A 72,089-nucleotide genomic window follows, 5' to 3' on the forward strand; every position below is an offset into this window, starting at 1 on the left:
ATGGACAGACTCTTTAAAAAAGAATATGATTTTAAACGGAATGAGAAATTTTAAAAGATATATAATTCTGACTATGCAAGTGAGACTAATTTAAGTGAGAAGGAAATGAGACTGAAGGTCAGGATACCCAGAATAGCTACAATAACTCACTCATGAGCTCAGATTTTTAAATATACCAAATAAGCCAGAAAGAGCTCATGACCGAGAAAAAGTACAAAAAATAGGCACAAACCTGTAAGATTTGAGTCAGAATGGTTGTGGATCAATACAAGATAAAGTTTTACACATGCTCAATATCATCATAAATAACTAGAAAAGTTGCGGAGAGAGAAGGTATATGTCTGCTGTTAAACGACATTATGATGTTAATAGATATTAAAGAAAGAGCCAAACTTTACTTAAATTCAATTTGTTTCTATTTTCTTCATCAAGGAAAATGGTTTCTAAATGAAAGGAATAAAATATACTACTGAGAGGTATTTGAAAACTGAAACATGAGAAAATATAGTAAGTTAATGCTTGGAGGATTTATAAGAATTTAAATAGGTTTAATTCTCTAATCCCAATAGAATTGCATATAAGGGTGTTGAAGGTTTTTGGACTTTTGACTATGGAGTCGTCTATGAAAATCAAATGATTCAATCCAGAGTCCTTAGAGACAGGAATGGTAATAAAATAGTAAACAAAATTATAAAATACTGATACATTAAGGCTACATCAAGACATAATGCCAGCATAAGTTATGAAGTAATGCTGTTACATCAAGACATAAAAAGCATTCATTGGCCAGACCTTTGGCAGAGAGGAAAGATGGCCTTCTAGGAAAGATGTGACTTCTTTAAGCAACCACAGAATGGACAGCATTGCAGCAGAGCTGGACCATTTGGATGGCAGAGTTCTCCATCATAGCGCCCTTGGTGGTCTCACAGCATTGTGGGCCCTTCAGTTATCTGCAGCTGCAATACTAAATGACCAAAATGCTGGGAGCATCTTGCTAACCTGGAGGAGAAAGAGCTCCTAGAAGACAGACAGATGCTCCTTTGGAAATTCCCAAAGGAATTTGAAGAGAGTTGGGGTTTTTAAGAAATTGGTAGGTGCAGAGCCAAGAATATTCTATTTTGTCATTATCGTTACAGGTCTTCAGTCGAATCTTGCTTTTTCAGGAAAATTGTTGACTCTTTTGTGGGCGTGTGTTACTGGTAGCTGATCTGTATTAGCAGTCAAGGTAATTTTCACATTTTAACAGAGCATCCCTATGGGATGTTTTGATCCAAAGGGATGAGCTGAATGGTAGACATTTAGACCCTGCAAGAACGTGACTTGGCAGAGGACCATCTCCTTGTGCCTCTCAAGTCTCATAACTGGTGTTCCATCTTTGCTTGCCATATATTTTCATAATGTCTATATGGATCTTCCATTGATTCCTCTTTATCAGAGTCTCTGAATTATTTTCTGTCTTCCACAGTGATACATGCCAATTGAAGTAGGTGTGTGTAGATGCACTTATAAGATCTGGAGACTCATTCCCTTCACCCTATTTAAGGAGACACAAAGAACACACTAACTGGATTGACTTCACATTTCAGATGTTTAACAAATGTTATGAGCCAGAGTTGTGTATCTCAAATGTATATTTATACAGTTGAGCGCCATAGAATGTGTCTTCAGGGTGCTATTGTAAACAAGCTGTCAAGCCTAACTGGTTTATCTTGGGGGAGAAAAACAACCCTTGTTGCAAATGCCGTTTACAAACCTTGTGAGAAACATTCACTAATCGAATCAATTGAGCAGTTTTAAAACATGGAGTATGGTGCTATCTGTTTAGAAGTACAAAGCTTAGGTTTTTTTTTTTTCTATCTAGCATTTGGGAAAGCTATTTTTAAAGTTAAAAATCAATCAAGTAACAAATTGCCTCAAAATGTTTACAATTGTTACTGTGTTTTCCTACTTTTTAAAAACCTACTTAGTGCATATATGATATTGAGAGTAAATATCAGACCTTGGATAAAGTTAATATATTCAATTTCTGATTGTTTTGCTTTTTATTAGAGGATGTATGTGTGTGTGCTAAGTTGCTCAGTCACGTCCAGCTCTTTGTGACCCCATGGACTGTAGCCCACCAGGTTCCTCTGTCCATGGGATTCTCCAGGCAAGAGTACTGGTGTGGGTTGTGATTTTCTTCTCCAGGGATCTTCCCAGCCCAGGGATTGAACCCACACCTTCTGGACTCCCACATTGCAGGTGGATTCTTTACCACTGGGCCACCAGGGAAGCTCTTATTAGAGGATAAGAAGACTTAAACAAATATCCCAAATTTCTGTGATTAAATCTAAAGTACTTTTCTTCTTAAACATAAAGCACTAGAATTCCTAAAGTAAAATTTTGCTTATTACATTAAATGTTAAGCTTCTTTGTAAGAATTAATGGAGTTGAGGATTAACTTTGGAGCAGGGAAGACAAAGCCAAGGATAACAGGGAAAGCCTTCCTGGAGGAAGAGGCTTTGAACTAAGCCTTGGAAAATAAAAAGAATGACCACAGACAGACTCAAACATGATGAAGAAATTCAGGAAGGAGGGCAAAGTAGGGAAAAATCTAGGCATATCAATAAAATAATGGCTAGTGTGATGTAGAATAACGTATATGTATGTAAGCTGTAGATCTCATGAAGGAAGTCATTGGCTTTCCCTCTCACAGCAATTCAGGGAAGAAAATGTGGCGGAGGCTCCTGCGGCGCTCAGGTCATCTTTATGGACGTCGGCTGTCTTTGAACTACAGATTTGCAGAAGGGCCAACTATTAATAGATAGGAGAAAGCAGAGTTTACTGTAAGAGGCTGACAAATATAGATCTCAAATATCATTATCCTGCTAATTTCTCCTCTGGCCGCAAAAGCTTTGTTGGCCTTTGGGCTTCTTTGCTCTTGTTCTTTCCACTAGGGCACTGAGCAAAAATGGCTGGCACAGAGCATACTGTGGGTCTGTCTGCAAACAAAGATGGCACAAAATAAAAACAGGTTCTGTTATTTTAGACCAAGTTTCTTCTTTTCATTTACTTATTGTCTGACTTTTAAAGGACCAACTATTTCTTCTCCATCCTTTCTTCCTCTCTCCCCTCCAAGCAGCCTAGAGCACATGAACTTATATTTACTTTCATGCATGATTTACAAGCTTTCTCTTTGGGAATTTTGAAGCTAAGTCCTTCACTAATAGAGGATCCTGAAGTCATGTCAGGGAAAGATCTACTTATGTTTAATGGAGCAATAAACTGGTTATAAAGTCTTAGAACTTTTTTAAAAGACTGCTGTAGGCACTAGTTTGAATGGCTTCCAAATTCTGAGCAAGTCTTTTTCAGTCTTACATATTAATAATTAGAGAGCTGACACATATTTGTGATTATCCCAGTGATAGACCCCCTCTAGAAACAGGGCAAAAGACTCTTAAAATATGGTCCACATTGTAGTTCTTTACATGGGTAAAGGCTAAAATAAAACAAATAGTTCAAACTTCATGGAGTTTCAACTACAACTTGAAAAAAATACTTGTGTAATTCTTTGCCTCCACTCATGATAAAGTTTAGATGTATTTCAGATATGTTATTCAAGGGAAATATGGAATTTATTACCTATGAATGCAGAAACACAGCATTGTGGATTTTTAAGTAAATGATAAATATAAGTTTATTGTTTCCAATGTAGTGTTGAACAGCTGATCTAGAGTAAGGCATGGTGGAATTATGGCTTGGGGCTTTAAAATATTTCTTGCCTGTGGAACTATTTTCTATTGCCTTATCTTTGCCCTCTACTTTGTTACAAAATATCCTATTTTGCTTTCCTCACAGACTTCCTTGCCTGTAGGTATCTTAAAACATCATGGTAGGAGAAGGAAACAGCAGCCCACTCCAGTGTTCTATTTTTGCTTGGGAAATCCCATGGATATAGGAACCGGGTGGGCTATAGTTCATGGGGTCAAAAAGAGCAGCTGAGTAGCTTTCACTTCACCTCCATATATACATAACTTTAATATCATACCCCTTGAGCAAAATAAGTTTCATAAAGGTGTTTCAGATCTTACTTAAACTAAATTAGACCTTTTGTATCCAGAACAACAACAATGTTCAAAATTTCACAGGTGTTTTATTATTGTATTAGTCCAATATTAAACATTTAAAATGCCTGTTCATAAGACTTGTTTTTGATAAGTTTATCTTTAGTGTATTATTTTCCAAATAAATAATAAATAAACATCTTGTTTTCTTAACACACACACACACAAAAAAAACCATCATGGTAGTACAATATTTCCATGGTTTGTCCTTTTTTCATTTAACTCTGAATTTTATGACTATTTTTTGTCTTTAATTAGGTAAATCTTTTGTCTTTACCCATTTGTATAATATTGAAGGACTTAACTTGAAGTTTTGTTTTCTTAATAATACATTGTTAAGCTATAAGTTGTAATTCACGTTTGAAGGATGAGAATAGCTCTAGCAGAAACCAATGAGAAATTAAATAAATCCATGATCTGCTGTTGGTGATGATTTGAAGACTATTACACATTTGTTATTTGTTAGTGTAATGTAGACTTTTGAGTTATTAAATATGTCTGTGAAAATATTGGCTGAATGTGAAAACTGTGTAAAAACCCAAGAAGATAATATGACATACAAGCCTTATTTATTGGCAGGCACTAAATATTTCTGAAGAAGTGCTGTTTGAATAATAATCTATCCTGTTCATCACATGCCAATAAGATGCCAGGAATTGAGAGGAATGCTGGGTATACCATGATGAACAAGATAAAATCTCTGGACTAAGGGCTTGACATCCAGTGGGGAATAAGTCATTGTGATAGTGTGGCATACATTTATGATGGAAAACTACAGGGAGACACATGTGAGTTGGAGAGTAATTCAGTTGTAGGGAACAGCAACAAACTCCTAAATGAAGAAATGTTAAATCTGACATAGTAGGAATAATTCTAAGATGACCTCCAGGGAATCATGGCTTTTTATAATCCCTTCCCCTTGAGTGAGATCAAGACCTGTAACTTACTTCTATCCATAGAATATGGCAAAGGTGATAGGCTATTACTCCTGTGGTTATATTACTTATATGGCAAAGGTGGAAGGATTTTAGATGTGTGATTAAGGCTCCTAATCTGTTAATTTTCAGTTAAACTAAAGGGGAGATTCTCTTGGGTGCACTGACCTGATAAGGCAAGCTCTTTAGAGGAGACTAGAAGTCAGAGAGATTTGTTGCCTGGCTTTGAGAAAATAGGCTGCCATGGTGAGAGGGTCTGTGAATGGGCCATGTGGCAAAGAATCCTGGGGACCTCTGGAGGCTGAGAGAGGCTCCTGGCTGACAGTTAACAGGAGAGCAGGAACCTCAGTCCTCTAACCATAAGGAACTGAATTCTTCCAACTACCAAGTGAGCTTTGAAGAAGACTTGGAGTTCTAGAAAAGAACGGAGATTGTAGGCTGGTGAAACCCTGAGCAGAGGACCAACTGGACTGAACTCAGGCTCCTGATCCATAGGAACTGTGAGAATGGTAAATGTATTCTTTAGACTAGGGGTCCCCAGTCTCTGCAATCTAATGCCTGATGATCTGAAATGCAGCTGATGTAGTAATAGTGGAAATAAAGTGCACAATAAACGTAATGAGTTTGAATCATTCACACAAACCATTCTCCCCTCTCCCATTTCCATTGAACAGTTTTCTTCCACGAAACCTGTCCTTTATGCCCAAAAGGTTGGGAACTGTTATTTTAGACTGCTAAACTTGTGATAATTTGTTAAGCAACAAGAGAAAGTTAATACCACTGAAATGTGAAGAGTGGTACTTAGATGGGGAAAGAATGTTCTGAGATTTTAGTAGAGTGGCTAAAATCACAGACTCTGTAGTCAAGATTAACGTGACTTCTCCTTTAGTCAGCTGCCTCTGAGCAGGTTACATAACCTCTCATTTTCCCTAATCTGTATATGGACACTATCATTATCATAGCCATCACCATCCTCTTTATCATTATCATTATTATATCACCACTATCATCATCATCACTACCTATCACCTTTGTTTTCTTCATTTGCATCACCCTCAGCATACTTCATTCATAGTGCTATTGGGAGGATTAAATGAACTGAGCTGTCTGATGATTTTAAATAGGAAAGTAGCATGAACAGTGCCAGGATTCTAACTTAATCTCTCTAACCCTGATTCCTGGTATTTTCTAGAATGCTCATCTCAACTGTAATTTATTTTTCATTGTTTATTGTTATGAGCTCAGGCTTAGCAATATGACAGAGCTGAGTTGAAAATCCAGCTTCACTCTGAGCAAGAAATGAAAGTTTTCAGGCTCAGAGTCTTCACATATGAAAATGAGATAATAGTACTAACCTTATAAAGGACTGTAAAGATTAAATGAGATAATGTATATAAAATGTGTAGCAAAATACACATTTAAAAATGTCTTCAATTATTTAAGAAATGTTTATATATATTATTATTTGTGACTTCATCATTGTATATTTGACACACAAATAGTTATATCTACACATGAAAGCTTCTCTGCATAATAAATAGATTAGAGAATAAAATTATAATCTCTCTAAAGATCACTGAAACTAAGATATATTGTACTCGGCCTAGAATGCTTTAGGTCTCCAATCATTGTTTCTTATTTTTAAAAATTCTTCACCATAATTATTTCCTATGTGTCTGAATATAGCTGAGCAGACTGATCTATATCCCTCAGGTCCTTCTTCTCTGATTGTATAATTATTTGTTCTTTGATTTTCCAGGGCTGAATCATTGCTTTCTATTTTTATAGCTCACTATTTTTTTTTTTTTTTTCCAGAAGAGCTTGCCTTGCTCTGTGAACAGGTCCTGGTGAAGTTTGGTTAGCTGAAAGCAAGCTTTTTTCACCTAATATGGCTTATTATTACCATATTTTTCTATACTTAGCTATTGCCACTGATAGTCCAGAACAAACCGAAAACTGAAAATGCTAGAAGTCATGATGAGGAATAGGGAAGATTCACTTTATTTTCTCATTTTGCTGTCATAATCCTCCCCGTGCTGCTCTGTTTGTTTTATTGGTACTTCTGTTTCCTCTTTCTTCCTGTCTCATTGGTACAGACTGTGCTTATTGTTGTCTTACAAATTATCCTTCCATTTGGCATTTGCTGTTGCTAATTGCCTACTAACTTTCTCCCCATTCGAGTGATGAGTGGCAATTTTGCATCCACCTCCATGCGGATATTATGGCTTCTTACCATTATTACACTGTATCTATTTCTCTCTTGTACTCTATGTGACTTTTATGTATATAAAGCCTTTTTTACATGAAGGAAACAGAAGCCATTGATATTCATAATTATTCCATCTTTTCAAGAGCAAGGCAAAAAAAATATATTCAGTGTATTCCATACAGCAATTTAGGGAACTGAATTACAGTTACTAACATTTTCAATAAAGTTTGAAAATTGTGCAATTGTACAAACATATCACAGCTTCTTTATCACTTGTGTCAGGGCAGGGAACTGAAGTCTGTTTGCTTTAGAAGAAACATTGAGATTCCTGAGTTCCTGCAGTGGGCTGGCAATTGAGTTGAGACCCCTTTATTGGTCATCCAATGGCATATTTTAAACTCTCCACAGCTGTGCCCACTGAAAAGTGGATAGTGCCTCCTTGACTGCATAGTTTGGACCACTGAGAACCACAAGACAGAAAGCAATAGAGGGCAGTGTTCTGCTATAGGAAGATTACAGAAACCATGATAAAGTTATCAGAGTATGGCTTATTTCAAGAGGCATTTCCACCCACATCCACCAGATTTTGGAGAGGAGATTCCTTAGGCATCCTCCAAAGGCTAGCTGATCATTCCTGTCAACACCACGGACAATGCTGCTAGTTTAAGGTCTCTCTCCTGAACTGATATGATCTCCTTCTTCTCTTAGCTCCGGGCTCATCCCTTTCTGATCCACCCTTCATACTGCTACCAGAAGTTTCTAATTTAAACAGAAATCTTTGTCACTCTACCCATGGGTGACAAAATCCTTGCTATCTCCCAACTCTAAATAGGAGATGATGGTGAAGACCAAAGGCTATGGAGCTGGGAAATCACTGTGTGGGAAACTCAGAATATTCTATTTGAGCCTCAGTTTCCTTCCCTAAAATGGTTACTGCATAAGGTTTCTGTAAAGATTAGAAATAACATGAGTGCACAGTGGAACTCCCTGCACAATGTGGGCATTCAAGAAATTCTAGCTCTTAGCTATTCTTTTCTCTTAGGTATGATTGATTTCAAGTCAGTATTCCTTTCAGAAAAAGGGAAAGCATCTAGAGAGACATGTAATTTGGTCTCTTCCTCCAATCCATCAAAACTTATTGTAATTCAATTGTAAAGCAACTGTAATTCAGTGCTCTGTATTTTCATGTGCCAGGTTATTTTATATTCAAGTGATCATGACTATTAGAAGAATATTCCATTTTTAGAATCTGATTTCTGGGGGTTGACAGAAATGTCAACATAACATGGCCAGAAAGAAATACATAAACAATCAGATCAAAGAGACTCAGCCAGAAGAGAATCACATTCAGAGCAAGAGAGAAAAAAAAATGTTCAGAGGAAAATTAAAGAAGCTGACAACAAATTAAATATCAGTGAGAACATTTTTATCTGGTGCAAGATGCTTTGTGAGTTCTGATTCTTCTTTTGAAAATTCTCTCTCATATTAGTCTCTTTGTGTTTGCTGCCCTTATGCCTGGGGTGCACCCAGAGTCTAGTCATAATAGACTTTTGGGTCTATTCGCTCATTTCACTTTTCACACCCCCTTGCTGGACTGTCTCTCATGGCCCCATCTTAAGGAGCTTCACTCTATGACACCTGTCTTTCTTGCCTTACTTTACATTATTTTCTGCACTTTTCACTACTGTGAAATATTCATGTTCTCTCTGCCTCCCTGCCTAAAATGTACACTGCCCACTGGCAGGGTGCTATAGGCTGACTGCTTGTGTCATCTCAAAATTTGTGCACTGAAACCTAAACCCAAATGTGATGGTGTTTGGAGATGGGACTGTGGGAGGCTATTAGGTCATAAGGATGGAACCCTCATGAATGGGATTAGTGCCCTTATAAAGGAGACTCCTAGAGAGTTCTTTCCTTCTGCTGCCATGTGAGGACACAAATAGAAGACAGCTGCCTATGAAACAGGAAGTGGACCCTCACAGACACCAAATCTGCTGGTACCCTGATCTTAGACTTCCCAGTCTCCAGAATTGTTAGAAATTAATATCCCTTGTTTATAAGCCACCAGCCTATGGTATTCTGTTACAGCAGCTTGAATGGACTGAGACACAGAAGCTGTGTTATTCAGAGTTGTACCCCTGGTACCTGGACTAGGGGGCTTTCCTGGTGGCTCAGATGGTAAAAAATCTGCCTGCAATGCAGGAGACCCCGGTTCCATACTTGTGGTGGGGAAGACTCTTGAGAGTTGCTTGGACAATGAGGAGATCCAATCAGTCAATCCTAGAGAAAATCAACCCTTACAATATTCATTGGAAGGATTGATGCTGAAGCTGAAGTTCCAATACCATGGCCACATAATGTGAAGGGCCAACTTAATTGGAAAAGACCCTGATGCTGGGAAAGATTGAGGGCAGGAGGAGAAGGGGGCCACAGAGGATGAGATGGTGGGATGGCATCACTGACTCAATGAATATGAGTTTGAGCAAACTCTGGGAGACAGTGAAGGACAGAGAAGCCTGGTAGTCCATGGGGTTACAGAGAGTCAGACACGACTGAGCGACTAAACAACAACTGGAATAGAGCTGGATACCATCGTGGGTATTCAGATATTTGTAGGATGAGTAGATGGATAGTAGGTTTAATGTTCAAATTCCCAAGAAGTGTTAAAGTATTAAAGGTCGTCTCCTGCTTTATTAATTGTCAAACCAATTCCTCATAGACTGAGACTTCTTCCTAAATAACTCTTACATAAGGAAAAACTGCTCGGGTGTCTATTTTCTCTGCAGGTAGTGTATGAAATTTGTTTAATGCAATTATTGGCATGTAATGTTCGCTTGTTGTTTAGTTGCTAAGCTGTATCCGACTCTTTGTGACCCCATGACACAAAGGAGCCAGCCAGGCTCCACTGGCATGTGTTTATCCTGGCAAGAATACTAAAGTGGGTTGCCATTTCACCCTCCAGGGGATCTTCCTGACCCAGGGATTGAACCCAGATCTCTTGCATCTCCTACATTGCAGGCAGATTCTTTACTTCTGAGCCACTGAGAAGCCTGTGATGTTTATTAAGTTCTACTAATAATTAGTGTAAGTATGATAGATTAAAAATGAAATTTCTACTCAAGAATACAAGCCTGTATACAACATTGTGAGTGTACTGCTCACAAAGGAGTGTCCAAGCATTACCTTTCTGTCACACTTGGAAGCCCACACTGGAATTTATCAGTGTGAACCACAGGAGGAGGTGAATAGTGAGGATGCTGTTGTCAGCTCTGATAGGAGCTGCATTGAGTAACACCACCAGCAGAGCCTCACAGCCACCATGCCCAAGGTCTTTTCATGCTCTGAAATGTGGACCAGTTCATACCTGTTTCTCCCTCACCCACATCAGATGCACCAGCAGTGCACTGAAAGAGGCATGAAGAGGCAGGAGACACGGAGTTCCTGACCTAGTCCTGCCACTATGGGCTCTTAATTAAACACCACTCAATCTTCTGGCACCTCAATTTCCTCATCTATAAATGGGGATAATGCTAGCTGTCCTACAGAAGCTCAGACAAGCATAATGAAAAGGGAAACAAATGGTGACATAAACGTCTATTGACACATGTAAGCACAAGACTTTTTAAAAAGCAACATTTAGCAGCGTAAAGCCCCTCTCTTGCATCACTAATGGAGACGAAGAATGGAAAAAAAAAGCAAAACACCTCCATCGTTATTTCAAAAGGCCGTCCTAACTACGTCAAGGACATTCAAGAACCGTACCCTGTGTTACATATTAGCCCTGCTGGCAGAGTCTTAAAACTGTCATTTGATACCTACTTTGAAAGTATAAATATGAATGACAGATTGGAAAAACAGAGGAAGAGAACCAAGAAAAGTAACAAAAGCAAAGAGACTCTCTGAATACATACATGTCTCAATTTGGGGCTACATTAGCTAAAAAATCACCCAAAAGCATTTCTGTTTGTGAAATATATTATCCTTTTTTCTTTTTCTATCTCCCCTCTCTTCTTGATTTCTCTACAGATTTTCTAAACTTTGCAGGGGCTCTTTTTGCATATCAAACTTAAGTCAACTGCAAACACGAGCACAAAAACCCTAAAATGCTAAAACATTTTGTTCAGTGAAGGATAAAGTATATGACTTACCACATTGTTATTATTAGTTCTTGCAAAAAGCTCTCATGTAAATATATAGGTTTATATGAGCTTAAATAGTCTGACGCCAGGATGCAAAGAAAGGAAATACATACACATCTACGAAAGCAATGCTCATGACTGTCTGGTTTTAGCAGAAAATTGCACACCCTCGCTTAAAGGGCAAAGAAGAAACCATAAGTCTATTTTAGTGACTCCGTTTGGAAATGGTGCACTTATTCTTTTTATTATATTTTCAAATAAATACATATGGGACCTGTCACATGTCAACAGTGGCTCAGAAAAGAGTCCGAATTAGTCACACAGGCACACAGGGCTTGGAAACAATGAGCGGTGCTCTGGAAGACCCTTGAATACAAGCCTATTTGCCTCTTAATCCAAATGAATAATTAATGATAATTATCATGCTGCAGTTATTATCTGTGATAATAATATATCCGTAAGGTGAATAAATTCAATCTGCTACTATGCAGAAATGGCAACTCATAATATTCTTAAGAAATACAGATATAATTATCAGTATTAATGGTCAAGGAAAAAAAAGATTTTTATATAAGGAACTACAGCAAAAGGTCTAAAGGAAGATGGAAATGAATCCTTCTGATAATATTTCTTCTACCGCCATCATCACTCTGGGCCTGCTGTGGTGATGTTGGGGTTCCTACTTTTGTGGGTAGGTTCCATTTAAGTAAAAGCTTTCCTATGCACTTGTGCGCTGCAATCTGCCCATAACATTTCCATTATCGCCTTTTAGAAAATGACTCCAGTTAAGTTTAAGATCCTGTAAAAGAGCATGTGAAGCCTGTTAGGACAGGTGGGGGTGGTTGGGGCACCAACTTGACAGTTAAACACTTAAAGGGAAAGAAAGCGAAAAGCCAAATCAGACAAAATGTGAAATGTTGGTTATTTGACTAGGGGTAGAGATGGGATACTGCTGATTAATGGCAGCTGTAGGTAGTGGTTGTTCTTTTTGAAACACTCTAATGGGCTTCCCTGATAGCTCAATTGGTAAAGAATCCGCCTGCAATGCAGGCAGACCCTGGTTCATATACCTGGGAGTGGAAGATCCCCTGGAGAAGGGATAGGCTATGCACTCCAGTATTCTTTGCTGCCTTTGTGGCTCAGCTAGTAAAGAATCCTCCTGCAATGTGGGACGCCTGGGTTGGGAAGATCCCCTGGAGAAGGGAAAAGCTACCCACTCCAGTATTCTGGCCTGGAGGATTTCATGGACTGTATATTCCATGGGGTCACAAATAGTCGGACACAACTGAGTGACTTTCACTTTTAATGGCTGAGAGTCAACCAGTGAAATAGACCTGCTCCTTTCTTTCATTGTGGCACATGACCTATGCCTTCCTTCCACTTATCTTCATCGTGGGAAGGCAAACTGCTTGATTGGCATTCTGTGCTTGTCTGTGTGTATGTGTGCATGCCCATGGATATACACATACTCACACATGCATCCTTTTTGCAAAAGTCAGGACTATTGAGGTACAATTTACATAAAGTAAAAATTACATTTTAAATTTTAGAATTTCTTAAGTTTTAGGAAAAGCATGTCAGTCATGCAACTTCTGTCACAATTTAGATCCAGAATCTTTTTGTCACCCCCAAAGCCTCTTTCAAGAGGCTATATAATCAGTTCTCTTCCTCACTCTCAGTTTCTAGGAACCACCAGATCTGTTTTCTCGCCCTTTTTCAGAATGTCATATAAATTAAATCATATATAGATTTTTTTGTATCTGACTTTTGTCACTTAGCATATTACTTCTAAAATTCATCCAAGTCAATATGCATGTATTAATAGTTTTCTCCTTCATTTTCTGAGTAAAATTCCATTGTATGGTTGTATCATGATTTGTGTATCCATTTACCAGTCCATGGATGTTTGCATTTTATCTAGTTTGGAACAATTATGAATAAGGCCTCTATAGAAAGTAGCCTAAGGTTTTCATATGCAGGTATTTTTTCATTTCTCTTGGGCAAATACCTAGAAATGGGACTGATAGCTCATAGCAAATGTGTGTTTAACTTTATGACTGCCAAATTATTTTCCAAAGTGGTTGAAGCATTTTAAATTCCAGTAACAGAAAATGAGTGTTCCAGTTACTCTGCATCCTCACCAGCACTTAGTATTGTCAGTTCAAAAACTGTTGCCATTCTGGTTAATTTGTAGCAATATCTCATTATAGTTTTAATTTGTATTTCTCTAATGACTCGTGATGTTGAGGGTTTTCCCTGTGTGTATTTACCACTGACAAATCTTCTTAGGTAAATTGTTTGTTTAAGTATTTTCTCCATGAAGAAATGAGCTGTAGGTCTTCTAATTGAGTTGTGAATGTTTTTTCATTTGTTTTGGGTCAAGTCTTTTATCAGATATAGGTTTTGCAAATACTGTTCCCCAGTTTGGGGCTATGTTATCATTTTGTAAACGATGTCTTTCAAAGAGCAAAAGTTCTTAATTTATTGAGCCTGTCTGGATTTAGTAAGCAAAATGAAACAGTGATTGTGCATATTTAGATACCTCTTTCTTCCCAAATGAATCACTGATATTTACTGAGCACTAACTACATATAAGGCTCTAGGTTAAACCTATCAAAGGTAAACATAGAACAGACCCCTTAGGAGGTAAGGAAACTTAAGATCCATTATCAAAGGCAGTTTAACATTTTAAGAAAACTTATATTATGTACTCTACTTTTTTAAGCAAACATGCTTTCATGTTTTTCATGCCATTCATACCCACTTAAGAAAACAACATTAGCAAAAGTAATTCAGGGACTTGTATAATTTAGTTAAATGCCATACCACACTATGTTATTTTTTATTTATATACACAGCTATAGATAAATATTTTTACCTATGAAATATATCTAAAGGCATAGACTTCCCTTGATAGCTCAGATGGTAAAGAATCTGTCTGTAATGCAGGAGACTGAGGTTCAACCCCTGGGTTGGGAAGATCCCCTGGAGAAGGGACTGGCAATGCACTTCATTATTCTTGCGTGGAGAATCCCATGGACAGACCGTGGGGTTGCAAAGAGTCAGATATGACTGAGCAACTAAAACTTTCACTTTTTCTTTTCATGTATAATTAAGAAAGTGGGGTTTTCCTTTGATAAAATATTAATATAAATTTATCTAACTTCTGTCACTTTTAACCTTTATACCCTTAAGGTTTATAAGCATAAAATGTTAACACTACCAGTTGTGTGTGTGTGTTTAGTCGCTCAGTCGTGTCTGACTCTCTGTGACCTCATGGGCTGTAGCCCACCAGGCTACTCTGTCCATAAGACTTTGTAGGCAAGAATACTGGAGTGCGTCACTGTTTCCTTCTCCAGGGGATCTTCCCAACCCAGGGATCAAACTTGCATCTCCTGTTTCTCCTACATTGCAGGCAGATTCTTTACCTGCTGGGCCATCAGGGAAGCCAGTTACTTAGCATATTTAATATGCTGGCATTGGGAGAAGTAAACTTTTGTTTGACATTGGTGAAAGAAGTCCAAAGTATCAGAAGAATATGAAACAGTTATTTCTAAAGAGTGCTTAACAGCCAAAAAAAAAAAAAACAAAAAAAAAAAAACATTTTTCAAGAGTAACATTCACAAGGAATTACTACAAAACTTTCAAAGTTTATACTCCAAGGCTTCAGATTTTCATGTAAAATATTCCCTGTACTTCCTCAATACTGATTAGTTAAGCATATGGGAAAATTATTGGCCACTATTTGCAACAATGTTGAAAAATCTCTCTTTTTCTCTTTTGTACTATTTCTAAAGTTCTCCTGTATTCATTCGGTCTTTCTTGGAGTAGTTTTCTCAGGGGTTCTAAGGTTATCTGGTTTCTACCTTCTAAGAATGAAAGTTTATCTTTGTAAAATCAGATTTTTTAAATCAGATAAAGGAGATTTTTCTCTTTTTTTAAAAGACTTTTCACATGATAATTTTGTGTAAAAGTATAAGTATTAAGAAATTTAGGAACATCAAATATTAATTTGTTGTCACATTGAAAAGAAAAAGTACACAGCATCTTTTAGAGATATCCTGGTCAACTACCTATGTTCTGTTTTCACTTATTGAGGAAAAAAAAAATCCCACAGTAGGAATGCTTGTTAGATGTTGAAGAGGGAATAGCAAGGTTACAGGAGTTCATTTTCTTGAGACCTTTGCCCTTAACAATGAAAAAAAAAAAAAGATTCAAAAATGTCTACAGGAAAGACTCCAGGTGACATAAAGTTATATTACATTTTTTTTTCCAGCACTGCCTTGTTTGTGCCGTTATGAAATTATTTCACTAAAGTGACTCAGCAGGGTTGAAAGAGAGAGAGAAACATGGAATTAGAACACTGAAAATCTGACTGATTTTCTTTAAATTAACTGTACATATGTTTTATAGTTCAGGACAAACTTTAAGCTCATACCAAGCCTAACAAAATTAAAAATTCATTTTAGAATTATTGATAAAATTTCAATATTGTGGTGGGTTTAAATTGAAGAACCCCCAAAGCTAAGATAAGGTATTGGGTAGCTGATATTTAAATATCAGCTGGACAGGAGAAAAGTTGCTTTTCTCTAAATTGATTGAATAATTGATAAATCAGTATAGAATCACAGATAATCAAGAACTGACTGAACTAGACAACTTAAATATATTACCTATTCAGTTCTTATGTACAGAGAAATGAAAAATTATCTTATTTTGAAAGATCTTTGAAATTGAGTCCTTAATCCAGTTCATTGTTTGAATCAATTATTCAATAACACAGACAACCAGAAAATGTGTGAGTCCAATGCCTTATAGATGGCTTCAGTGCCATTCTTCCATGGCCACTGTACTCTTTGTGAGAGCCCTTTACGTACTGAAGACAATAATTAAACCTCCCTGCGCGCTTTAATAATCTTGGTGCCAGCGTTTTGAATCTGCCCTTAATTCTCCATTTCTGACACTTATATTAGAGTCTGTGTATGTTGAAGAAAATTTGACAAGAACTGATTAATATGGAGAAAGTGATGCTTTTGTGCATTCACATATTCAAACTGTTTTGTAAACACTGCAGCGTCACATTATTAACTTGCTCCTAGATTATTATTTACTGTGAGCTTCTGATCATTTCTTTCCTGCTATCACTTGGTAATTCTTTTCCAGCTTGTATTTTTGCAGTTTGAAATTCCTTATTAGTTTCTCTCCCCTTCTTGACTCAGAGGTGGGATCCTATCTTTCAGTGTGATGGAAGATGCTATCATCTGAATGTTTTCACGTTTCCCCCAAAGTCCCATGTTGGGATCCTAACACCCAATGTGATGGTGTTAGGAGGTGGAAACTTCGGGGGCTAAGTAGCTCATGAGGAGGAGGGAGCCTCCTAAACAGACTAGTGAGCATTCCTATAGGAGAGACCTCTAAGCGTGCTCCTTAGACCCTTCCATCACGTGACGATAAGACAGTAAGTCTGCAGCTCAGAAGACCCCACTCTACTTGACTGTACTGATACCCTGATCTTGGACTTTCAGCCTCCAGAATCATGAAAAATTCTTTATTGTAGTTTCCAAATCACCTAATCTGGGGTACTTGTTGGCAGTCCAAAGGGACTAAGGCAGAAGGACTTGGTGGGTTGGCAGAATTTGTTATTCTGTGTAATCTTTCTGTTATTAAAAAACACAGCATGGGAATGAAACAACTAAAAAGACTTGAAGCATTCTAAAAACCACTGAGAGGCACTGAGAATGGTGAGAAGGACCAGTGCCACAGATAGCAGTCCAGACTGTCCAGAGACAGTCTGCAAACACAGGTAGAAGGGGGAGGGTTCCATGTGTGATAGAGGAATCTGAGGTTCTGGATGCATATATCAGAGAGATTTAAGGCAGATAAACTATGTGGTTCACTAGTTCGATTGCTTCTTTATACTCTTGGATACCTTCTAAATTATAATTTCTATGATTATAAAGTATTATAACTTAAGGTCCAGACATTGATATGCAATGAATACATACACTAAGTAAATATTGAGAATAAATGACAATAATGATATTTTAAAAAATTATCAGGGAAAATATATGTTATCCCCTAAGTATAAATGATCTGTTGGTCTGAGAAATGGAGTCTTTTGAAAATTTGCAACAATATTTTCTGTGAGGTTAAAGCAATAATTATGTCATAACCCAGGAGTTTTCATAAACTGTCTCTTCATAACCAGATCCTAAGGGTGCTGCCTGACCTATGTGGAGGTGGAACTGTGTTGATAACTGTGATGACAGCCTAGGGTTTTATGCTTTGAGGTGATGGATTTACCCTGATCTGTGTGTGTGCTAAGTTGCTCCAGCCATGTCCGACTCTCTGCAAACCCATGGACTGTAGACTGCCAGACTCCTCTGTCCATGAGATTCTCCAGGCCAGAGTACTGAAGTGGGTTGCCATTTCCTTCTCCATACCCTGGTCTACTTTTGTCCTAATAAGTGGAGCAATTGTAGATGTGAAACAAGTTAAATGCATGGGAATGAAATTTAGAATTTTAGGAAATCTTTTTCATTTCAAATTCTACGAAATTGTTTCCCATTTGCAACTCCTCTCTGAAGACCTCTGGGTTTATCACCTAATAGAGCACATTAAAAATAGACAAATATACCCCATGAAAAGCAAATAATTGCCATATGTTTTGATAAAAGGAGATGGTCTGGTGTATGGCACTGTAGCACATGTTCTAAGGGCCATGCCATATTTTTATGTGTAGTGGTCTAGAGCAAGATGACCTAGTTTTGATTTTCACCACGGTTGTCCTGAATCAAAACTGTGTGATAACTGAATTTGCATTTAGTTCTTTCCATCCTCCTTTCCTGACTCCCTTCCTTTCATCAGCTCACACTTGTGTCCTCAGTTACTTAGTATTCTTAGCCTATCTTCTGACAAAGCATCACCACCCAGTCTGCCCTCCTTCCCAGGGCCCTATAGGCCGCCTTTTTTCCCCTCTGTGCCATCTGAAAGATCTTCCTTGTGTCCCATTCTCAGTATTCGTAGATGGTGAGTCCTAACATGATTTTGTAAAAATGTGAACTGTCAAATTCTTCACCTGCAGTGCTTCGTATTGTGGGAGTCTGGGTAATCTTGCATGATGGATGGAGGAGATCTCTTGGGATTAGAGAATGATCTGGCTTTTTATGTCTGTTATGCCTGTGAATCCAAGTACTTTCTTAACACATCTGGTGTAACTCAGAAGTATGACTGAGAGGAAAGCAGGAACGGCAGTTCAGACCATGATGCTCCTTCCCTCAAATGGTGCTTTTCAAAAACATGGGCAGTGTAATAGTCATTGATATGGGCTTCCCAGGTGGCCCAGCGGGTTAAGACTCTGCCTGCAATGCAGGAGACACAGGAGATGCAGGTTTGTTCCCTGGGTCGGGAAGGACCCTGGAGGAGGACATGACAATCCACCGCAGTATTCTTGGCTGGAGAATCGTGTGAAGAGAGGAGCCTGGAGGGTTACAGTCCACCGGGTCCTGAAAAGTTAGATGTGACTGATGGAGCACAGTGCAGCTCATTCATTGATACGGTGATTTTTATTATCATGTTAAAAGACTTCAGAGAAAGCAGAGTGATAGAGAATGAAGTCAACAGGCTGAAGGGGGTCAGCGCTCTTGCTTCATCACCAGGCAGGTGGTCCCACTCCTTCTGTCCTCACCCTGAGGCTGGTGTCAGAATCTGGAATCAGTTCTAGACTAACCGTGTGTGTCCACACCACTGAAGAGAGTTTGAGTTATTTTGGGAACCCCCTGTGACTTCTAGAATGTTCAAGTCTTTTGTCGTGGCCTTTGTCAGTTTGGGGTGAAAATTCACTAACTAGAAAAGGTTGCCGTCAAGTGTCAGCCTTAAAGGTTACCGTTAAGGTCTCCTCCTCGCCATAGGGAGGAGAGTTTGGGGGAGAACGGATTCGTGTATATGTTTGGCTGAGTCCCTTCACTGTCCGCCTGAAACTATCACAGCATTGTTAACTGGCTATCCTCCAATATAAAATAAAAAGTTTAAAATAAAAAAATAAAAATAAAAGGTTACCTTTGGATATATTTGTATTGGCAGAATTTGATCTCTACTGACAGATAAAAGACATCTTTAAGTGTTCTCATGTTGCTGAGAAACTATTAATTTGGAAAGGAAGACAGGGTCTCTGGATTACTCTGGATCTGGATATTCATTAACACATTTTAACTGAGCACCTGTTGAATTAATGTCCTAAAGACAGAAGTGAGCAAGAGAGGCACAGGCATGTAAGAAGCTTACACTCCAGATGCACAAAAGTCCTTTGCAAAATTTAAACACTATACAAATTAGTTATTGGTTATAATTTACTATAAATACTCATCCAATAAATTTTTCAAGCACTGGGGATACTGGAAAATATAAAGTTGCATAGAATATAGTCTCTATACTTAAGGAGTTTGTAGTACAGAATAGACATTTTATTTTAAATATTTTAAACATTTTAAAATATTTTAAAAAGTAGCCAGAATGCCAGCAATTAAACTCCTGAAGGTACAAAGTGCTTCAGATTCAGCCACCCCATGAACTGTAGCCCACCAGGCTCCTCTGTCCATGGAATTCTCCAGGCAAGAATACTGGAGTGGGTAGTCATTCCCTTCTGTAGGTGATCTTCCCGACCAAGGGATTGAACACAGGTCTCCTACACTGCAGGTGGATTATTTACCTTCTGAGCCATCAGGGAAGCTAGGCATTGAGAAGGACACTCACTGCTAAATACCTGTGAGGGGGTAGTCAGCCCTCTGGTATTTGATTTGGGTTTAAAGGATGAAAGAGAATCTGTAAAGTGGAAAACTGCCTGAGAAGATGGTACATGTAGAAATTTAAGGGCAGGGAAATCCAAGATTGTAGGATATTTCCAAGGTCTGGAATGCTGTGAATTTGATCACGTATGAGGGCAGATGAGAATAGCTTTGCACATGAGACTCACCTAACTGTGTAATTCTCTTCCAATTAACTCAGCAGGCCAGTTCTCCTCCTTCATATTGGGGCTGATTCTGGTCGTGAATCCTTGGCCTTTACAAGTGACTTGCTTACTCTGCTTTCTAGAATATCAACAATATTGTTCTATTTGCACAAAATGTCTCTCTTTCAAAATGTGTCAACAGATCAAGTGTAGTACAGCAGTAATGTATTATAAATAATGTACAATAAAGTAAGCAAAATAGAAAATATTTATATTAATGTAATGTGAAATTATCACTTTAGAAGATAGATGTTATCAACTAGTCAATTTCTCAAAATGCCCAAGGTACGTAAGTACTTGTATGCCCTTGCGTGCGTGTGCAAAGTTGCTTCAGTTGCGTCCTACTCCTTGTGACCTTATAGACCACAGCCCACCAGGCTCTTCTGTCCATAGGATTCTCCTGGCAAGAATACTGGAGAGTGTTGCCATGCCCTTCTCCAGGGGATCTTTTTGAGCCAGAGATCGAACCTGCATCTCTCTCTTAAGTCTCCTGCATTGGCAGGCAGGTTCTTTACCACTAACCCCACCTGGGAAGCCCTGTATACCCTTAAGTAAAGAAATTATATCTCTATATTATCTTTATAAAACATGGATCCTTAAGTCCCAGCTATATTCCTTTTCTACACTCTTATTCCTTGGAGGTCTTGATATAAAAATCTAAGGACACATTTTTCTCAGAGAAGTGAAAAAAATCCCATGCCTTGGCACATTGACACTCTACCTAGCAAACTGTGATGAGCTGGTGAATGTGAATTCAGGTTATTACAGAGAAGTGTCTGCAGAGATTTGCAGTCTATTTTGATGGCCCTGAATGTCACACTTCCTTCCCTTTAGAAAAAAATAATCCTGTCACTCAACACCTACAAAACTTGGGTCTTTAACATTCTGTGATCTTGTGACTTTGTACTTGGAACAATTGGACTTTTCCATTTCTTCTCTTAAACTAGAGTCTTTCCTGTACATTTCTTCCAACTCAAAATCTACAAATCTTTGTCATTGATATTCTTTCCCTGTAATCCTTTTCCACCTCATCATCAGGACCCTTTCATTCCAAGACTTTTTAACATACAATTTGCCCCATAAGATCCCCTAATTTCTCTTCATCCATATTTTTCCATTCATTTCCCTTTCTGTCTCATGGTTTCATAGACCCTGAACTCCTCTGCTTTCTCATCACCCACTAATTAGCATGTCTCCATGGTAACAGACAGTTGCAAAGCCAGGAATCATTCTCTGTACCCGCTACTGCTGAGTAACCTCTGGGCCTAGCAAGGAGGGGCCTTGACCTGATTAAGATAGGAAGACTTTTCTCTTCTTGGCAGGAGAGGATCCATACATTTCAGAGAAGGGCCTGTTTCCTAGGGGAAAGAATAAGTCAATTTGGTTGAAAAAAGAGTGCACACTTGGACTCAAGTATGCAAAATCAAAGTATGAAATAAACTAAGAAAATATTAAAGAAAATGTAGGAAAAATATCTAATGCTGGTGCTCTGCTCCTGGTTTGTAAAGATTAACAGTGCTTTGATCTGGAAGCTGCTAGAAAGCAACTGGTAGCAAATATTTGGTAGCATTTTCTAATTTTACATGTACAGTTCAATAAGTGTATGCCATGGGAGAGAATCTGAGACAGAAAGCACCACTCCTCCCAGCTTTAAGAAGTCTATTTATCATTATTTTAAAATTTTACTATTTTAAGCTATTTATAAACTCATAATCATATATTTTCTAAGCAACTGTAATAGCATTAATTATTGTAGAGGTTTACAGTTGCAGTTTTTTGGCATAGTAAGTGATGTACATTGCATATAAACCTACCTTTCCTATATATCTTCCTATAGCTAATATCTAGGAAAGATATTAGTCATAACTTATTGAGCACCTCTTATGAATTTAACACTTTATGCAGTGATTTCCATATATTTCAAGGTCTCCCATGTTGAAAGGTACAGTAGCTGAGAGGATCAAGATTCAGCACAGCAGATGGTTTCACTGGATATCAGGAAATGAAATGTTTTAACAACATATGGAAGCCAGAAGAGTAGGAATTTATTGCTTGAAAACATGCTGGCTCAGGATGTAAGCTGGTGTATACTGGCTGGCGACATTTTGACCCCTAACCTATAAATGTGGGCATGGCATTGTGATTTTGGAACTCCGTTCTTGATGATGAGTGGGGATGGGGAATTTGTATTTGCTTTAAGGGTGCTCACCTTTCATCCTCTTCTTTTCTCAATGTTTATAGTGAAAAACACTTTATTTCAAATTTGAATGAGACATTACCAATTTGTACAGTGCAATTCATCAATCAAAGGTCAACTTACCTCTCAAATTTGATCGAAACCAGAAAGACTATCCTCTTCATTCAATCTATGAACAAATGTCTGACATCTAAGAGGGAAAGATACATTTATTGATTGACTTCTATATGCCAATTATAGAGCAAAGTGCTTCCATATACATTTGGTGGTGGCTATGAAGGTACTCCTTTCTGATTTTTTTTTAACAAAGAGTATAATTATCTGGCTCCAGTTGCTGGGCTCTGAAGTCCATCACTAAGTCTACATGGAGGCCTAAGGGGCTCTAATCATCAATTCTAATATGTGTGTGTGTGTGTGTGTGTTTGTGTAGGGGTGGGGGTTTCCCAAGCCACAAAACCGTTCTCAAAGACCAGCTGAGTGTCTCATAATTCAACTCAGCTCTGACATTTGGACAATTAGACATTCCAGTCTACTTGGATATAGTGTCAGATCCCACAGATTGAGGGTGTAGCCCATCAGAACTGCCTTCAGATGCAAGTTGAAAGCCCAAATTGTTAACCTTACTGTGGCCAACTGGCTATAAATCAGAAGCTCCAATGACTCTCTCCTTGGGTCTGATTAATTTACTCGAGTGGCTCAGAGATCTCAGAGATACATTTTACTTACTGGATTACCCATTATTGGTTTATCATAAAAGGATGTAACTCAGAAACAGGCAGAGGGAAGAGATGCACAGGGCAAATATGGGGAAAGAGTGTGGAGCTTTCATGCCTTCTCCCAGTGTACCACTTTCCCGGCACCTCCGTGTGTTCACCAGCTCAGAAAATCTTTGAATCATCACCTATTGGGGTTTTTATGGTGGCTTCATCACAAGGGCACGGTTGATTAAATTATCAGCCATTGGCAATTGATCTCAATTTCCAGCCCATTTCTCTTCCTGGGTGTTATTGTTGTTGTCTAGTCCCTAAGTCTGAGGGACTTAGGTGGCAAAGTATCCGACTCTCTGATACCCCATGGACTGTAGCCTGCCAGACTCCTCTGTCCATTTCCCAGGCAAGAATGCTGCGGTGGGTTGCCATTTCCTTCTCCAGGAGGTCTTCCAGAACCAGGGACTGAACCATCATCTCCTGCATGGCAGGTGGATTCTTAACCACCGTAGAATTGAAATTTCCAATGCTTTAAATTGAAGTTTCCAACCCTCTAATCACAAGGTTGCTTCCCAGGTGACACAGTGGTAAAGAATCTGCCTGCCAGTGCAGGAGACACAAGAGATACAGGTTTAATCCCTGGATTGAGAAGATTCCTTAGAGTAGGAAGTGGCAACCTGATCCAGTATTCTTGTCTGGAAAATTCCACGAACAGAGGAGCCTGAAGGCCTACAGTCCATGGGGTTGCAAACATTTTGGACATGACTTTTAGTGACTAAACAATGACAAATCACAAGATTGGTTTGAAGGATTGATGGGATTGGCCACCCCATCCTTAGGTGACCTAGGGGCATTGCAAATGTAACCTCATTAACACAACAAAAGACACTTTTAGGCTCTCATCTTAGAAAATTCCAAGGCTTTTAGGAGCTCTGCATCCTATGGAAGAGATCCTGGCAGTGCACTCCAGTAGTATTCTTGCCTGGGGAATCCCATGGACGGAGGAGCCTGGCAGCCTATAGTCCATGCAGGTCACAAGGAGTCAGACAGAACTGAAGGGACATGAACACACATGTCAGAAATGATACAAGGACCAAGTACATATTTCTTCTCATAAATCACAATATCACAAAGTTACACTTCCATAGGCTGTTCCCAGTCATGGCTGAGGGAAGCAGCAGTATCTGAAAGAAGGAGTGTTCTCTGAGGAGCCTCTGAATCTTGAGTACTCTCCACTGGCCTTGCTGAACTTTCTGTTTTCTTAGATCTACAATCCGGATGCTTCCACCCAATCTTCCTTCTCTTGCTTCTCTTCTCAAATGCGAGAAAGCACTGTGGTCTGAAGGCTCTTCCTACCTCCTCCTATTTCCTCTTCAAGTTACTCCTAGATGTTTCCCTTAATGAGCTTTCTTGATTCCTGCTTCTTGGAGGATCTGCATCAGTCTTTACAATCTTATGAGCTATATGATGGTAAGAAATAGAGCCTCAAACCATTGTCAAAATATCTACAAATAATAAATGCTGGAGAGGGTGTAGAGAAAAGGGAACCCTGCTATCCTGTTGGTAGGAATGTAAGTTGAAGTAGCCATTATGAAGAACAGTATGGAGATTCCTTAAAAAAGTAAAAAGTAGATTTGCCCTAAGATCTTGCCATCCAACTTCTGGGTACATATTTGGAGAAAACTCTAATCGAAAAAGTATATGCACTCTGATGTTTATAGACAGCACTATTTATAATAGCCAATAGCTAAGACATGGAAGCAACCTAAATGTCCATCACTAAATGAATGGACAAAGAAGATAGGTGTATACATATACACACACACACACACATACATATATGTATACATATCATGTGCCAACACACACATTGGAATACTACTCAGCCATAAAAAACAAATGAAATAATGTCATTTGCAGCAACATGGATTGTTGTTGTTCAGTCACTCAGTTGTGTCTGACACTTTGTGACCCCATGGACTGCAGCATACCAGGCTTCCCAGTCCTTCACTATCTCCCGGAGTTTGCTCAAACTCACATCCATTGAATTGATGATGGACCTAGATATTATCATACTAAATGAAGTAAATCAGACCGACAAAGACAAATATCATATAATATCACTTATATGTGGAGTCTAAAAAAAATGATACAAATGAACTTATTTACGAAACAAAAACAGATTCGCAGACCTAGAAAACAAGTTTATGATTGCCATAGGAGAAGGGGGAGGGAGGGATAAATTAGGAGTTTGGGATTAGCAGATACAAACTACTATATATATAAAATAGATAGCAATAAGAACCTACTGGTGTATCACAGGGAAAACTATATTCAATATCTTGTAGTAAATTATAACGGAAGAGAATCTGGAAAAGAACATGCACATACATATAAAACGAAACCTCTTTGCTGTATAGCGGAAGTGAATACAACATTGTAAATTGACTACACTTCAATTTAAAGAAAATAAAAAGGAAATAGAGCCTCAGTAAGTTTGAAGTACTGATACACAGGTCACCTAGCTAATAATTGCAGGCTTCAAACCCAACTCTGCATGGAAACAGTCTGCTCGCACGACTGTTGACTCTTCTCACTGCACCACATTGTCTAGTATCTCTTATTGTACCCACTACCACTTTATGTGCTACTTTGCCTATTGACAGGTCCTGTGGTAAAAATGGGGACAGGTAAAAATTATCATAAAGATCCCTGACAAAGGGAAAAAAGGTATGGAAGATGTTGCTAATATACAACATTCACTCTTTTTGCATGGTAACTTAGACTTTAAGCTTTCTCATATGTGTCATTGACAGTTAGCTGTCTGGTTACACGAATATGTTGTTTTTCTTTTCTTTCCCCTCTAACGGCCCTTTTTAGGTAAATCAGAGCTGCAGGTACTGAATCTGATTTTCAGAGATAACATGTGAGTTTGTGACATTCCCTGTGGAGTTTGAGGTCTAGGAACCCATGAAGAGATCACAATGAAACAAGAGCATTATGTTTTCAAGTGCTAGAGTGATTATGTCTGAATATCATAGCATTATTTAAGAGACAGCCTTTTCATTCGGAGCAGGCAGTGGTGTGAGTCATTTTTCCAAAGGCGAGACAGCCTTCCTCACGTGAGTAAAGGCTGAGTACAGAGTAAGGCTACAGGCTGCATGTTTTACCTCCGAGGCCAGCAGCCAAAGCGAGGGTAGCCAGCCTCAGGGAAGCAGCTGTAACCGATTCCAGTGAACAAACGGAGAACCCAGTGGGGAAGTGAAGAAAGCAAAGGGAGACTTTTATTAATTTTTTACCCCAACCCTTTTCATTCAGGCCAAAGAACAAGTTACTGTAGTTCGTTTTAAAACCTGGCGAAGGTTCAAGAAGACCGGAAGCCTGAGGACTTGCACTGAAAGGCTTCTTAAAAGATGCTGGGTCTGTGGTCTTTGGTGCCAGGAGAACACTGACTCATCTCCCTCTCTACTTTGTGGGGCATCCTTTCTATGATTAAGGAATCTTTATCCTTCTCGGTGGCACTAGTGGTAAAGAACACACCTGCCAGTGCAGGAGACGAAAGACACGCAGGTTCGATCCCTAGGTCAGGAAGATCCACTGCAGGGCAGCATGGCAACCCACTCCAGTATTCTTGGCTGGAGAATCCCATGGACAGAGGAGCCTCGTGGGCTACAGTCCATGCGGTCACAAAGAATCGGACACTTAGCACTTACTCATCCTTCTCGGATCTGTGCCCCTGACCTTGACGGTGGGACAAGATGACCTACAGACTTCTGCTGCTGATCCATTCTCTCTGTTTCTCAGGACTCCAAACAAGGGCAGGCACCTTGGGGATCATCTGATCCATTTTCACAGATAAGGAGTACAGAATCTTAGCTCTGAGATGGAGGCCCTTACTAGTGGTGTGACTCTGCCTCAACATTTCTTTTCATTCCATAGCATCTGCTTACCTCTCCAGCCTTGTCTCCCATAGCCTCTTCACATCGAAATAGAGTGCCTTCTGTTGTAGAACCTTCCATGTTCCCTTATACCACATGCCTCTGCTTGTACCCGCTGCCCCTCACTAACTCCAGAGTCAGTGGAGTGCCTACTAACAGTGTTCACTTTTGCCATCATAACCTAGACTTTAAGCTTCCTCATGTGTGTCGTTGACAGGGATCTGTCTGTCAGGGCAGACAGACAGCTTTGCCTGCTTGGTACGTGTCTGATTCCATTAAGACTTCAGTCAAATGGAACCTCCTCAGTGAAGCCACCCCTGACTTCTCTAAACTCTATGGATTACTCCATTCTCTTCTTATTTCAGTAAATGTTGAGCTGAAATTAATTTTGCCTCTCTCTGAAGATACAGATTCAAATTCAACAAACTTTCTACTAAGTGCCTGGTGCTGCAATGATCACTTTCATATATAGAATTTCTTGAATTTTCATTTGGCAAAAAGACTAGCAAAGAAGATGACTCTTTCTGATTGAGATGGCCTAGCATGGCATTCTGAAATGACCAAACTCTTGACTCTAAATATGCAGAGATTGAGCATACAAGTGAAGAGCGTTTTTAGTCACGGTCCAATATAGGAACAAAACAATCCCAACAAAATCCTTGCTTTTTAAGGTCTCCAATTTCCTCAGAACTTTTTGGAAAATGTTCTGGAAAACTGTTCTGGCTTCCCTGTTGGCTCAGCTGATAAAGAATCCACCTGCAATGCGGGAGACCTGTGTTCAATCTCTGGGTTGGGAAGATCCCCTGGAGAAGGGAAATGTGACCCACTCCAGTATTTTAGCCTGGAGAATTCCATGGGCTGTATAGTCCATGGGGTTGCAAAGAGTCAGACAGGACTGAGCGACTTGCATTGTCATGAAAACTGAGAACAACTCTTCCAGTGATGCTCTGCCACTCCAGGACACGTGTTAATAATTGGCTTCATAGTTCTCTTTGAAACTGGCATTATCATTTCTGAACCAAGAGATCTCAGTCGCTTCTTGCAAGGTTGTAGACAGCCAACGTATCTGCATAAGGCAGGAAGGACCAGATTTCATGCTTAAACAAATTTTCATCCACTTCTACTCTGCTCCAAGCCAAGGAGAGTAGGTGTTCAGCTCTACAAAGCAATCAACAATCTAAAAACAGTTTCTTTTTTCATTAATATAACTCTCAAACAATATCTTTGAAACTGACAACTCTGCTTTTAATTAACAACATAGACCATAGGCTGGTAAACTACAGCTTATGAGCCAAACCCATCCCGCTGCTTATTTTTGTAAATGATGTTTTATTGAAACACAGCCCTCACGTTTGTTTACATATTGTCCTTGACTGCTTTCTCATTATAATGTCAGAGTTGAATAGTAGCAAGAGAAGCCATATGGCCCACAAAGACTGAAATATTTACTACCTGGTCCTTGTAAAAAAAGTTAACTGACCCCTGAGATAGCAATCTGAGGTTTCGCTGGAAATCATAAATGCAGCCTCTCCAATATCCAGTTCTTATTAAAAGTGTGATTGTGAGAGTATATTTTTCTTGGAGCTTAGTATCAAAAAAGTTATGCTTCTTCCTGAGCTACTAGTGAGTTCTTATTCTTATGGACACTTTGGAACTTATAATGGATTGTGTTTCTCTTTCAGCTTTGGGTACTTGATCATCCTGAACCAAATGGTTGTAGGTGACACCCACTTCTAGTTTCAACTACTTTCTCTGATATCCTAGCTATTTACTTCAGCCTGATGGCCTTCTATGTATATACTTTTTATAGAAAGGTTAGGTATAAATAAAAGCATAAATAATATGTTTTCTTTGCACTTCTGTAGCTGGTTATCTAGAATTAGCTATTTGCATATCTGCCTCTGCCTCCTAGTTTAAACTTTCTTTAGGGGGTTGTGTGATAAGATGCTTTACACATAGAACCTGCTCAAAAAATGTTTGAGATTTTTTGTTTGCTTGGATTTTATTTGTTTATCTGGAATCAAGTTAGTTTTAGATCAACACATTTTCGACTTACACTAATTGACTGCTATCAGCATAAACAAATTTTTTTCAAGATGCCTAAAGTTGATTCCTTTAACTTAGTTTTCATGCTTTTACTAATAAAAATATGATGATTATTGTTATGTTCTATTTACCTGATGCTTTATGTACACTTTTGGGCCTGTTCCTCATGGCAGTATATGGTAGCCTTGATATTCCCATCTCATGTTCAGTTCAGTTCACTTCAGTTGCTCAGTCATGTCCGACTCCTTGTGACCCCATGAACTGCAGCATGCCAGGCCTCCCTGTCCATCGCCAACTCCTGGTCCACCCAAACCCATGTCCATCGAGTCGGTGATGCCATCCAACCATCTCATCCTCTGTCATCCCCTTCTCCTCCCACCTTCAATCTTTCCCAGCATCAGGGTCTTTTAAAATGAGTCAGCTCTTCGCATCAGGTGGCCAAAGTACTGGAGTTTCAGCTTCAACATCAGTCCTTCCAATGAACACCCAGGACTGATCTCCTTTAGGATGGACTGGTTGGATCTCCTTGCAGTCCAAGGGACTCTCAAGAGTCTTCTCCAACACCACAGTTCAAAAGCATCAATTCTCCAGCACTCAGCTTTCTTTATAGTCCAACTCTCACATCCATACATGACCACTGGAAAAACCATAGCCTTGACTAGACAGACCTTTGTTGGCAAAGTAATGTGTCTGCTTTTTAATATGCTATCTAGGTTGGCCATAACTTTCCTTCCAAGGAGTAAGCGTCTTTTAATTTCCTGGCTTCAGTCACCATCTGCAGTGATTTTGGAGCCTAGAAAAATAAAGTCAGCCACTGTTTCCACTGTTTCCCCATCTATTTGCCATGAAGTGATAGGACCGGATGCCATGATCTTAGTTTTCTGAACGTGTCAATGAGACTCAGAGAGATGACAGACCTTGCTAAGAGGGAGTGTTCAGAGTCTTGGTCACCGAAACCTTTGGGAGCTTGGCAGGTGATGATGGTCAATGAAGCAGATGGGTGTCATGCAGTGTGGAGTCCTGGGCATCAGGGAGCACATGCTTTGTCTAAAGAGACAGCCACTATTCCACCCCAGGCATGCGCTGCCACATTATGTCAGCTCACTATTGCTTGAATTTCCCATTTTTCGCCAAATAAAAATGTTTCACAAACCAGACCTTCAATAAAATGTTTTAATTTTAGAATGCTATAAAGGCATAATGAAATATGCTATGAGTCAGTTTTGGCATCTGGGCAACCAGTCCTTGAACTCTGAGTTCAGACCACAGCAGGTGAGGTGAACCGGTTGAGTCTGAATCCTAACTCTGCCACATTCTGTGTTATTTTGAGCAATGTCAACTATGCAAAGCTCAGGATTTGTCACCAGGTCTTTATAGCTACAAAGCAGCAACCCTTTCTCCCAGTGCAGTCCTTTCTCATAATCCAGTGTTTGGTTTTGTTCCTAACTCCAGTTTTCCAGTTTATCAAAATAGAAGCAGACCAACAACTTTATGAGCCATATAAGCTTTTTATTTTGCCGATAAACTATAACTAATTGAACAAATTATTTCTTTTGATTTTGCTCCAAAAGTCCTTTTTAAAATTCTCTCTATTCCCTTTAAATTAAAAAGGCTAAATATCTTTTATAAATGCACATACAGTCTCTCATTGATTTCAGTGGGAGTCAAGAACCCAGCGATGGAATCTAGTTTGAAGGATTTTAATTTTTTGTTTATTTACAGCAGAAGATGATAAAAAATGAAGTGTTTTCTTGGAGTGTACCAGCATTTAAGTATTCTTGTTGGCAGGGTTGATATAGCATTATGGCTGAATTTTAGGGAAAAAGAGTTCTGCATTTCACTAGCAGACCTGAAATTACATTCTTGTAAATGAGCAAACATAGCTTTTGACATCAATGATAACAAGTGACATTGAATAGGAGGAAGGGTTTCACTGGGGAGAAAAAGGATAGCCAAATATACAGTTGTTGTTTTCATTTAGTCACTAAGTTGTGTCCGACTCTTTTGTGACCCCATGGACTATAGCCCACCAGGCTTCTCTGTCCATGGTATTCTCTAGGCAAGAATACTGGAGTGGATTGACATTTCCTTCTCTAGGGAGTCTTCCCTACCCAGGGATCAAGCCCACATCTCCTGCACTGGCAGGTAATTTTTTTACCTATATAGCTGATAAGTAGCTCTTTGCCCTCATTTTTTCATCTGACTGATAGCTTTATTAAGACAAACGTTTAGTATAGTAATGTAAATTTTTTTCTAATAATATTTTTAACATTACAATTTAAATACACTACCTGCAAGATTATTCTGTTCTGAAGGAATTGGATAAAACAATAGTATCCTGGCATATGCTGTCAGTATGGAACAAAGGACTGGATCTGGAAATGGAGGACATGCGTTCTGGGCTCAGTTCTGCATATAGATAACTGTGTGACTTTCGGCAAATCATGCCCTGTATGATGACTGGAGATAATAAACCTGAACTAACAAGAATGAGAATATTTGCACAAGTTCTTTGTTTCTAAATAAAATTATTGTATTATTGCTACAGTTATTTGATGATGGTGATGTATAGAGCATCACTGCTATAAACACTTATAAACACTTTTCTACTAAGGGCTTAAAGAGCTTAGTATGTGACTTCCATAAGAGAGAGACACACTTTCAACTGCATTCATTTTGATTTTGGCCTCAGAGTAAAAAATAAATTTGAGGTCACTCAGTTGTGTCTGGCTCTTTGAAACTCCATGGACTGTAGTCTGCCAGACTCTTTAGTCCATGGGATTCTCCATTTCCTACTCCAGGGGATTCTTCCCAACCCAGGGATTGAACCCATATCTCCTGTGTTTCCTGCATTGCAGGCAGATTCTTTACTGCTGAGCCATCAGGGAAGTCCAAGTTTGAGGTGGTATATATATATTTTCCCCTTGAGAAGTGAAATCAATTTTACTAACAATAAAGAATAAAAATGAAGGGCTTGAGGAAAGAACAAGAAGGTTGGAATAACTAACATGATGAATGTAAAGTGGAGATGATTGGATGTAAGTAAATGAAATGTTTGGCATACTAGAGATCCTGGTTGAGTGTAAATTTAGGTGGCTCAAAATTAGTGGATTTCTTTTCTTTTTCTTTTGTTTCCTCTCTTCTATTATAATTTTTTTTTCAACAGACCCCTAGTTTAGACATTGTGTGTGTGTGTGTGTGTGTGGGTGGGTGTGTGTGTTAACTGCTCAGTTGTGTCCAACTCTGCAACCCCAGGGACTCAAGCCTGCCTGGTTCCTCTGTCCATGGAATTCTCCAGGCAAGAATACTGGAGGGGATTGTCAGTCCCTCCTCCAGGGGATCTTCCTGTCGCAGGGATAAAACCCAGGTTGTCTGCATTGCATGTGGATTCTTTACCATCTGAACCACCGGGAAAGCCCTTAGGTGCAATAGCAAAGAGACAGAAAAGGTATTCATTCAGGTTTGGTAATTATTTGGAGGGATTCAGGAGAAGAAAAAGGTAATATATTGAGAGTTTTGAAAGAGAATTCTTGGCTTGGTAAACAACATGATTCAAAAATAATAGGAAAGGATGGGGAGTGAAGGTCTATGGGAGACTGGTCGTTTTGGAGAAATATAAATATATATATATTCTTTAATAATTTTGTTTCTGAGAGTCTGTGAGTGGTGAACTCAGTCTTTGACATCTGAAGAAATTTTTATTGTGTTGGCTGTGATAAGTTATCTGGATTTAAAACTGCAGGTTGACTTATTTTCTCCCGGAAATTTGAGAAATGCCATTGTATTCTATGGGGAAGAAAATGACAACTTACACCAGTATTCTTGCCTGGAGAATTCAATGGACAGAAGAGTCTGGATGGCTACAGTTCATGGGGTCACGAAGAGTCAGGCACGACTGCAGTGACTTAGCATGCATATATTGTATTCTAGCATACATTGTTGCTCAAGGGAAATCTACTGTATGATTGTTCTTTTATTGGTAGGTTGTCTTTTTCTATCTGGTGAATTTTAAGATTTTATCCTTATCTTGATATTTTATGATTTTCCTATCATATGCTTAGTTATGGGGTGATTTTTATTCATCCTAGGAGTCAGATATTTCTTCAATTTTAAAAGATTCTTGATTATATTTCTTCAATGTTTTTTCTACCATTTTATTCTTCGTATTAGACATATGTTGCTCATTAGACATATGTTGAAGTCTCTCTATTTGAGTGTTTGAGGGTTGTTTTTTTGGTCTGTGGTGTATTAAAAGTAATTTTCATAATATCTTTCAGTCAAATATGTTCTGTCTAGATGTCATCTCATCTTTTGCATTTTAAAACAAATTTCAATGAGAATTTTTAAAAATTCTAAGATTATATTAATTTATTCTATTTTTTCATTTCTGCTTGACTTTATTTTATATTTTCTTTTTTGTTTCTAAACTGTTTTAAAGTTCATAATACACAAACCTATACATGTTATCCTAAGGCAATCACCTTTATAACTTTCCAGAAGATCAAGAAATAAAATATTGCCAGCATCCAGAACCTCCTTTCAGGCCTCTTCCTAATCACTATACTCTTCCTTGTCTTTTTCTTTTTCAACTTAATTTATTTATTTCATTTGGAGGACAATTATTTTACAATACTGTGATCATTTTCTGCCATACCTCAAAAGGAGTCGACCATGGGGATACATATCTCCCCCGATCCTGAACCCCCTCCCACCTCTCTTCCCATCCTATCCCTCTGGGTCCCAGAGAACGGCTTTGGGGGCCCTACTTCATGCATCAAACTCACACTGGTCGTATATTTTAGATATGGTAATGTATGTGTTTCAGTGTTGTTCTCTCAAATCATCCCACCCTCTCCTTCTCCCACTGAGTCCAAAAGTCTGTTCTTTATGTCTGCATCTCCTTTGCCGCCCTGCATATAGGATCATCCATACCATCTTTCTAAATTCCATATGTATGGGTTAATATACTGGAGAAGGAAATGGCAACCCACTCCAGTGTTCTTGCCTGGAGAATCCCAGGGACGGGGGAGCCTGATGGGCTGCCGTCTATGGGGTCGCACAGAGTTGGTCACGACTGAAGTGACTCAGCAGCAGCAGCAGCAGTGTTAATATACAGTATTTGTCTTTCTCTTTCTGACTTACTTCACTCTGTATAGTAGGCTCTAGGTTCATCCACCTCATTAGAATGGACTCAAATGTGTTCTTTTTTATAGCCAAGTAATATTCCATTGTATATACGTACCACAAATTCCTTATCCATTAATCTGCCGACTGACATCTAGGTTGCTTCCATGTCCTAGCTATTATAAATAGTGCTGTGATGAACATTGGGCCTATGTGTCTCTTTCAAGTCTGGTTTCCTTGGGTATGCTCTTCCTTTTCCTTTATCCTTTTCAGGATAAACTATCCTGAATTGTGTCACCACCATGTAGATTTGTTTTTGAAGTTTATATAATTGGAATCATAGTGTATATATATATATATATATATTTTTTTTTTTTTTGCATCTTGTTTCTTTCACTCAATGTTATATTTGTGAGATAATTATATCTTATTGCTGAGAGCTGTAGTTCATTAATTTTTATTACCACATATTATCCAATTGTATTGATATATTTCATTTTAATTATCCATTCTAATATTAATAAACATTTTTTCAATCAGGATTTATTATGAATAATACCACTATATAATCATTCCTTTATATATCTCTTGGTGAACATGGCATACTTTTCTCTTAGGAAAATATGTAGAAATGAAACCAATAGTTTAAATAACATGCATATCTTCATCTCTAGTAGATAATGGCAAATTATTCACTAAAGTTAGTTTATGAATTGACATTCCCATTAGCAGTATATGGGAATTCTTATTGCTTTACATCTTTGCTAACCCTTTGTATTATTACTTGTTTATCTTTTTTAAAATTTTTTATTCAGTTTATTTAAACTAAAAACAAACATACAAAAATTTTTACCCATTTCTCCTACTCCTACTCCTCCTGCTTCTTGTAACTGTCAACCTCTTCTGTATATCTGTGAGCTTGGTTTTGTTTGGTTTTTATTTCTATTTTAAGATTCTACATGTAAAAGAGATTATAAAGTTTTTGGTGTCTCTGATTTAGTTCATTTAGCATAATGTTCTCAAGGTCCATTCATGTTATTACAGATAGTATTTCCTTTTTTTTAATGGTTGAATAGTATTTCATATATCACAATTTGTTTATCCATTAATCTACCTAGATTGATAACACATGAAAACACACACACAGGGTGCATTTGATAGTGTCTGATAGTGTTTCAGAGGTTTCTTTTGCCTGAAATTGTGGAGGAGGTGGTTTTGCTTGTTTTTTTCTTTGAGTGCGTTGTGGAAGGGGATAATTCTACTATTTTTCTTACTGTGCCTGGATGAGTGAGCTCTATACACAGTCTGAATACTCAGTAAATATTGCTGAGAGGGAATGAGTGTGGAAAAATATGGAACATGTTTGTTTCTATTTTGACTTATGAGCTTTTTATAAGAGAGAGGAGAAAGACCTAAATAGTACACTTACGGGATCTTATATCTTTCTTACCCCTTAAACAGATTAAAAGAAGGAGAAGAAATAAAACAATTTTGAAAGTTGATTGAGGGATAAAACATACACAGAACAAATTCGGCTTATTTAAGTTTTATGATTCTCCAAACAACAGGTTTGATTAGACTTGCTGGAACTTGGATGTAAGAATCTGCCAAGCAAGATAACTTTTTTTAGAAAATGTTTTTATCTTGTATTGTAGTATAGCTGATTAACTATGTTGTGACAGTTCAGATAACTGAACTGTCCCAGTAAAGGGACTCAGCCATATACATGTATCTCTTCTCCCCCAAACTCCCCTCCCATACAGGCTGCCACATAACATTGAGCAGAATTCCCTGTGCTATACAGTAGGTCCTTGTTGGTTATCCATTTTAAATATAGCAGTGTGAACACACCCATCCCAAACTTCCTGAATATTCCTTCCCCCATCCCTCTCAGCAAGATAACTTTTAAGGAAAATAGTTCTTTACATTTTCTCAGACCAAAAACTAAGTTTGTTACTTCACTTTTGCCTTTAGGAAATATCAGATGAAAAAGAAAATAAAATGTCATTTATGTGGTGATTGTAGAACAACTTCAATGAGACATCTAATTTTAGGTAAAGCTACTCACAGGTCAGCTGAAGCTCCAGGTAAAGATAAAGAAAGCTAAGGCTGGATTCTCTCCATGTTTCTCAGGCTAGGTGATATTTGAAGCCAGCCAAGTCACAAACTTAGAAATTCCCTGGTAGCTCAATTAGTAAAGAATCTGCCTGTAATGTAGGAGAAACGGGTTTGATCCGTGGGTTGGGAAGACTACTTGGAGAAGAAAATGGAAATCCACTCCAGTATCCTTGCCTGGAAAGCCCCATGGACAGAGGAACGTGGCCTGTTACAGTCTATGGGGTCACAAGAGTTGGACATGACTTAACTACTTCACCACCATCAAAGCACAAACTTGGGACTCTCCTGGTGGCTCAGAGAGTAAAGAGTCTGCCTGCAATTCAGGAGACCCGGTTTTGATCCCTGGGTCAGGAAGATCCCCCGGAGAAGGAAATGGTTACCCACTCCAAAATTCTTGCCTGGAGAATTCCATGGACAAAGGAATCTGGTGGACTATAGTCCATGGGGTCGCAGAGTCAGACACAACTAAGTGACTAAAGTGAGGAGCTAGGAAGGCACAAACTCACTTAGTTCTTTAAAAACCCTACCACAAAACTGTCTTATAAACACTAAACTTGGCTATAAGACTAGGTTTTAAGTATGCCCAACACTATAAAGAACGATAATTATGTGACTGGTAGAGATGTTAGCCAACACTACTACAGCAATCATATTGAAATATATGTGAATCAAATCAATATGCTATCAAAACTACAATGAGGTATCACCTCACTCTCATCAGAATGACCATCATCAAAAAGCTACAAACAATAAGTACTAGAGAGGGTGTGGAGAAAAGGGAACCCTCAGACATTGTTGGTGGGAATGTAAATTGATACAACAACTATGGAGAACAGTATGGAACTTTCTTTAAAAAAAAAAAAAAGATCTACTATATGACCCAGCAATGACATTACTGGCTATACACCCAGAGAAAATCATAATTCTAAAAGACACATGCATCCCAGTGTTCACTGCAGCACTGTTTACAATAGCCAGGACATGGAAGCAACCTAAATGTCCATCAATAGAGGAATGGATAAAGAAGATGTGGTACATACATACAGTGGAATATTACTCAGCCTTAAAAAGGAACAAAACTGGGTTATTTGTAGAGATGTGGATGGACCTAGAGAGTGTCATATCGAGGGAAGTAAGTCAGAAAGAGAAAAAAATATTGTATATCAATGCACACAGTGACATATTAATATACAATCAATATTGTATATTATTATATATGAATAATACAAATAATATTGCATATTAATATACAATATATATTGTATAATAGCATACAATTAATATTATATGTGTTAAATATTATATAATATACAATATACTGTATGTTAATGCATATAGAAAAATGATCTTATTTGCAATGCAGTAGAGACACAGATATAGAGAACGAATGTATGGATACCAAGGGGAGAAGGGGGTGGTGGGAGGAATTGGGGGGTTGGGATTGACATGTATACACTATTGATGTTAATACTATGTCTAGATAACTAGTGAGAACCTCCTGTATATTACAGAGAAGTCTACTGAGTGTTCTGTGGTACACTGAGGAGAAGGAAATGTAAGAGAGAAGGATATGTGTATACATAGAGCTCATTCACTTTGCTGTTCAGTAAAAGCTAACACAACATTGTAAAGCAACTACATGCCAACAAAAATTAATTTGAAAAAGTTAATTTCCTGTACACTTCAAACTTACACAAGGTGGTTTGCCAAATTTAACTCAACTGAACAAAACCCCAGAGCAAACAAAACCCTCCAACGGCTCCCCTTCCTCCTGGTGACCTTTGTACCAAAGTTTCTCTTCTTCCAACTAGGGCAGCTGGTGATCTGGAATGGCTTTGTGGTCCAGGCTCTCTCACTTGAAGTTCCCGCCTCGGGTTGTGCCTGTATTCTTCAACAATACTTGATTACCCCTTGTCTATTTTCAGCTCCCCCTCCTTGGAATCCCGAGATGTCTGTTATCCAAATATTACTTGATCCCAGGATCAAATTGATCTGATGTATTCACTGATTCAGTCTCACTAATGGGAGATGCTATTACACCACACTCTCCTTTTTTTTACCTTCATTAATCAAATGTCTATGAAAATACCTTTTTATATAAAGTGGAGAAAACAGTAATCATGCCTAGGAGAATATAAGTATTCATAATCTTTCCACCCAATAATTGCCACACATATACATTTGCACATATATTTCTTGCTTTCTTCCATTTAAATAATACTTAAAGGGTTTTCATGTCAATATATATATTTCCATAACATTATTCTTTGTGGCTGGAAAGTATTCCATTTTATGAATAGCCTATGATTGATTTAGACACTTTTTGACCTAGCTTATTTTTTATTATTAAAAAGAAGAAGTGAATACCCATTGTAAAACCTCAAATAATACATAATGAAAGATAAGTTTCCCTTCCACTGATACTCTTAGTTCTCCCTGTAGGCAACCACAGTTAAAAATTTCTTCTGTCATCCTCTGGAAATAGTCTATACAAGCAACATATTCTTCTCTTTTTTATATGTAGATGTATACACACTATTCTGTACTTTTATTCTGTAAAATTAAATAAAAAGGTATCTTGGAATTTCTTAAAGTTTAGAATACATAGATTCAACTCATGTTTTTTCATGGCCACATGAAAATGTAATCATGGTATCAATTTGATACGGTCAGTGTTCTGTTGGTGGGATTTGGCTGTTTTCTCTCCTTTGCTGAGACAAACACAGCAATGGTAAACATTCTTATATATCTGGATTTTTGCAGATATATGAGTCCTAGTGAACTCAGCAGTAGTCTTTTAAGACTTTTGATAAATATGTCCAAACAGTCCTTTACTATTCAATGACTTTACATTATTATGGTAGAATGAAGAACTCCTGCACCCTTTTTATTTTTTTAATTAATTAATTAATTAATTTTTTATTAGTTGGAGGCTAATTACTTTACAATATTGTAGTGGTTTTTGTCATACATTGACATGAATCAGCCATGGCTTTACGTGTATTCCCCATCCTGATCCCCTCTTCCACTTCCCTCTCTACCCGATTCCTCTGGGTCTTCCCAGTGCACCAGGTCCGAGCACTTGTCTCATGCATCCAACCTGGGCTGGTGATCTGTTTCACCCTAGATAATATACATGTTTCGATGCTGTTCTCTTGAAACATCCCACCCTCGCCTTCTCCCACAGAGTCCAAAAGTCTGTTCTATTCATCTGTGTCTCTTTTTCTCTTTTGCATATAGGGTTATCATTACCATCTTTCTAAATTCCATATATATGTGTAAGTATACTGTAATGGTCTTTATCTTTCTGGCTTACTTCACTCTGTATAATGGGCTCCAGTTTCATCCATCTCATTAGAACTGATTCAAATGAATTCTTTTTAATGGCCGAGTAATATTCCATGGTGTATATGTACCACAGCTTCCTCATCCATTCATCTGCTGATGGGCATCTAGGTTGCTTCCATGTCCTGGCTATGATAAACAGTGCTGCGATGAACATTGGGGTGCACGTGTCTCTTTCAGATCTGGCTTCCTCGGTGTGTATGCCCAGAAGTGGGATTGCTGGGTCATATGGCAGTTCTATTTCCAGTTTTTTAAGAAATCTCCACACTTTTTTCCATAGTGGCTGTACTAGTTTGCATTCCCACCAACAGTGTAAGAGGGTTCCCTTTTCTCCACACCCTCTCCAGCATTTATTGCTTGTAGACTTTTGGATAGCAGCCATCCTGACTGGCATGTAATGGTACCTCATTGTGGTTTTGATTTGCATTTCTCTGATAATGAGTGATGTTGAGCATCTTTTCATGTGTTTGTTAGCCATCTATATGTCTTTCTTGGAGAAATGTATGTTTAGTTCTTTGGCCCATTTTTTGATTGGGTCATTTACTTTTCTGGAGTTGAGCTGGAGGAGTTGCTTGTATATTTTTGAGATTAATCCTTTGTCTGTTGCTTCGTTTGCTATTATTTTCTCCCAATCTGAGGGCTGTCTTTTCACCTTGCTTATAGTTTCCTTTGTTGTGCAAAAGCTTTTAAGTTTCATTAGGTCCCATTTGTTTATTTTTGCTTTTGTTTCTAATATTCTGTGATGTGGGTCATAGAGGATCCTGCTTTGATTTATGTCGGAGAGTGTTTTGCCTATGTTCTCCTCTAGGAGTTTTATAGTTTCTGGTCTTACATTTAGATCTTTTATCCATTTTGAGTTTATTTTTGTGTATGGTGTTAGAAAGTGTTCTAATTTCATTCTTTTACAAGTGGTTGACCAGTTTTCCCAGCACCACTTGTTAAAAAGTTTGTCTTTTTTTCATTGTATATCCTTGCCTCCTTTGTCGAAGATAAGGTGACCACAGGTTCGTGGATTTATCTCTGGGCTTTCAATTCTGTTCCATTGATCTATATTTCTGTCTTTGTCCTGCACCCTTTTTAAACAAGAAGGCTCTAGAGGCAGTATTATGATTCAGACAGTAAAGAATTTGCCTGCAATCCAGGATACCCAAATTCGATCCCTGGATCAGGAATATCCCCTGGAGAAGAGAAAGGCTACCCACTTTAGTATTCTTGCCTGGAGAATTCCATGTACAGAGAAGCCTGGTTGGCTACCATCCATGGGTCACAAAGAGTTGGACACAACTGAGCAACTAAAACTTTTACTTTACATCCTAAGAGTTGACTGCAAATTTGGTGCTTTTCAGACCTTAAAGAAGAAAGCTGGGTGAAGGCAGAATTTTTAATATCCTTCCACTTCTCTGCAGAAGCAGTCAATTCCTAGGCCTATATACACGTTAAATGCTGTATTGTTTGTGAACTTGCTCCTCAGAGGTGTTTCAAGCTTATCTCCTTCACCATGAAGGGAGCCATGAATTTTACCAGTCAAATTGCTTAGTCTATTTCTTTGCCAACCCCAGCACCTGTGCTTCTTGTCATGTTTTTTTTTTTTAATTCTTTAAACATCTCTATCTCAGATACCTTCCTCCTAGTCCCTTTCCTTTAAAATTGCACTCCATGAGAGTGGATGATTATTTTGTTCATTGCTGTATCCCTATCATCTCAACCATAGTAATCATTCAATAAGTTTTTGTTCAGAGAATGAGTCAATTTAGACAAACAGAAGTTTCTAAAAATCTCCATATCTCTGACATAGCTCACCAGTCACACATTTTGCACCACTGAATGAAAGCAGAAAATTTTAAATCTATGGCTCAAAGATAAGCTTCAGAGCATGTGTCGTGAGCTTGCAGGCCAAGGCTGGGGTATATGTGTGAATGTGCATTTGGGGGTGGGGATGGCGAAAGGGAGACTGTTTCCTAGGATTTGTGGATACTGAATTGCTTCATCTTGTTTTTCTTACTTTTAACAATGATTTATCATAATTTATACTAAATAAGATGTGTTGGGAATGGTTCTTTTTATGTGAATAGCAAACTAGGTATGATGCCTATGCCTCTAAATAAATATTAAGCTGATTAAGCAGAGTGTTGAGTAGCTGTAAGGTAAGCAATTTTGTGGGCAGCAAAGTAACTCTTACTAGTCAGAAACATGCTTTTTCTTCTGAGATTGTAATTATTGTTGGAAAATTCCTGGGGGAAAAAAGTGTGACATTTCACATTCACTTTGAAGGATAGACAACCAAACTTACATGATAAATATTAAAAAATGATTTAAAATTAATTATTTTGGTTTATTCCAGTTATAATTAAAGAAGATTAAAACAATACTTTTGGAAAATTTTTATGTGACTTTTCTAATGTTAGAAAAAAGGATCAGGGAATGCTAAGTGTATTAATAAAATGATTTAATCATTTTTATATTTCTCTCTTTCAAGAAAATCTATATATTAGCTGATATTTTGAACATGACATGGTTATGACATGAAGCTATGAGGATAAATGAAAACATAGGGTATGTTTTTTTTGAACAAGGATTTCTTCAACATGTGAGAAGAGATAGGACAGTGACTGGTCTTCTAGCTAAGGATGATGCTGAGAGGATTGACAGATGAATGAAGGGGCCTGCAAAGAGGGCTGTTGGAAAAATTATATAAGAAGTCCCTTTAGAAAACTTACAGAAAAATAACAAAGAAGTCATTATATGTTATTTTCACAGTCAATATTAACACATGACTCAGGTACCAAAGAAATCACTAAAGAGAAATAAAACGGCTAGGGGATTTGGTTAAATGAATTTGGACTAGATTTCATGAAGAAATGGTCTGATCTTGAAATAGGACATTTCCATTCATTTATTCATTCAATATTAAGTTAGCATCTACTATATCTTAGTGATATATTAAGGAAGATTGTCTACTGTCTGGTAAATGCAAGGGAAGTAGTTTGGCTAAACTAAACTAAACTAAATATTTTGTGGGATTTTAGAGAAAAAACTAAAGATGGGACAGATTTTTATCATAATCAGTTTTGTGATGGATTAAAGTTAGGATTCTCTACAACTCCACTGCACAAGTAGGAGAAATAAGCTACAAAAGGGCATATGGTCAGATTCCACAGCTGACATTAGCCTCACTGCATATGTTCATCTAGGCTCTCATTAACCTCTGACCCATGCTGAACATGCTTCAGGTGAAAAGAAACAAAGATTATACAGCACAAATTATCCTGTTACATTTTTAAATGTTTACCAGCAAAACAGGCTGAAGTCATTCACACAATAATTAGGTATTAGGCTGCTATATTGTAACATATTAACTACAAAACAAGTTTGACAAGAGACTAATTTTTAACATGTTTTTTAACCAACAAAGAATGAAGTGTTAGCTGTGGCAGGAGGCTGGGGTGTGTATTGGGTACCGCAGTGCCCAGAGAGAGCGGTGGTGTCCATAGAGCACAGTGCTTGGTGGATAGAGATACATGCACTGTCATTGCATTTCTGCATGCTGAAAAGATGAAGCCAGCAGGTGCTGTATGATTGTACCCACAGTTTGTGAACCAATTGAAGATGCCCTGAAATACATGGAGGTGAGGGGCTTTGCAGAGACCTGAGCTACTGGCAGGAAAGAACAGTGCTCTGTGGGTTATTAGTTCTTATTGAATGCCCTTATTGAACGTTACAGTGAGAAAAATAGGCCACCAGTTTGATAAGGAAGAAAGTGGATGGTGAAATACGAGGGAAAAAAAGCAGGCAGAATTAGCAAAGGTAATTAAGACGATGAAAGCAAGACAAGCTGTTTTCACGTGGCCAGATATATTTCAATTGAGTCACAAAGAGAGTTATTCACACACATGTATTCACAAGAGGCAGCAACAGAGAAAAAACAACCATGAAAACTGACACTGGAAATTAAAGAGAAGGCAGTAGAGTGATTTATTCTTATATTCAGCCTCATTTTTTTCAGCCTGAAAAATGATAGTGGATTATAGGAGCAAAACGAGTATACAATTACTGTGAAATAATGCTAACTTCTAGCACTCTCCTTTAAGTGCATCCTCATTATTTGTCAAGTCACTCGCCATCCAGACAAGAACATTAATTTTTTTTAATTTTTCCATTGTGAACTCCCCACAGATTGCGCCAGCTTCATGCGCTGAAAGTATGTGTTTCTTCACGTACTGGTGCATGCTGAATAGGGTCGTCCTTTTCCTAAATTATCATCTGCTTGCCTGTGCAATTTCCATGAGCAAATATGGGTATTTGCACACGCAAATGGAAGTGCATGAAAATAATATGTGCTCTGTATTAGTAGGCCAGCCAGGGTTTTTGGCTTTTTGGTGTTAAAAGCCCTGTAAATGAAGCATGGATTTCTGAGAAAGCTTCACTCAGCAGAGGAGGGATATTTAGTTAGTGGAATTATAACTCCTTGCCAAGGCTCATGATTTGTATATAGTTATAAAATATAGGAAATATAATTATATATATATATGTACACATTTAGGATCTGGTGTTGCAGAATGCTTTAAAGGACAACATTGTGTAGGATATGGTATAAGCTAACTTTTGGCTCTGAAGTATTTATTCAAAAGTTTACTGCAATGCAAGGTGGCTCAGACAGTGAAGAATCTGCCTGCAATACAGGGGGCCTGGGTTTGATCCTTGGGTTGGCAAGATTTTCCACAGAAGGGAATGGCTGCCGACTCCAATATTCTTGCCTGGGGAATCCCATGGACAGAGGACCCTGGCAGGGTGCAGTCCATGGGGTCGCAAAGAGTCAAACATGACTGAGCAACTAACACTTTCACACTTTATGGTTTGAAGTGTAGAATAAGTCTTTCAATCTCCTCTTAAATCATCCCATGAGGTCACAAAGAGTTGGACATGACTGAAGTGACTTAGCATGCACGCATGACATAGTTAATTATAGATCCATGCACAATGTATTTTTTAAACCTATTATGCTGTTGCACTGTGCTAAGTATTGAAAATAAAAAGATAAATCTGACATAAGCCAAGCCTCAGAGTAGCTCCAAAGTTTGCATTGTAAAGATAATTGCAAGATATTTAGTACTGCTAAAGGTTACAAACAAAATGCAAATTGCGATTTCACAACACCTGAAGTATTTCCAACACCCCTATTTATTGATATGGAAACTGAGGCTCAGGGAGGAGGTAATGTGGCCAAGATTCCACAGCTAGTGAGTGGTGGACTAAGGTAGCCAGTTCAATCCACAGGATGTTTTTGTATTATTATTAGGAGTTTGTCACCTTTAAAAAAATCACCTGTGTTCTAGGATTGCATGTGTGTATATGTGTGTGTTAGTTGCTCAGTCATGTCTGAGTCTTTGTGACCCCGTGGACTATAGCCTACCAGGCTCCTCTGTCCATGGAATTCTCCAGGCCAGAATACTGGACTGGGTTGCCATTTACTCCTCCAGAGGATCTTGCCAATCCAGGGATCAAACTCACGTCTCCTGCCTTGTAGGTAGGTTCTTTACCCTCTGAGCCACCAGGGAAGCCCTAGGATTGCATATTAAATGTCAAAGCCCTAGAAATTACATAGTAAGTATCAATCTTACAGAACTCCTATTGTTAAAGAAAATAAACAAACCTCCTCTTTGGGGACAATTTGTGCAGTATATTAGTGATCCTTATTAAAAGTAAGCTAAATTTTTGGTATAAATTATGTTTTAGAGAATTAATGATTATTTTGTTACCTATTTAAGATGTCAGTATGTGAGTGTCCCCTTTTATGGGGTAAAGAAAGATCCATTTCATCATTAAATTGAACATAAGCAGTATTGCCTTAACTGAAAGGGACTTCTTACAGTTCCTTCTTTAAGAAAGATATGGCTCTTTCTTATGTAAGAAATGTAAGAAAAATATGGCTCAAAAGAACCAACCTCTAAATAAGCATACGTGTTTTTAAAATGCAATACATCCATTGGGAAAATCATCCTATGCCAAGTGATAGAATTTCACTCTGTGCAAAACCATGTCCATTTCAGAAGGTGCTCAGTGCAGTAAATGTGGCTCAGTGGAACTCTTATTCAATAAGGAAAGCTTCATAAATACAGACCTTGTGCATTTTACTTGATTTGCCATAGAAGTGCATTTTGTTGAAACACAACTTTTAAAAGCTTATGAAGACATCCCCATATATTCAGAAATACCCATCCTTGAAGGGCAAAAAAAAAAAAAAAAAAAAAAAGCAACAGTAGCCTGCGAATCCTTTAATCACAGGCATTAAAGAAGATCTGTTGGGAGAGATTGCAAGGTTGCTGACTCAAGTTAACATTTCTCAGCTTGCTTCTGGGCTGCTAGCTGTCTTTGCATGTACAGGAAGCTGATATAAAATGACATTTGCACCTGTTGTTGCCATCCTATGTTAATTAGCCTGGTGCCCTAAGTAGTAACCGGGCCATCTCATCCAAACAGAAGCCATCAACATATTGCAGCTGTCATGACTAAGAAAGATGCTGGGCTGGGAGACATGCATATCCCTGCATACCTTGGCTCAGTTAGCCAGTTGGAGTCACTTGGGGAAAGAAAAGAAGCGTGGGATGTAGCCAGCCAGGAGTGAAAGAATACATTTTACTGCAGGTTTACTTTCATGTATTATGCATGGTCTTCAAGGTCACTGCATGATCATTTATAAGATTTTAATGAGATATCAAAGCAGAAAAAATGGAATGCAATTAATGGAATCTTATTGAAAAGAATAGACAGGTTTAATCAGAGTTCCCAATACTGTGCCCCCAATCTTCCAAATTCTAGAGCTAACTGGGAGACTATCCACATCACACCACAGTGAAGGGACGAGTGTTAACACTTCATTATCAAAGGCCTTGAACTCTTTTCAGAGGCACAATTCCCAAAATTAAAGAACACACAGAAGTTTCTGTAAGAGAGGAATGCCAGGTACTTGAGTTAGAATATACTGATCTTTTCTAAACCCAGAGGAGGCAGATGACCTATTCCAAGACTTCAAGAAGAAGAGTTCCTATTAAGTATGGATATCTTCTGTGAATCATTGGAACAGGGCACACAGGTCAGGTATCTTATACCAGTGAGCGCTCCATTCCCCAGAAGGTGTTTTGTACAACATACAGTCAGGTTTCTTTGAAGTTAGTTGGGTTCCATACAGTTTTTTCAGCTTATAAAAATTGCTCAGCTCATACAAATGTTGGCTAAAATGTAGACACATAGCACAGGAAAGCTCTAGATTGATAAACACCGAGTTAACCAGAAACCTCACTCAACTGACATTTTTGCACTCAATTTAGGAAAAAGAGGCAAAGGAAAATAAGTGGACTACAAAAGTGGACAACAGGGGTTTAATTTTTAAAAATTTTTGAAATATGTCCTGTGAATTGATATCCATGCTACTAAATTTTCCAGAACTTTATACCCACATTTTTGTTCAGGGAGAACTGATGTTAAAAATAATGATCCCTAAGCTCAAAGGATGCTGAAGTCTTTCATGATTCATCAAAGAAAAAAAGATTTCATTCAGCACACTGTTCTAACTAAAGCAAGGATGTGTGGAGTGGTTTAGAAAGATTTCAGAGCTCAAAATTTTGGGGTAAGGATAACTCTGCATAATCACAGAACCTCTAAATCTAGATATTTAATTCCTTAAATAGTCTGGCTAATTTCATTCGGCCCCCTAAATCTTTTTCTGTTTTTTCTAGGCTACTTTTTTTTTTTTTTTGCATTTTAAAAATTTTTTTATTTTGTGTTGGAGCATAGCTGATTAACATTGATATGATAGTTTCAGGTGCAGATCTGTCTTTGAGAGGACAAGTTGCTTAGTGTGAGTAAAATTTCACATATTAATAGGTGATAATATTAAAGAATGGGCTCTATACTTACCCAATACTCAAACAACTTAGTCAATTTCATATGTAAGTCGGTATATTGCAGAGGGGATGGTAATAAGCTAAATCATTTCAGCTGAACCCATACCATATATTGATTGGCAGGATGACTAAATTTTTTACTCTTGTAGTAGTAGTTTTAAGGTTGAAGAGAAAAAAGGCCCTCATGTATGTGTAAAGGCATTCATGAAGATTATTAGTATTCAAAAATATTTTGTTTACTGGTCATGAAAAAAATGCAATAAAATCATAGACTTTTATTGACAATCCAGGAATGTTTATGTAAATGTCTTACAAAACTTTCAAAATCATATTCATCTTCTGGTTAAATTATTTTAAAATTTGCCATGTTTGAAGGTTACTCCACAATCAATGAAAAAATAAAAAACAAAACCTCACTTCTGCAGGTATTTTCTGTATCCAGAGCATGTAGATATGAATAAAGAACTGGAAATAATGGCCAGATATTTTAAATTTCCACCAAGATATTTTACCTCATTTAATCAACTCTGGATAAGTAACTAGCTTGGTTAATATAAGTGACAAATTTAGGAAGAGAAATTTGTCTCTACTTCCTGTTCAATACTGAGGTCGTGAATATGTGCTATTTTTCTTAGATGCATTATTGGACAAGTCATTACTAATATGCCTTCTTCAGTCTATAGCCACAAATACCAGGACTCTGATTCACATTTCCCCCAGCTATGACTCAACAAAATCTGGTATTGGGGGAAGAAAGCAAATAATCATTTTAATTTAATCAACAATACTAGACATAGGAGATAAAAAGTAATTTAAAATTCATGAAGAAACCATCTTCCCATTTTTTAAAAGGTTAAGTTCCCCTAAGCTATGAAAGAAAAACACCCTCTGAAGACCTAGGGAAGCAGAAAACACTGGTGGCAAGTGACAGGAATTGATCCTCCTTGGCTGTGCCTGTCATGTCTCTAAATTTTATTTCCACCATCTCTGGAATGCTATGAAAAGAGAGAGTGGGCCCCGGACTATGGCCTGAGGGCTTGGTACCCAGGTCTCCGACTTTTCTTCAATTAGGAGGCCTCCCTGCCTGATGGAGAGACATGTGTCTGACTGGGGGCTTGGACAGTTGTGAGGTATTGATTAACCATAATGTGAAGTCAAATCTGAATAAAAAAGCCCCATGATCAAAAGACCTTCATTGGAGACAGCATGCCCTCTAAGTCAAGAGTCCGGAGATTCTGATGAGCGCTGTTTCTTTTCTGAGAGAGAGAATTCCAGTTTCCTGATAAAGGCTCTCTTGATAAGAAAGTCCACTGGACCTTCTGTCAGAAAAGCTGAGGCTTCAGATTTGACAGGCGCTTGTTAGTTTTTCATCTCAGAACACTCAACATTCAGAGGAGGGAAGAAAAGGAGATTGCTAATATTGCTGGGCATCGTGAAAGCCAGCCTTGAGTTTGTATGATGAAGCTACTGCTGCCTTCTTCCCCTTAAAAGAAAACACAACCCCTACCTGGCGTGGAAAGTGTTCCTTCCCACAATGCTGGCCCTGCCACAATACCCAGAACCATCACCAATTAAAGTACCACTTTGATCTTGAACAGCTGATTCATGACTTTTAATTGAAAGTTGAAAATTTACTTTTTTAAAGAAAGGAATACCTTTGCAATTCTCTCAGAGAATCCCTTATTATAACTTGAAATTGAAAAAAAATATCTTGGTACCTTTCGTGTCTATTCTGTTTTTTTTCAACTTTAGTTTTGTTTATTTATTTTTGAACACCAGAAACATTTTGTATTGGGGTATAGCTGGTTAACACTGTTGTGATAGTTTCAGGTGAACCGTGAAGGGACTCAGCCATACATACACAGGTATCCATCCTTCCCCAAACCCCGCTCCCATCCAGGCTGGCACAGAACATTGAGTAGAGTTCCATGTGCTGTACAGTTGGTCCTAGTTGGTTATCCATTCTAAATATAGCAGTGTGTACATGACCTTCCCAAAGTCCTTAAATAAGGCCATTTGCAGCAACAGGGATGGACCTAAAAAGTGTCATACTGAGTGAAGTTAAGTCAGACAGAGTAGGGGAAATATCATATGACATCCCTGATATGTGGACTCTAAAAAGAAATGACACAAATGAACATATAAACCAGAAAGAGATTCATAGACTTAGAAAACGAACTCATGGTTGCCAGGGGGAAGGGATAGTTACTGTGTTTTTAAGGCAGTGTTATGAATCAGCTACCTGGAGCCTTTACTACAGTCCTGTGAAATAGAAGGTCCACGTGTCCTTATCCTTAAGTGAAGTTGCGGAAACAAAAATGTGTGCCAGAGACCACAAGCTTGTCCAAGGTCACACAGAGGCAGGATTAGAACTCAGGCATTCTGACTTCTAATCTGGCTTTCTTATCACAGAACTAGAATGAAGCCATTCTGACTCCCAGTGATACTTCTGTAGTCATGACTGAAAGCTGTGTCAGTAGCCTTATTGTAGAACTGCTGTATTTTAATGGTGCATTTCAGCAATCATTGTATCGTATTGGCTCTAAGCTATCAAGGATAGAAACAGTGTTTCTGCATTCTCTTTTTACTATTAATTGCTGGCTAACCAAACTTATATTCCTACTGCTAATGTTTCCCTTTTCTTTCGGTAGTCTCTGATTTCGCCTGCATGCATCTGCTCAATCACACTTTCCCCTGGATCTTAATCTCCCTATGTTTCAAGGCTATGTTTGCCCTAGTCCCTGTCGTACTTCCTGACCCAGCACCATGACTGACCCTACTGAACACTAACGAAGTGTTCAGTAAGTATCATTAGCAGGAATAAAGGAGCAAATGAGTGATAGAAGCACTAGAAGCCCGAAGGAGAACCGTAAACAGTCTAGACGTTACTGATGGAACTCCCTATAAATTAAAAGAATAGACGTGTGGAAATGATCTCTGTCAATTTTAAGGAAATTTATTAGAAGTTCTGGGCTTCAGATGATAAAGAATCTGCCTGCAATGCAGGACACTTGGGTTCAATCCCCAAGTTGGGAAGATCCCCTGGAGAAGGGAATGGCAACCCATTCCAGTATTCTTGCCTGGAGAATTCCATGGATGGCCGCGGTGTCACAAAGAGTTGGACATGACTGAGCAACTAACATCTTCATTAGAAGTTTGGGAAAGTTAACCAGAACCTGGACTTCCTTGGGATAGTAACCATGTCTTGTTCACTTTTGTATTCCCAGTGTCCTGGAACAAACAGGCACTAAATAAGGACTTTTTGAAATGACTGTTGAAGGCAAATTCCTTCTGCCTTTTTGTTTTTTTTTTTAATGTTTTTAATATACATGTAAGCATTTACAAGTAACATTTATTGAGTACTGTAACAGGCAGATTGCCAAGCATGTGTTATTGTTTTTGTTTCTCAAATAACTCTAAGAAGTAAGTGTAATTATTATGCCATTTTATAGATGAGGAAACTGAGGCTCATAAAGATCATATGAATTGTCCAGAGTCTTGCTAGCAGGTGGTGAAGCTAGTGTTCTGACCCAGATCAGATTCCAAGGTGAGCATTCTTTACTAGACGGCATCTCAGGCATCCATATGGTTTTCTTTTTAATGAGTAATAGTAGCAAACACTTATGTAGTACTTTCTATGGGCCAGCCATTGTTAAAGGCACACTGCATGGATCAATTCGCTCAATCTTCATATCGCCTCACATCTACCTTCATTACACTTGTGCTGATTTAAAAAAAAAAAAATGGAGGCCCAGAGAATGTAAGCAATATGCCTCAACTCACATAGTGAGTAAGGGTAAGTCTAGATTATGAATCCAGGCTCTCAGGTCCTAGACTCAATGCTTTTAATCACCATGGAATACTGTTTCCTGATGAGGTTTGGATAGTAGTCAAGTTTTCCTTTTACCTGTAATACTTAGCCCATACTAAGGAATACTTAATATGTAACAGAGTAATCCATAATACTGAGCCTAGTCTAAGGAATACTTATAATTCGTTAGTACACATAGTCAATGTCTTTCAGTTAGTATAGTACTGACCCCAAAGTGTGGTAATGTTTTTCTTACAGTATCCAATCTCTCTAACAAGATTTGAAGCTTCCGGAGGAAAGATGGCTACCAGTTTTAAATCTTTAGTTTAAGCACAGAAATCTGCTATAATTCCACTTCTTGTTTGGGCATGGCTAGAAAACCCTGCAGAGAAGGCAATGGCACCCCACTCCAGTACTCTTGCCGGGAAAATCCCATGGACGTTGGAGCCTGGTAGGCTGCAATCCATGGGGTCGCTAAGAGTCAGACACAACTGAGTGACTTCACTTTCACTTTTCACTTTCATGCATTGTAGAAGGAAATGGCAACCCACTCCAGTGTTCTTGCCTGGAGAACCCCAGGGACGGAGGAGTCTGGTGGGCTGCCGTCTATGGGGTCGCACAGAGTCGGACACGACTGAAGCAACTTAGCAGAAGCAGCAGAAAACCCTGAGCTTAGGGTACATTATATTCACTAGTCAACAGCTGTCATGGGACACTCATAAACTAACTTATAAAAGTGACTTGCTTGTATGTGTTCATTTAGGGCTGTCAAGTATTTCTATTACAATACCTAGACAATATGAGGTAGAATTAAGATAATGTTAAGTATAATTCAGAAACTAAAATTTAAATATACCTACATTGGTTTTTAAAGATATTTGATGTAAGGAAATTTAGGTATTCACCAGCATGAAATTCTTGTACCACAAGTGAAACTGTTTTTCCTTCTGATATGTTTCATTCTACTAATTAACCATTGGGAATGTGTGTCAAGCTCTTAAAAATATAAAAATAGAATGATAAAAAGTAAGAAGAGCTTCTTAGTATATGTATTAGAACTTTTTGAAAAAATAGCCAATATATTACTGAAAGTTCAAAATCATGGGAACTTCTTCCCAAACACATTGAAATATATGATACTAGGCTCACCTTTGTCATATCAGAATGTCAGACCATTTATGGCTCATGGGAGATACTGACAAAGTCCTTGTGTTTTGCCTGAAACCCTCTATTTGTCTTTATTTACACAAAGCACCTTTTACCACAATGTTTTGCAAAACTTGTCTTCCCAGACGTTAACCCAACGATAATGCATGGAATGTCAGTACAAACATCAATTTACGTTTGTTTCTATTTGAATCGATACCAAGAAACCCTTTCAACAGGAAACTACTTCGTTTTTAAAGCTTCCTTGGCTACTGGTACTTCGATAGCCAATTAGACTTTTGGTTTATATAGTTGGGCTTCCTGGTGGCTCAGATGGTAAAGAATCCCCCTGCAATGCAGGAGACCCAGGTTTGATCCTTGGGTTGGGAAGATCCCCTGGAGGAGGGCATGGCAACCCACTCCAGTACTCTGGCCTGGAGAATCCCATGGACAGAGGAGCCTGGCAGGCTGCAGTCCACTGAGTTGCAATGAGTCAGACACAACTGAGTGACTAAGCACACAGGCATGGTTTATATAGTTGGGGTTCGGTGTTTGCCCAGTGAAGAGATTTCAGGACTATCTAGATGTGAGAAGTTTCATATTATGATGATTCATTTATTTAGTTCAGTGGTTCTCTACTGGGGATGATTTTGTTCCCCGTGGGGTATCTGGCAATGTCTGGAGGCACTTTTATTGTCACGACTAGGAGGGGTACTGGTCTCTAATTGGTAGATGGCCAAGGATGCTGCCAATCATTCTACAATATATGGGATAGCTCCCTCCCCAAATAATGAGTTATGTGGCTCAAATGTAATAGTGCCATAGTTGAGAAACTCTGTGTAGCTTAAGGCCTTTGGCTCTCTATTTGAAAAGGTCAGTACCCTTGAAACAGAGAATATGAATGTTTTAAATCATATCAGTCATTTACATTTTAGTGTGAGTTTACCCACACCTTTTATCACAGAATTCTGTGATGAGTGGGGGCTGGGCTTCATGTTAGGGAGGAGATTTTTAGTCATTGCATGCAGGCATGCTATCATTATAGGAAGAGATAGATGCAGAAATAAGAGGCAGAAGGCTCTAAAATACTGTATGTTTTTTCTTTACACATGGATTCAATTTTGGTACAGAAAGAATATAAATGAGTACACCCATGGAACATTATACAAATATGCAATCAGATAATAGCACTTTAGAAATCAAAAGTCAGTATATTGGAGGCAATGTTACAGCTTTTAAGAATCCGAGCTGTATCTAACATTTTAGGCTTTTCTCTTACTTTTCTATGTGATTTCTACTTTCCAGCCTGAAAAGATGCTATGAACCTTATTGTCTCTCCTCTGACTTGCATTTCTTACTCCTGCCTGAAATGCTTTCTCCATTCCTTTCTTCATGTTTATGACAGTGCTGGCCAAGAATTTTACATGCAGAACAACTCTGACCAGTTGGATTGGGTTAGTGCTTTGTTGAGAAAAATTCTGAGACTCAGTCTGGGCTCTATGAGAAAGCTTGGCATGCCTACCTAACATGGGCTGAAAGGAGTTGTGATTCAGGCAAAGCCAAGCTTCTGCCTTCCCAAACACTGTTTCAGGGCTCAGTCATGACCTTCTCATTAAATCTGCCCTAACTAATAAGCTCTCCTCTGAATGCCCATCTGAATGCAGAGTTCCAAAGAATAGCAAGGTGAGATTAGAAAGCCTTCCTCAGTAATCAGTGCAAAGAGATAGAGGAAAAAATAGAATGGGAAAGACTAGAGATCTCTTCAAGGAAATTAGAGATACCATGGGAACATTTCATGCAAAGGTGGGCTCAGTAAAGGACAGAAGTGGTATGGACCTAACAGAAGCAGAAGATATTAAGAAGATGTGGCAAGAATACACAGAAGAGCTATACAAAAAAGATCTTCATGACCCAGATAATCACGATGGTGTGATCACTGACCTAGAGCCAAACATCCTGGAATGTGAAGTCAAGTGGACCTTAGGAAGCATCACTATGGACAAAGCCAGTGGAGGTGATGGAATTCAGGTTGAGATATTTCAAATCTAAGAGATGATGCTTTGAAAGTGCTGCACTCAATATGCCAGCAAATTTGGAAAATGCAGCAGTGGCCACAGGACTGGAAAAGATCAGTTTTCATTCCAATCCCAAAAAAAGCAATGCCAAAGAATGCTCAAACTACTGTGCAATTGCACTCATCTCAGACACTGGTAAAGTAATGCTCAAAATTCTCCAAGCCAGGCTTCAGCAATACATGAACCATGATGTTCAAGCTGGTTTTAGAAAAGGTTTTAGAAAAGAGGGACCAGAGATCAAATTGCCAACATCTGCTGGATCATAGAAATAGCAAGAGGGTTCCAGAAAAACATCTATTTCTGCTTTATTGACTATGCCAAAGCATTTGACTGTATGAATCACCACAAACTGTGGAAAATTCTTAAAGAGATGGGAATACCAGACCACCTGACCTGCCACTTGAGAAATCTTTATGCAGGTCAGGAAGCAACAGTTAGAACTGGACATGGAACAACAGACTGGTTCCAAATAGGAAAAGGATTACGTCAAGGCTGAATATTGTCACCCTGCTTATTTAACTTGTATGCAGAGTACATCATGAGAAATATTGGGCAGAATGAAGCACAAGCTGGAATCAAGATTTCAGGGAGAAATATCAATAACCTCAGATATGCAGATGACACCACTCTTATGGCAGAAAGCAAAGAACTAAAGAGCTTCTTGATGAAAGTGAAAGAGGAGAGTGAAAAAGGTGGCTTAAAGCTCAACATTCAGAAAACTAAGATCATGGCATCTGGTCCCATCACTTCATGGCAAATAGATGGGGAAACAGTGGAAACAGTGACTGACTTTATTTTTCTGGGCTCCAAAATCACTGCAGATGGTGACTGCAGCCATGAAATTAAAACACGCTTACCTCTTGGAAGGAAAGTTATGACTAACTGAGACAGCATATTTAAAAGCAGAGACATTACTTTACCAACAAAGGTCCATCTATCTAGTCAAAGCTATGGTTTTTCCAGTAGTCATGTATGGATGTGAGATTTGGACTATAAAGAAAGCTGAGTGCTGAAGAACTGATGTTTTTGAACTGTGGTGTTGCAGAAGACTCTTGAGAGTCCCTTCGACTGCAAGCAGATCGAACCAGTCCATCCTAAATGAAATAAGCCCTGAATATTCATTGGAAGGACTGATGCTGAAGCTGAAACTCCAATACTTTGGCCACCTGATGCAAAGAACTGACTCATTTGAAAAGACCCTGATGCTGGGAAAGATTGAGGGTGGGAGGAGAAGGGGATGACAGAGGACGAGATGGTTGGATGGCATCACCAACTCAATGGACATGAGCTTGAGTAAATTCTGGGAGTTGGTGATGGACAGGGAGGCCTGGCGTGCTGCAGTCCATGGGGTCGCAGAGAGTTGAACACGACTGAGCGACTGAACTGAACTGAACTGAATTTCCTACTATCCCACTGTTCTTTCCAAGTCGAGCTCAGAAGCCACCTTTGTTCTGAATCTTCCATGGTTCATCTAGGATAAAGCCCTTTCTGTTTACTTCCTCAGAACTTTTCTAGCCCTTAAAGAATATTTATAAGATGATCCCTGTGTAGTGATGAATTGTGTACACGTCCTACCCTTTGAGCTGTAATCTCTTGTATTTGGTCACATCTTAGACATAAAAAGTGATCAACATACTTTGTTACAGATTTTTAAAAACTGCTTTACCACACTAGTAAAGAGAGTATCAGGGCTTCCCTGGTGGTTCAGATGGTGAAGAATTTGCCTGCATTGTAGGACAGCCGGGTTCAATCCCTGGGTTGGAAAGATACCCTGGAGAAGGGAATGGTTGCTCATTCCAGTATGCATGCCTGGAGAATTCCATGGACAGAGGAGCCTGGTAGGCTCTATAGTCCATGGGGTCACAATGAGTCAGGCACAACTGAGTGACTTTCACTTTCAAAGAGAATATTGTAAAGGTGGTTCTTGATGGCATAATTTAATCCATATATTTTTCTTGGGGGCAGTTAAAAAAATATCCTTCACATTGCTTCATTTCTCATTTTGATGACATTTACTAAATTCTAACCTTGTGTAATAATTTCCTTATTTTGTGTCCTTCATGATACTTTTTTTCAAGTACTATTCTAGCCACAAGAGATACAAGCTAAAACAGAATTTTAAAGGGAACTTATAGACTAATAGAGAAGACAGCAATGTGATTAAGTACTAGAGATTGTCTGGCAGCTTAGTTATGGGGGCAGGGGGCCTTAGGGATGGAGATAATTGGTCCTAGGATTTCTTCTCTTCTAAATTTTTAAAGCCTCAAGTCTGTTCCCAACCCTATTCTTTCTTCTGAATTCCAGCGTCGTATATTCAATTTATTACCTGACTTCTTCATGAGCACATCTAAGAGGCAAATTAAACTCAGTGTGGCCCTAAAGAGCACAAGATTCACACCCCAAGTTCCTCTTCCTCTTGTTTCAGAGAACTATTTACAAGTTTTAAAGACAAATCATAATTAACTTGTTTTTTTCCCCCACGTCCACATCTAAAACCCAAGCAAGTCCTTTCAATTCTACAGCTAAAGTATATCCTAAACCCTACATTTCTTTTCACCGTTATCACTTCTACCCTAGATCAAGCTACAAAGAGTATAGTGTCCAGATTATTGCAATGATCTCCTAAATGGAGATCATTATGCCCACTCTTAATTCACCTCCTTCCACATAAGCAATCCTCCACAAAGTAGCCAAAATACTCTTCTTAGAAAATAATCTTTAACAAATCTCAACCCTGCTTGAAAAGCTTTAAGGCTTTGCTTCCACTGAGTTGCCACAGAATCCAAACCATCTGTGGCTCCTATCCTCTTGGCTAACCTTACCTGGCACTATCCCACCTAATGTTCCTCCTGTGTTTATATGTTAAGTCACTTTAGTCATGTCTGACTCTTTGTGACCCGATGAACTGTAGCCCGTCAGGCTCTTCAGTCCAAGGGAATCTCCAGGTAAGAATACTGGAGTGGGTTGCCATTTCCTTCTCCGGGAGACCTTCCTGACCTGGGGATCGAATCCAAGTCTCTTAGGTCTCCTGTATTGGCAAGCAGGTTCTTTACCACTAGAGCAACTTGGGAAGCCCTTTACTTAGCAAAGTAGGAGGAACTCCTTCTCAGCCTCCTTGTCTGGCCTCTCCTTTCCAGCCTCTTCTTGCCATTCCTCTAGGACATTAAACTTAGGAAGTCCTGGCATCTTCTTTCCAATTTCCTCCTGAGTGGGATGTTCAACCCTGGATCTTTCATAACACCTTACTTTTAAGGATAAATGTCAACATGTCAGCAGCAGTAGGACTTCCTAAGCACCCAATGTAAAGTGGCCACCTCCAGTAGAATATTTCAGGTCTCTTCATAGCAATCATCTGATATTTTCTTGTCTGATTCTGTTTTTTTTTCCCCTGCTTTTCTTCATTAGAAGAAAACACTTTGAGAGTAGAGATATTCATCTGTCTTATTTAACACAGCATCTCTGACATTTAGAACAGAGTCTGGCACATAGTAGGTGCTTAAAAAACACTGTTGATTAGATATTATTGATAGCCATTGGCCAAATAGATGGTATTGGCAGTAAATACATAAATTACTCTCTATAGGGAACACTATGAAGTGACCTGTTGGCCCTTTCTTAATTAAGGTTCCAGACTTTTACACTTAGACAGCAAGAGAAAACCATTAGAGTAGTCACAATAATGGTTTCTTTGCTCTCAGGTCAGGGTGCTATAGAGAATGGGCTTAATCTAAAGATTCCCCACCTATGTTCCTGCTAATGGAAGATGTAGGGTTTGATGCAAGAATTAAACTGAGACTAACCACCATTAAAGGCTTCCCTGGTGGTTCAGATGGTAAAGCATCTGCCTACAATGCAGGAGACCCAGGTTCGATCCCTGGGTCGGAAAGATCCTCAGGAGAAGGAAATGGCAGCTCACTCCAGTATTCTTGCCTGGAAAATCCCATGGATGGAGGAGCGTTGTAGGCTACAGTCCGTGGGGTCACAAAAAGTCGGACACGACTGAATGACTTCACTTTCACTTTCAACCAAGCCATTAAAGCTCTTAGAAATTATTAGAGGATTGGGAGATGGATGAAGAGAAAAGTGGGAAGTATTTATTGTATTACTTACAAAGCACTTGGGCTATTTTGGACTCCATACTCTGTATATTATGTTCAAGAATTACAGTGTCTGAACTCCCTACCCTTTGGATAAAAGATGGGTCATAGTCAGCAGGAAATACATGTAGCATCTTGAGCTATGCTCCTTTTTAAGTTAATCAAAGAGTGTGATAGTGATCAAGGGATAATAGAAATAGAAAGTTACTATGACATTCATGAAAAGTGGGTGTACCAAACGGCCTTCCAATAGCTAACAAAGGAACAGTAGCTAAAATGATGTACTAGTTTTCTTTCAGTAAGGAAGTTCACACCAACATGAGCCTTCACCGAAAGTTGAGTTCCCCTTATCTCTTTAGCAGTCATGCAATATTAGGGCAGACTCTGTGTACAGTTAGTGCTGTTCTTGAGAACCCCAAGTCATTCTCTTGTAAGAATGGTGAAGTAAATATTCTTTATGATCAGAACATATTGTTTTCCAATTAAATATCTATAACAAACTCTTAGCATCAGGACTGCTCCTAGAAAAGGAAACTAGAATGGTTCATGCCAGTGCAGGGTGGGTTTCCAGGCATGGCTGGGTAAGAAATTCTTATCCAAGGGGCATATACTATGCAATTTTCAGCATGAGGAAAATGAATGGATGTAATATAGGAGATTTTGGAGTTTCCATAGCTTCAGATACTAGAAAACCTGCTGCCTCCACAGTTTCCACACCTTTTCCTCAGCAAAATGTTACACAATTGTGCTGAGGACACTTGTGGCCTCTAATGGCCAGATAATGGACCACAATAAAAGTTATGGGTCCCCAGCTGGATTGAAGCTCATAATGGTTGGCAAGATCCATTATTTCACCATTAGGATCTGCAGAAAATGGAGACAATTGTCAACCAAAGAGAAAACAAAAGTACATCATGGCGTGTATTTCTCTTATTTGAGAAAAAAATTCTAATTCCCTAAAGAGTAGATGGTGATTTTCCTATGTTTATGAGTTTCTCTATCGCCTAACCTGTGTGTATTTTTAGAAAGCTTTTAATGCGTAAATGCATTGTCTGTTATTCCAAGCTGATGGATTATGATTATGGTCCCACACTGGATTTTAAAGTGATTAATTACAATTTTCAATTTTTAAAAATAAGTAAGAGGAAAAAAATTAGAGAAAAGATGAAGAATAGATTTGGTTCATGTTAATCTGAGTGGTTTTCTCCTCCTTCCCCACAGCACAAAATATGGTAGTTTTAATGTCATTGTATTCTCTGAGAATCTATCTCTGCTTTAGAAAGAGCCAAGACCCTTTAAATTACAAGGGTGGTGAGCAATTATTCCATGTCTTAGTAATATTTCTTAAGAAATCAATAAACACATCTTTAGCCATTTCATTTAGTCTTGAGGGACTCGATATTTTAGTTGTGTCTTCTAGTGAATGTAATGGTGGCATGATATCAATATTCCTTTTTAAAAAATTATGCTCCCACTTTTTTCCTCTTATCACTCTCGCCTTTGAATGAAACTAGAGTCAATATAGAGTAATCTATTATCTGATGTGTGTGTTTGGGACAGAGAGAGGGCAGCAGGGGAGACTAACATAGAACACCACATTTTGTGTAATTGTGATCTATTAAAATCCAAAATTGTCCCTCCTGAGAAATTGAAATTATCTATTTGAGATCCTTCCATCTTGAAGGAAGGTAAAGTCCTGATCCTAAGTTAACTCTGCTTTTTGAGGCAGTTGCATATTTAGCTTCAGTTGGCTAATTAGAAATATAAGTTTTAAAAATTCTTTGGAAATTTAAGTATCCTATTGAAAAACTGTATTTTTTCTAGCATAAATAAATGATGTGGCAAAAATATTTTCAGTACTTTTTATATTTAAGCCCATATGAATCTCCCCCTTTGTGTTATGTAAATATGAATTTCAGCCATTAAAGAATCTCAGTACAGGTGCAAAGATATGCAAGGCACTTATGATTATTTTGTAGAGTTCTTCATACATTGTGGGGTTAGTGATGTTTATTCTGATATATTTATTGGTTGATGATTAAAAATACATACCTGGAACAAACAATTCTTAACTTTTTTTTTCAAATACAGTAGTATTTTATTGAAAATGAGTATCATGGCAGAATGGATTACCTATACTTTATTTTTTGTTTTACTCCATGACCTTATCATATAGAGTTAGAGTTAGGGTTATGTTAAGGTAGATCAGCACTTGAAATTCTCTGCACAGTTTGGGCTCTGATGCAAGATGCTCTGGGAAATGCTGAAGAAGCTTTAACCTATCACTCACAAAGTTCAAGTGGCTTTCATTTCTGTTTTGTAAGCTTCTCAAAATTTAAAAAAGTTAAAATAGTTTATTACAATACCAATTAATGGTGATTATTCCATAGACAGTACCATTTCAGGTGCCTTATAGGTCCAATCTTTCAAAATAAAGAGTAAGGTAACTTCAATTACAGTTTAAGGTAGCTTAATGAGAAGTTGGGGCTTCTTAGGTGGCTCTGTGGTAAAGAATCTGCTGGCTAATATGGGAGATGCAGGAGATGTGGGGTTCAATCCCTGGGTCAGGAAGATCCCATGGAATAGGAAATGGCAATCCCCTCCAGTATTCTCTTTTTCAAATGATTCTAAAATTTGTATGGAAACACAAAAGACCCCAAACAGCCAAGGCAATTTTGAGAAAAAAGAGCAAAACTGGAGGTATCACACTTCCTGATTTCAAACTATATTACAAAGCTACAGTAATCAAAACAGTATGATACTGGTACAAAAACAGACATATAGATCAGTGAGACAGAATAGAGATCCCAGAAATCAACCCACATTTACATGGACAATTAATGTATGACAAAGGGGGCAAGAAAATACAGTGAAGAAAAGACATTCACTTCAATAAATGGTATTGGGAAAACTGGAGAGCTATATGTGGAAGAATTAAGCTGGACCACTCTCTCACACCATGCACAAGAGTAAGTTCAGAATGGACTAAAGACCTAAATATAAGTCCTGAAACTATAAAACTTATAGAAGAAAACATATGCAGTAAGCTTTTTGACATCAGTCTTAGTAATATTTTTTGGATATGTCTCCTCAGGCAAGGGGGAAAAAGGCAAAAATAAATAGAACTACATCAAACAAAAAAGGTTTCACACAGCAAAATAAATTATCAAGAAAAGAAAAAGCCATCTACTAAATGAGAGAAGATATTTGTAAATGATATAACTGATAAGGGATTATATCCAAAACATACAAAGACCTTATACAACTCAACATAAAAAAAAAGATTGAAAATTGGGCAGAGAATCTGAATAGATATTTTTCAACAGAAGACATACAGACATATAGCCAACAGACACATGAAAAGATGTTCAACATGACTAATCATCAGGGAAAGGAAAATCAAATGAGATATTACCTCACACCCATCAGAATGGCTGTCATCAAAATGACAACAAATAAATGTTGGTTAAGTTGTGGAGAAAAGGGAACCCTCATGCTCTGTTTGTGGGGATAAAATTGGAAAACAGTGTGCAGAGTCCTCAAAAAATAAAAAATAGAACTACCACATGACCCTGCAATTCCACTCCTGGGTATTTATTTGAAGAAACCAAAAACACTAGTATAAAAAAAAAACGCAAATATCTCAGTAGCTCTTGTATTTGACTGTATGTGGAAATATAATATTTAGATACACTGAGTTAATAAAATTTTTATTAAAATTAATGTTATCTATTTTTTCCCCTTTAAAAGTGACTACTAGAACATTTAAAATTATATGTGCTATTCAGATTAATGACTTAAGTCTGTTTTTCTTGGATAGAACTATCTTCTGTAACTTCACAGTAAGCTGGAGTTACTTTAGCTTTTCAGAGCAAATTTTCCTATGATTTCACAGTCTCTCTCTGTACTAGCTAGAGGCAAAGACTGTTTGCGACAGAACTGAAGTTAACAGAATCCTTTACCTCGCAATTGCTAGACTTTTTCACTTTAATAATTATAACAATAAAATCACAAAAATAATCTTTCAAATTTTCCATTGTGAGTCACATGTTGTATGATATTATGTCCAAAGGCTTTGGTCACATGATATTCATGCTTTAGAAAGAATTGAAAGAATTGTTTAGTAAGAATTTTGAAAGAATTGTTTCTTTTTTTGGTGGGGGGAGGTTAGGGTACTATAATTCATTTATTCTTTGCCCATTCTGGGCTTCTTGCCAAGGTTTAACACACATGACAATTAATAGTAAAGTAAGAAATAAGATTCTTTAGTAATAGGTTAGCAAATATTCCCTTCTCTCCCAACAAGGGGCTCTGATAAAAACTGAGCTTAGGCCAGAGGTATTTTAAAAAAGAAAATAAAGGAAAGACTGGATCAGAGAGAGGCAAGCTACTGGCAACTGTGCCTGGGACAACAGTCTTCTTTACCAGCTTGCCAAAAATTGCAAGAAGTAAAAGTTAATATCCACTTCCCCAGAAACCTTCATTTCTCTTAATGTGTTCAAAACAGAAAACAGGTAGAAGAGAAAAAGATGGTGGCCAGATCTGTCTCAGGAGTAAGTCATATGTCATGCATAGTGTTCCAAAATTGCTCCTTTTTGAATGCACATATATACCTACACTTTGAGATATGTGGGGAAAAAAAATGACTTGGTGAATTGACTGTCTCTACCACAAATTAAGAATAGAATACTGAAAGCTATCCTCTTTCTTAGAGAATAAATAAGCCAAGGATACTGTTTTCCATAGCTTTAAAGGTTAGGTAAAATACTACTGTAGAAAATTCCAGATGGATCAATTTGTGAAGCTTAAAAATATTCTGTATGACAGACAAAGGATTAATCTCAAAAATATACAAGCAACTCTTGCAGCTCAATTCCAGAAAAACAAATGACCCAATCAAAAAATGGGCCAAAGATCTAAACAGACACTTCTCCAAAGAAGACATACAGATGGCTAACAAACACATGAAAAGATGCTCAACATCACTCATTATCAGAGAAATGCACATCAAAACCTCAATGAGGTACCATTACACGCCAGTCAGGATGGCTGCTATCCAAAAGTCTACAAGCAATAAATGCTGGAGAGGGTGCGGAGAAAAGAGAACCCTCTTACACTATTGGTGGGAATGCAAACTAGTACAGCCGCTATGGAGAACAGTGTGGAGATTTCTTAAAAAACTAGAAATAGAACTGCTATATGACCCAGCAACACCACTTCTGGGCATACACACCGAGGAAACCAGATCTGAAAGAGACAAGTGCACCCCAATGTTCATCGCAGCACTGTTTATCATAGCCAGGACATGGAAGCAACCTAGATGCCCATCAGCAGATGAATGGATAAGGAAGATGTGGTACATATACACTATGGAATATTACTGAGCCATTAAAAAGAATTCATTTGAATCAGTTCTAATGAGATGGATGAAACTGGAGCCCATTATACAGAGTGAAGTCAGGCAGAAAGATAAAGACCATTACAGTATACTAATACATATATATGGAATTTAGAAAGATGGTAACAATAACCCTATATGCAAGACAGAAAAAGAGACACAGATGAATAGAACAGACTTTTGGACTCTGTGGGAGAAGGAGAGGGTGGGATGATCTGAGAGAACAGCACTGAAACAAGTATACTATCAAGGGTGAAACAGATCACCAGTCCAGGTTGGATGCATGAGACAAGTGCTCAGGGCTGGTGCACTTGGAAGACCCAGAGGGATGGGAGAGAGAGGGAGGCGGGAGGGGGGATCGGAATGGGGAATACATGTATATCCATGGCTGATTCATGTCAATGTATGGCAAAAACCACTACAATATTGTAAAGTAATTAGCCTCCAACTAATAAAAATGAATGGAAAAAAAAAGAAGTTTAAAAAAGTATTCTGTATGACATGCTTTCTGAATTGGAATCTACAGCAGCCGGATTGCAAATTGGATATATTGTCATCACCTTTAAGGCCATAATGGTCAGTGCATTGTTCTGCAGTACTTAAATACCTGTGGATGAGCATGTTGAGCTCAATAATATGATTTTCTTCCCTGGCTTTATATCATTTGGTTAATTATTTAAATATGAGTAAAGAATTTTGAGTGGCTATTTAAGCATGGATCATTGAGAATGTCTCAAAATAATTTATTTCCATATTTCACCTTGCAGCCCCACCCTTTCCATCCCAGCCTCTGTAAATGAGAGTGAAAGCAATTTCCTGTGGGAGAAGATGAAACTCCAAGGTCCTTCTGCCTTCCCCACAAAGGCTATTGCCAATCAATGCAATTCCCTGGGGTTAAGGTCTTGTATGCAGGGGGTCCAGGTAAATTGTTTCTGGTAGAGAATAAAACTGCTGTCACTTGTCTTGGGGAATAGAAGCTAAGACAGCTAAAGAACAATACTTCAGGAAAAAGCAAAAGAAAACTCCATTTTAGAATAAATTTCAAGATACCACAAAATGTTTTGCTAGTAATATCATATTTAATGTTTTCATGAATAAAATATTGATGTCTAGTACATTTAAAAAAAACTGAATGTGATGACCGGTTTAAAATTCATGCATCTCCTTTTCCTCCAGAGTGATCAGGAGCTTCTGATTAGGATGGCAAAGATAGGTTATAAGGCATATGCCATTCTGCAGAATTGCTGTCTATTAGAGGCCATGATACCAGTAAAATTAGATTAAGGTTAAGGCAGGAATGTAAATTTTGTTAATAAGGTTTCTATATTTTAATTCAAAACCAAACACCCTGCGGGTCTATTGATGCTAATCCCATTTAATCTTGCAAAAAGCTTTCCTGGTATCAAGGGATCCAGATGAGTACTTGCCCTTTATTACCTGGAAAATGAAGAATTTTCTTACACCTTCACCTCTAAATAGTATAAACATAGCCATAGAATTTTGATGACTTTAAGAAAACAAATATATTTATCTGATTATGTAGAAACTCAAATGCTATGTGTTATGTGCAATGTGTGTTAGATCTACATGTCTATTGCAAGAGTCATATATTCATCTGTTTAATTACTCTGTGCCTGAAATCTCTTGTATTTAAAATATTCATGCTTAGTTTACTAACCTGTGCCTTTCTGAGTTGGCATAGCTGTTTTAAAACATTTCAAAAAATGTTTTGAAAGTACATTAAAAAAATAAGTCAAGACATATCACTTCTCACTTCGGTAAATAAATTACTTCTCTGCTTTAGGGAGATTTTGTCATCTATTTCTCACCTTTTATTTATTTCAGTGCTTTCTCTGCTCTCTTCTGACTCTGCTTTTTCATTCCTACAGTATCTGTCCCTAACATACATTGTGATGTGTCCCAAATTTTACTATATGCTCATTCTCCTTCATGTGTGCTGCCTGCATCCCTCTTGAGTAAGATGTTAAACAACCATGTACTTTACATATACACATGTATACATATGTGGGTGTATATGTGTATATATATGTACATGACTAAGTTGCCAGAGAGGATGAAGATATATGTATCAAGTGCTGAGATCTTTTTAAATGTGGTGGACTGGAAAGGGTATAAATTTTAGAGCCAGATATATGCTCTAATTCCTCCCCCTTCAAAGTGTCTGCACCTAAAATTGTTCTCTCTTTATTATTTCTCCATCATTTCCATCAACACACATGTAGCATTACCTAGCATATTAAAAAAGCTCTGGCAGGTAACAACTTCATTGTTCAAAAAATAATGTTTCTTTCAGATCCCATTCCAAAATATTCCCCAAACAATATAGACAAATATCACTCTTTCTTACTAGGTGAAACCAAGAAATTTTTTGTCTGATTCAGTACTACAGACTCAGCTTTTAGAATACTTCTAGCATCTATAAACTTCTCAGCAAACATTTGTCAAATGAATGAATGAATGAGTGAATGGGTGAATGAACAATGCTTGGATCACAGTATAGGCTTACTCAAGATTGGCTCTTACAATGAAACTGACATTTTGTGAACCCGATATTTCTTATAAACACCAAGAAGATTCAGAACCACCATACCATGAAGCTTGTCTAATTCTAATTCTATCACTGAAGTCTGAAAAACTTGCCTGTACACATATCAGTGGTTATATGGTTTAATGTGTTTGACATTTCTTTGAAATTTTATAGGGAAAAGTCTGCCATGAAATCTTTCAGCTTTCTATTTCACTTACCTTCCTATTATTGCTTGAATATTGTGTACAGTTTCTAGTTATTTCCCTAAAACTGTAGCACCTAAGAATAATAAACTTATGCCATGTTCTTTATCTAAAGTTTTAGATACTAGAATTGAGTTATTTCAATCATCTTTTGACTTAGGAAGTAAACAGGAAGTGCTGCTATTGACTCATCTATCAGTGTAGGTTTGTTAACTGTAACAAATGTACTATTCTGGTGAGGGATGTTGATGATGGAAAATACTGTGCATATGTGAAAACTCTGTACTGTCTCAATTTTTTATTGAAATACAATTGATATATAAAATTACATTAATTTCAGATATACAAAATAATCATTCCACTATGTATATTACTATATTAGAGATGATCACAATAAGCTTAGTCAACATCCATCACCCTGAAAGAAAGTGGCTCTGAAAGTGAAGTTGCTCAGTCATGTCCAACTCTTTGTGGCCCCATGGACTGTAACCTACCAGACTCCTCTGTCTTTGGGATTTTCCAGGCAAGAATGCTGGAGTGGGTTGCCGTTTCCTTCTCTAGGGGATCTTCCCAACCCAGGGATCAATCCATCACCCTACAAAGTTACAAATATTTTTCTTGTGATGAGAACTTTTAAGATCTACTCTCTTGATAACTTTCAAACATAAACTCCACTATCATTAATTCTAGTCACCATGCTGCACATTACATGCCCAGGACTTATTTATTTAATAACTGGAAATTTTTACCTTTTGACAACTTCCTCTTAATTTTGAAGTGATCATAAAACTGCTCCAAAAAGCCTTTTTTTTTTTTTTTTTGAAGAGAGAAAATACAAGGCATATGAACAATTCTGTCTTAATATCTTCCAATAGTGATTTAACTTTAAAGCTTTCATGTGTGTGGAACTTTCTCTAAAAGAGATGTAAAAATCAACAATGTGGAAATTCTTTGATTTTATTCTTCTGATGCAACTGCATGCATTTGGTAATACAGGATAGGTAACCTCAGTGTTAATTAAAATTTCAATAAAGAAGCACATTATAATTAATAGCACTCCTGGTCTTGGTGCATATACTCTAATAAAACAAATCCAGCAAAGCTGAAATAAAATCATTCTAAAACATGCCTTGATCATGCCATTATACTGTCCACACAACTTCAGTGTCTCTCCATTGCCTAGAGGATTAATGGCAAATTACTCAGCCTGAAAAATACATCCTTCTGTGCTGACACCAAGCAATTTTCATAGCCTCGTTTCCAGCGATTTCTGTATACAAACCCGATGTGACATCACAGCAATCAACAACCAGGCAGAGGTGACTGAGAAGCCACCTAATACTACCTACTTGTATGACTTTGGGAGCTTTTGATCCAGCTTTTTTGAACTGCTTTGATCCAGCTCTCCTATCTGGTTAATAGTACCTTCTCACTGCACTGCTGGGAGGACTGTGGCAAAGTCCAGGCTCCATGTGGTCCCTGGCATCAGAAGCTCTCAATAATGAGGGGAGTATTATCATCCCTAACGATGTCTTTTTACTCCAGTCTTGGTGTCTTTGTGCCCTTTCTTGAAACACAGCTGAAAAGTCAAGGTTTACCTGTCTACTCATCCTTCAAAGCCCCTCCTCCTGTGTGAAGCCTTGACAGCCCACTCTAGCCCAAGATGATTGCTTTCACCCTGAACTCACAGTTCTCATTTTCTATGTGTTCCTTTAAGAATGATTTGTCTTGTAATCTCTTTGATACTCTTCTCTCATAGTTTATCTTTCCACATAGTTATTTTATGAACAGAGTTGCTATCGAAGGAAGTCATGGTTGGGAGCTAGAAAGCAAACAGATGAACAGATCAGTGGATCCTAAACTTAAGCTTCCTTGGGGGATATTGTGGTGTGGTAGAATAAGGTGCAGTGCCATTTGGAGAACATCAGGTAAGCAGGGCTCTTGGTCCTATCCCCAGTTTCTACTCAGGGCATCAACCTTTCAATACTTCTTTGTTATGATTATTAATATTTATTGAAACTCATCTAACAAGGTTAAATGCTGGAGTTCCAAGTAGGAATTCACCAATAAAAGAATTCCATTGCTCTATGAAACCTTGAAAGTCATTTATCCAGTGCAAGCTTCTACTAAGAAAGAAGACTTGGAGAATCACAATCAAGGTCATCAACAGGGCTGACATTAGAAAAATAGTCTCAAACCCCAGCTCTTTTAGTTTATAGTTTGCTTGTTTATTAATTAAATGATTAAAGCCATGAGGTCAGAGGCCACTTATTTTATTTCTTTGTTTTTCTTCCAATCCTAGCTCAGGGCTTTAAACAGAATCCTGGTGTCTAAATATAAGAGGGCAGCATGCCTATAACACAATCACAAAATGGGAACAATAGACCACCACTTCCCCTGCAGTCCCTGAAGAAACATTTGGATAGAGTCACAGAAGAAGCATGGTATGGGTCAGCATGAACCAGGGTCCATTTCATTTTGGACCCTTTAAACATACCCTGAATATCCATTCCAGGTCCACCTGGAAACCTCACTCCAAATTCCTGCCAGTTACCTGCAGAATTCCCCAATCCTCCACTACTAGTTATCACTGGGTTCTGAACGGGTTGCTATGGAAGGAAGCCATGGTTGGGAGCAAGAAGGAAATAAATAGGTGAGCAGGCTAGTGGATCCTAAACTGTGTCCTCCGAGCTTCCTTGGGGGATATTGTGGTGTGGTAGAATGAGGTGCAGTGCCATTTGGAGAACGTCGGGTAAGCAGGGCTCTTGGTCCTATCCCCAGCTTCTACTCAGAGCATTTACCTTTCAATATTTCTTTGTTATGATTATTAATATTTATTGAAACTCATCTAACAAAATTAAATGCTGGAGTTTTCATTTTGTCACTAAATATTAGCTCTCAAATGGAATTTGAATTCTGTGTGGACTGTCTAGCTTGTCTATGACCTTTGTATTCCATCAAGACTCTAGAGTTATTATTTTCTTCCACCTGTAAGTCCCATAGGTGTTGGCCAGAGAAGTCTGATTCTTGTATCTTGATGCCTCCCCAGGAAGCCTGTAGCTGCGTCTCCTCTCTTCTGGGCTCCACATGATGAGAGAGGGGAATGACCTAATTGGTCTGGGTATGAAAACAGAGCAGATTAAAATGGAGCCAGGACAAGATGCTAAAAAGTTGGGTATTGATCAAAAAGACCTAAAATGGCACAATACAGGGAAAGAACCAGACTTGAGTTCAATCTTGAATCCATTGCTGATGAGCTAGCCTTGAGCTACCAAGCAAATCAATGAACCATTCTGAGCCTTGATTCTCTCACCTTTAAGAGCTGCTTTGAGGAATAAGTAAAATAACCTGGATGTGTATATATGGAATCTAGAAAAATGGTCGTGATGAACCTATTTGTTGCTTTACTCTTAAACTAGAATAATGGTTAAAGTATATGCCCTAGAGGAGGGCTGCTGCTGCTGCTGGTAAGTCGCATCAGTTGTGTGTGACTCTGTGTGACCTCATAGACGGCAGCCCACCAGGCTCCCCCATCCCTGGGATTCTCCAGGCAAGAATACTGGAGTGGGTTGCCATTTCCTTCTCCAGTGCATGAAAGTGAAAAGTGAAAGTGAAGTCGCTCAGTCGTGTCTGACTCTTTGCAACCCCATGGACTGTAGCCCACCAGGCTCTTCCATCCATGGGATTCTCCAGGCAAGAGTACTGGAGTGGGGTGCCATTCCCTTTTCCAAGGGATCTTCCTGACACAGAGATCGAACCTATATCTCTTACATTTCTTGCATTGGCAGGTGAGTTCTTTACTGCTAGTGCCACCTGCAAGTAAATTACCTTCTCCCTACTCCCTATCTTTCATAGTTCTAGAAAAGCTGATTCTCTGTCTGGTTCCATTTCCTTTTGACCTGCTGATTCTAACTGTTCCATCATCATACAGCTTGCACAGAGTCCTTCCCATCCTTTCTTCATTTTGTGAAAATTTAACATTTATGAGCTGTAATTTCAGGCTCTATTTTCTTAACAGCCAGAAGCAGTGTCTTAGCCAATCATCCCTTAATGTAGTTTGTGTGTAGTTTTTGGATACTTAAGTAATTCTTAGAGCCCATGCCAGTCCCTGATTCAGAAGTCTGTATCCATTCCCTAACATTATAAACATTTTAAATTCCTACAGAAAAGTGACTACTGTGCATGGTCTCATAGATACAGAAGACTTGATTTTCACTCATTCAAAGACAAGGCTCTCTTTACCTGGGCTCCATTGGAGACCCCAAATTATTGCCAACATAATTTCTCTTTTGCTTCCTAACCTCTTGTGGCTGCGTTGACCTGCTTATTGTTTCTATTAACACATCAATCTCAAGTCACTTACTTACATGCATACTATCACAGGAGCCCTGGTGTTAGTCCTACTAGCCGACCACCCAAGGCAACTCCTTGTGCGGAATGATCCTCAATGCCCAAGGGAAGGCGCCTTGTGGCAGAAGCAGCTGCAGCCCCAGACTTCCAGTCATGGCGCTCCAAGCTGCTGCCTCTATCCCTGGGCAATGAATCCATCCATCATTCCAAAGCACTTGATGGTAACCAGGAGTCAAATGAAAGAAGTCCAGTTTTGTTTACAAGTTTTTTCAACATGTATGATGCGAAGGAGCATTTAGCTTTGCAGTGACTCTTTGTGACATAGGGGTAGGCTGTCACACTGCTAGTTTTGCTAGTCCACTACTAATATAAGACTCTGTGGGCATTTTTTTCCTTTTTTTGTTTTTCTTGAGACCAGTGGGATGATGCCACTTTATTCATACTTGGAATTGCTCCCCAAGAATCTAGTTGAAGTTAGAATTCCATTGTAATTTGTGATTCATCATCAAGAAAGAAACAGAATCCAGAAAAAGAAAGTCTATGTGCTTCTATGCTATTCTTTTTAGTTTCCTGTTTTGGCATACTTTAGCTTCCCTGCAAACAGTTCATTCAGTTGGTGTGGCTAACAAGGCCATAGTGGCAGTCTGTTATGTGTAGGCCAATCATCTTTCTAGACTACAGAGAAGCTTCTT

The sequence above is a fragment of the Odocoileus virginianus genome, chromosome 8 (assembly GCF_023699985.2).
Source record: "Odocoileus virginianus isolate 20LAN1187 ecotype Illinois chromosome 8, Ovbor_1.2, whole genome shotgun sequence".
NCBI classification, from domain to species: Eukaryota; Metazoa; Chordata; class Mammalia; order Artiodactyla; family Cervidae; genus Odocoileus; species Odocoileus virginianus.